The sequence below is a fragment of the Anopheles bellator genome, chromosome 2 (assembly GCF_943735745.2).
Source record: "Anopheles bellator chromosome 2, idAnoBellAS_SP24_06.2, whole genome shotgun sequence".
Classification (NCBI taxonomy): domain Eukaryota; kingdom Metazoa; phylum Arthropoda; class Insecta; order Diptera; family Culicidae; genus Anopheles; species Anopheles bellator.
In genome coordinates, this window is record NC_071286.1 from 15,624,697 (window position 1) to 15,685,644 (window position 60,948).

The window sequence follows — 60,948 nt, forward strand, 5'->3', positions numbered from 1 at the left end:
TGCTGCGCGTAGCCTGCTACGATCCGCTGAGACCGAAGGAGGCCGCAAACTGCGCACCCACCAAACGGACCTGCCGGCTGCCATTCTGATGCAGGCCAACCTTCTGGACGGTGCCGGTGGCCACCTCAATCTACTGACCGACGCCGAACGGAGTGCCGACAGCGGCTCGGGCCGGCCAACGAGGCACCATGACGAGACGACGACAGTCTCCGTAGTCGATGATGACGTGTCGTAAACCAAGGCAGGGCGGCATCCTGTTCCCGTTTCCCGTGAGCCACCTTTAAGGAATTGGTAAAGCATGTGCGTGCGAATCTAATGTTCTCCAAGAGAACTTTGACCAGCCCCTCACTCCGATTGATCCCGGTCTGTGCGCGATAAATGTCCTCTCTAGTACTATCTACCCGTTCTCCGTTAAGGTGCGTTAAATTATGACTAAATTTAGCTTTCGTGCAATCTAGGACAACACAGGTGACGATGCTTCTGTTTGGATGTCTTCTGTTCTCTCTATACCTGTTTTGTGTTCGTGAGAAAAAGCAAACCATCTAATCAAATGTGTGTGCGTAAATTAAGAAAATCTTGAGAAACTCGCAGCCCAAGAGCTGGAAAAATTGATATTGCAATACTAACACTAGGTGTAAGGGACGTGTTTCACAACAGAATAGAAAACTTGTGGCATTTCTCCATCGTAGAAAGTTGTGACCAGAGGAGGTCCCCAGCAAGCGCTAGGAACAGGTGGAGAGTTTTTCCACGTGACGCTATTCGTCGCGACCAGCGAAACATGCGTCAAGTTTCTGCCGGCCGGGAAAAATGGAAAAGTAGCAAACGGAAAAGGCAAACCAATGATTTAGCAAGTTAGAGGAAATAAACAGGAGTCAAATCAAAACTGTTGGCCGTCCAATTAAAGGTTCACTTTGGGCCATTGCCGTAGCTCGTTCAAGCATGGCACACACTTCTGGAGGACCTGTCCCAAGCCGCCCCTGTCCGAATTGTACATAGCAAACCCCCACATTCGCGCATAACTTTCAGCATGATTCCTTTCTTCCTTGCGCGGCCAATTCTATGCCGCCCGCCGGCGACAAACGGCATAAAATAACGGCGCGCCCAATTCTTTGGTCATAAGACGAGCACTGATTGCATAAGACGCTGGGAGGTCGTTCGAACGCCGTAAAAGGACTACCGTATGTGTTGTATTGAATAGAGAAGGATTGAAAGAGAATAAAGAAAAATAAGAAAATACGAAAAAATATGAAAATGTGCATAAAAACACGTTGATTCTAACGTGTGCTCGCTGCTGGTCGGAATTTGAGGCTCGTGGTGGAAATCGAGGGTTCTATACACACAATATGGGTTAAGTTAATGGACAAACAAAGGGACTAGCCCGTAACCAGTTTCTGTAAATAGACCAAAATGTTTGACAAAAGTGCTAGGAAAATGTGGCGCTGTGGTGCAACCAACTAGAAGCGTTATGAATCAAAATAGCTTAGTTAATTTAATTGAGATTTGTTTTAACGGTTACTAGCGACCGAACAGAGCACAACGTTCGATAGAATGTCCGAACCAAGAAGTCTACACCCACTATTATTATTATTATTATTAATTTTATTACTCCAATTAACGTTATCCTCAGCGGGTTGACGCATGGCGCAGTCTAATCGCCGCAGGACCCAGACTCACCACCCTCTCTCTGCAATACATTGTATTGCAATGGACGATAGCAGCGGCCACTCGTGAAGAGTGAACAAACACTAGTTAAACAAAGGTGAACAGAACATAAAAAAGCAAATGCAAACCATGTTACGGAGAGTGTAGAAGCATAATGTAAGCATAAAACGGAGAAGTAAAGATACTTTTAAAACGAAGAAAAAACAAAAACAACATATGTAATATTTATATACACCATGATGATTGATTGATTCAAGCGTGTCAGAATACTGAAAAGAAAACAAGGAATAGCAAGAAGGAATAAAAAACCGTATAAACATGAAACAAAGTGTTGTAAACTGCGACGAGGAAACACAACTCGATGGTTCCGTGAACTAACGATAATGAAAGAAAGTGTGGGTTTGAAATCTTAAGACGCTACCCGTCACAATAGAACAGCCTTTGTGACTGTTTCTTCCTGTACTGTTTGGTCAAATCAAACTGTGCACTCCACCAGTTTCGGCCGTTTGCTCGTAACATATTCATGAAACCAATCCCACCCACCTATCACGTGTAGATGTACAAAGAACCGTCGGTTTCTGACCAGGGTTACGAATTTCCAATAAAATGTCATTAATTATTATTCGATATCATTAATCATTTGCTCACCTTTCCCTTTCGTGCGATGGATAGTTACGGCCGACAGTTACGGAATTTGTCCGGCCAATTCAATCGCATTCATCCTTTCTCCGAATGTTCAGCACCGAAAGAAAAGGGCTATTAGGGCTAGACTCGCTCCTAAGCATGTCCTAAGCAAATACATTGCCCCGGGATACCTTCGGGTCAGCGCCGAAATAATGTGTCAAACGTGTCGCCATTTCCAATGCCAAACTAAATTAATTACAATGATGCAAAAGATTCCCCACCGATTTCCCAGGGTTTCCCCATACGACGTAAAAGTGAAGAATATTTACCATAAAGTAATTTGTCATTCTATCGGTTGAAAAATTTAAAGCAGATCAACCAAACTTATCCAAACGTGCTGCAGAAGAAAGAATGCAATCTACAGAGAAAGTTGAAAAAAGAAATGGATCTTAGAAGAAACATAGATGACGTTTATTATCCTCTCGCGGCAACAACTGAATAGTCCCGGAATATATAATGTTTCTTGCAGCTTGCAAATTCAATCACTTAAGTTTTTGTACTATGTTTGTTTTAGTCCCACAGCCCACCCAAATTGAACTGCCGTTTCGCATTTTAAAAATAGCGATTGAGACATCCATTCATTTCAGCTACCCAATAATAGGTGGCGTGAAGCTGCAATCAATTTGTGATAAATGTGATAGTTTGGCAACACTGGAACGTAAGAGCCTTCTTCGCGCCTTCTTTTCTTTGCCTTCGTTGTCTTTGTTTTGTTTATTTCTCAATTGATCTGCTAAAAAATCTGCCGGTCCCGAACAGCTATTTTCATTAATTTTTGTTGTACTTCGCATTATTGTTATTTCTCAGTGTATTGAAAATGGTGAAAATGAGTAATAAGTCCTACTCAGGCGTACAGTGTTTATTGGTTTTAGCCATAATACCGGTTCTATGCGGAATTTTCGATGTGCAGGTTAATTTTCCGTTATTTGCAGTGGCTGCAGATGCTGACAAGGGACCGGAATTGGATCTGAGCAAAATAATCAACTATAATGTGTGTATCCTTTTCATATGAAACCTTCAAACCCCATTTTTTTAGTTGACCGTTGAACCCTTCCGAACGACACGTCACTGTTTGCGATCAATGCTTATCAAACGATTCCAATTCTTATCGCGTGTACGCGATATGTTTTCCTTAATTACCAATGTTTTAGATTCGAAGATATTTGTACGCAAACGAGAGGAACATAAACTACTGGTGAACCATTTCCAATCTATCGACGATTATGCTAAGCGCTACAAGTTGATGAAGCTTGGCATAGATGAAGTTATTCGGGTGAGCGAGAACTGAAGCTACGTTCATCGTCTAGCGACGCGAATCAAACGTATATTATGTTTATACCAGGTCATCCGAGAGGAAGGCGGCAAGCTGCGCGGAAATCGCATCACGGCTGATTCCGAGTTTCCCAAAATTCAGGAATTGATAAATGCACTGGCGCAGTTCCTCGAAAATACGTGTCTCTTCGGTGAAATTGTGCTGCACTTTCCAGACATGTCGTTCCGTATGCTTAAAAGCGTTTCCGATTGGCGTGAGCTAATGACACAGGCATTGACCTACACAAAAACGTTCAAGCAAGCTCTGGACGATAAATCGATCGAATTGCTCACTCTGTTGAATCAGGAAATTAACGAAGACCAACGCACTGCCGATTACGTCAACCCGTACCGCGACCAAGAGCAAGACCCTTCTTCGGATGCTTCTACAAAGAAAAAAAGCAAAACGAAACCCAAGAAAGGGCCATCGCTGATACCTCCGAAGAATGAATTATAAAACGTGGCTGAAGCTTGTACATTGATATCGTTGTTCAAATGCACTCGTACCTAAAACTTTAGTTGTGTCTAGTAGAGATGTCTTTAAAGGAACCTGCTCGAGTTTTTTACAGGGAAATTCGATTACATATATTTATGCGAAATGTACATGATAGCTTAATTAACCTTAAATGGAGCCACGCTTGTCCGCTAATCGCGCATCGTCGGTGCACCGAGCTGTCCCATCTGCACCATTTTACCGTAACCTCCTCGCCCCAGATCGTGATCTTGTCGGTACTCATCTCGCACCTGGCCACCTGTTTTGCCCCGTCCAAACTGTCGGCCCTCCAAGAATCCTGCATCCCAATCGACACGCACAATACGATCGTCAAGTCGTGTTCCGTTGATGTAGCGCATCGCGTGTTCTGCGTCCATCCGGGAGTAGTATTCGACAAAGCAGAACCCGCACGGTGTTTTCTTGTACTTGTCGAGACCCATGATGATACGTCTCAAATCGCCGCAGCGAGAGAACAACTCGTGGATCTGCTCCTCGGTGGTGTAAAACGACAGATTGCCTACGTAGAGGGTTGCAGAGAAGCGTAGCAACTTTTCTTGCTCTTGCCGGGTACCCTGTTCAAAAGCAGAAAGATAAAATTGAAATAGTTATTGTGTTGATAATGCATGCCCAAGCCAAGCGTGAGCCTTGAGTACGAGTGAAAAATGCACCGATCCTTTACCTTGAAGTGCTGGTCCCGATATTTACTGAGTGCCACCGAAGGCGTGTGAACGGCGCTGATCTGAGAGGACATTTTTCAATGATTCCTGAGCAGATATATGAGAAATTAAAACCATGCAAGCTGAAAGTAAGCTTTGGATAATCACTTCAAAACAAAACACGCTGCTGTTAATATGACAGCTGCGTACTGTGCCCCCTATATGTCAAAATACCAACTAATGCTAGTTCATTTTACGGCACATAGGGTGCGTCACAAACGGTCAACGTTTGATAAACTCTATATTTTCGTTTTGAGAACATCATTGAAACGTCAATTTATTCAATAATTTAGGCGTAACAACACCCGTGGAGGTTTAAATCAAAAACCGCTTGTCGATGAGCGTTTTCTTGGCAAGGTTATTTTTCAACACCGAATGCATAACTACTTCGAAACACTTGTAGACGATACCAATCACGATCGCGGCCAGCAGATAACTGCCGGTCAGTAGCAGAATACAGCAGAAAAGCAGTAGCTCGACTTGGAAGAATACTCCTTCATTGCCGTAGAACAGAATTTGGTCGAACGAGTGACCGTTATCGATGTAGAACACGCCTTTGTCTGGTAAATTGATTGTTTGAAATTAAATTGATGTTGCTAGTCCGGAATGGTTACTGCTACTTACTATCGGTAACAAAGTTTTGAAATTCACAGTTCAAAATATTCTCCAAAATAGTTCGCTCTTGGATGATGTAGTCCAGATCTTTCAATGCCTAAAACAAGACAAATCATCAGTGAATCCGTTTAGCCATGGGTAATGCGCTTCGAGAACTTACATGATCAACGAATGCAGCGAAGAATCGGTTCACGTTGTAGTACGTTAGAATGGTGCGTTCGAAATTGTACTCCAACCGTCCGCCACCTGGGCTGGTGAACACTTCGTTCGTACTCATTTTCGCACTGCCAATCAGTCGCGGCTGATTCAGATGCTGGTGTGGCCCGAGCGAGGAAGAATTGCGCAGCGGAGTGATCAGTTTATCGTAGAACAACCGAAGATTCTTTGGCACCAGGATGGAGTACGTTTGCTGTTCCGAGCCCGGTAGCAAGCCCCGGTTTCCGCACAGGTTTTCCTCTTCGCGCTTAAACTGCATGATCATTGAGCACATGTCCGTGTCGGAGAAACCGTGGGGCGACCGACCGTGAATATAGTAACCGTACGACTCCATGCTCAGTATGAACACCGATATGTTTGCAATCGACGCCACATCGATAAACTGCTGAATGGCATTTTCTATGAACCGGTCGTGGATCAAAAATTTGTACAGCCGCTGAGCGGCGTAGACCGATGAGTAGATCAGTATGCCGACCGCAAGCAGGAGCAGTTTGTCTGGTGGTCCCAGTGCCTCTTTGCTACGGTGCAGATGCAGGTGAAATGCATTGGAAGACCAATTCTCAAAACCACACACCACAAAGAGAATGGCAAGCAGAAGGATGTGGGCAAACATCGATATCTTCCGTCTAGTGGCCAACTCTTGCCATTCGTTTGCAATGAAATAATTTCTCCACGCAGAAACGCTATCATGGGAGGTCGGACGGGTCTAAAATGCAGAAGTAAGCCCGTTAATAGCAACTGGAAATTGGTACCATTTAGTAAGGAACTCACATTTGTACTAGATGCAATCGACGGCGTATCCAACTGATGCATCCTTTGGCCCATGGTACCAATATCGAATATCTTCGGTCTTTCCCAGTCGATGAAGAAAATGTCTACATTTCCCATGTAACAAAACACTCGCAATAATTTAAGTAACTGTAAAGAGGAAGCACAATTAACCAGCGGGCAATATCGCGTGCGCAGCATAACTTACTTTAAACGCCAATCCCACGTAGATGAAAACCTCTACAACATTCTGGACCTCCACTGGAAGCAACAGGTGAATAGTGGTCTGCGTTTTATAGGTGAAGAATACGTGCAGCACTATGATGGCCAGTACAATAAGGAAAGCCGTGCCAAGGTACGAGCCAAGGAAGATGAAAAAGTTCCAAAAGACCTCTATGTCGTAATACAGCTTGTTCTGGCGCAGCTTGTAGCAGTACGTTTGAAAAATGGTCACAGAAAACGCAAGCAAGGTGAAAATTGGAAGAAGAATCTGTGAATAATGAAAGGTTTGTGCGATTAGTGTAAATGATTTTCCTCATAAAATAAGCACGTACCTCAAGCAACGACGCGTAACTGTATGCCTTAGTGAACGAAACGTTAAACTCAAACTCCACGGTGTTTCCGTAGAATGAAAATCGGGCCTCGGAAGTGTTGAGCAGCCCATACTCCAATCGAACGAGTGGAATGGAGATCCGGTTCGGATACTTGACATGGTCCGGATGTAGCTTAAACTCCAAGTGCACCTTCTTTACGTATCTTACGAAGAAAAGTTGGCTCTTCACATCAACTTCTCCGTACAGCTTTGGCCTTTGCAGCTCGTTCGAGCCGGAAACGGGATCAACTAGCAGAAACCGTTTAACCAGCTGCCACCTGTCCGGTTCTGGGTCGCTGTTCTGGCTGAACGCGTCCCGAATGTGCACCGGAACAGGGCGCATTAGACGCACCCGTTGCTCGTAATAGTTGACGTACAGTGAAATGAACTCTAGGTCACGAAAATCGTCCACCAGCCGGTTCACGTTTAGCCGACACTTCCGGTGGTAGCGCTGGCCGAACCGGATACGCTGCTCCTGGCTGGCATCGTATCGTTCGCATAGATTCAGATCGGCGAAACGAAGCTCGCGAAATTGTCGCAAATGTCCGGCCACATCGTAGCTCACAAGGGTGAGATTGAGTGTGCTATTCACCTAGAAGCGTGGTAATCGATAAGGAAGTTAAGTGCATGGCCTCGATCGTTGCATAGGTTCGGAACCTCCCCTGAAGCATTTGCATGTTCGTGCAGCAGGACATTTGTGGAGGGAAAAGAACGAACTCAGCACGAAGTATGCATGGTATGTACGGAGCATTTAATAGCACTAAAGGTTACTTGGAGTAGATCAAGACGTACTGATAAGCTAAGCACAAGACACAGGTGTACAGCAACAGCCATTTACAAATGTCTGCGATAGGCGGTCCTTTGACGACGAAAGAATAAACGGAAGGAACATGCTATCGATGGTACAGAGGGCGTACAATGAGGACGCGGAAGAGCTATATTACCATTAATTAGTGGGTGACATACATTGCAGCCTTTACTACACCGCAGTACTTCTAAGATTAATTACGTTTAATAGATTTGAACAATTCGGTATTTTTCGTAAGGCCCATGCTTCCTGGCAGGTCCACTCGGTGGAGTTTACTTTGAAAAGTTTTATGAATCTTTCGCTCTCTTCTAGCTATAATTTTCCTGTCACGGAACATGAAGGAAATTTCCTGAATCTGACGGGTCCTACCTTCAGAAGCTTTTTAGTATGTTTTTATACGCTGGCCTGAGCGCGGCCAATTACATTTTACTGCATCGATTACCACAGTGTATCTCTCGGGGGCACGCCGGAACGCACCCCGCCTTATGCATTATAGAACTATACACGACAATACGTGCAGGCTTATGAAGCTTTGTTCAAATATTAATGAAGATCAGTTGGTATTGACCTTCATTTCGTAGGTTGAAACGTTTACTTTCGATCAAAACGCACTTACGTGCGACCTACGGGACATGATACGCGGGCACCGGCCATAAACCGTCTTTCCCGTGCATTGAAAATCCTCAACACCGCTGTCCTATGTTGCGTGGTACAACGGTCGCTAATTAGTAGCACGCCCAACTTTCGTTCAAACAAATGTAATCCCTCGAATAGTGGGTCAACGTAGTGGGTCAGTCAGCCAGGACAGCACAGTTCTTCGACCTCTCAAATAATATTGAGATCATTTTAGAAATGGTTCCCTAACTCTTGTGCGACCTGGATTCTTGGACCAGTCCGGTACCGGGTACGCTAGCGCTACCGTTATCGTTACATTTACCATTTGATTACGCATAAATTATCGCACAGCTTTGCACCCTAATGAGGAGTATGCTGCGTCCTGTTTACTCTCTCCTACTTTCGTTTCTGGGACAGGAATTATTTTTACGCAATGTCACGCAACGGCCGGACTCTTTTTAACAGGCGACTGCTGGGAGGGTGCAGAACTAACTGTTTTCTACAGCTAACCGGAAGCCTTTGTTGGCCGAGAATGGAAGCTTACAGGGAAGTGGTTTGATTTTAGAATCTACGCCATCGTTTATGTTATTTTGCCCAGAAGGAAAGAAGGGGTCCCAACATACCTGATTGGCCTCACTGCTGTCATACTCAAAGTCCAGATACTTCTCCAGCAACTCGCTGACGTACTTGCCGCGCCGATAGAACAACCCAGGACGAACGACATCGAGCGCCGTTTTGGGCACGACACCGCCCGGCCCTCCGTCGCCGGCCAGATAGCTCTGGCTTGCGCTGACCACTCCAGGAATGCTGGCCCCGCCGGCCCCCATCCCAGTAACGTCGTACGTTTGATAGGCGTAGAAAATGGCACAGGGCGAGTACCGGTCCAGGCTGTAGAAGCTGAGGACACACAAATTTGCCAACTGCTGGCAGTGCCGCGGGCTTCGCATCACATGACAAAACACTATTAGATACTTGATATTTTTGTACACGTTCACGTTCTGCCGGCCTTGGTGCAGATGCCGGCTCGGACTGAACAGCGGATAGTTCTGCACGTCGCGCAGTAAAGCATGCGGCAGGCAGAAGTTATGGGCACCGCGCGAATCCCCGGCACCAGGACCGTGCTGGAGCCGCACATCCGGCTCAACGTACAGCGAGTTGGCCTTTAGGTCGCACTCGCACACGCTGCGCTCGGTGCCGGGAGGGAACGTGCGGCGTCGCTGGTAAACGGTCCTGGATGATTTTGTCGTATTGACGATGCCGATTTGGGTGGTTTTACAAAAGTTCACCGTATCAAAGCGCTCGGCCGCCGCGAACTGGGCGAAGAATTCGCTCACGTTTTGACAAACCGGACGCTGAAGTGCACTTTCATGGTCACGTATTGGCACGGACTGCTCGTTGCACATGCACGACAATTCTTCAGACAGGGAAAAACAAATACAGAACATTATTAAGTGGTTGTGTTGGATTAATCTATAAAAAAGGGGGGCTGAAATGAGCACATGGCCCTGTACTGTGTCAATTACAGGTGTTTCTGCCTGGCCGAAAATAAATAAAACAAAATGGTGCATGTACTTTAAAATCCTTGGGCTTGTCATGGATTCCCCGCTGCTCGAGCAGTTTGTTAAATCAATATGCCGGAGGTCGTTGATTTCAAGAGATGCAAGAGAAGAAATCCTCCCAATACTCACTATCCCTAGCGGGCACCAGATGTAGTCCATCGTCGCACAGGACACACTTCATTGCGAACAGGTCAAAGTATTCGTTTGCCTTACAATCGTCGGGCGTGACGTACAACTGCTCATCGTTCGAGTTATAAAAATTAACGTTTGCCGAAACCAGCCACTCGCTGCACGTGAATGTTAATAGGCCGAGCAACAGCGCCAGGATTCGCGCTAAAGAAACCGATCCCATCGCAGCGCAAGGCACCGAGAGGCTTGCTTGAGTGTATCCTAACATCTGATCAGTTTCGTGCCTTCGAAGCAAGTGCTATCACTCATCGTACGTCGCCGTGCGTTTCTAGGGGGCTTTCACTTTCACTCCTAGTGGAAGCCGATAGTAAAGGACACCGCGACCTGCGACCCCTAGGACACTCTGTAGCGCACTGCACTAGCCTGATGGTCCGCAGGACTCGTCCAAGGCAGAACATTGGGCATGTAAACATGGTAACATTTGTTTAGTTGTTGTCGCCATGGTTACGCAGCGTGTGCAAATACTAACCCATTGCACGTAGTCTGTTGACGGGTACAGCTGTGTTTGTTAAAACGAACATCTGATCATTTAATATTCTAGCCGTATCCTGCCAGGGGTGTAAAGTACCGAATGTTTCTCGGACCAAGTCGCTTGAGACGCGAAGTTTTTTTTCATATTATTTGAACTGTTCCATCTCTTGTTAACCAAATGGGGTTTTACAATGTAAGTCGGTATCCTCTGAATTATAGGCGTTTTATCAGCTCTTAAACATATCTGTAAATGAATTGTCCATATTTATTTTCGCCGGTATCTATCATTACTGGCCATTGGTCATCAATAGAATATTCGCATATTGGTTGATTCGACAATGTTTGATTCGCTTATTGAGCATAAATATTTAAACTTTTTAAGTTTTTTTGCACACATCATTTGATGAAACCGCTATTTCAATAAAACCATAATTTTATAACGCGTTCGAATTTCCGTTGCATTCCGTTTGAAATATGACAACCTTCCACTCACTCAACCATAGCTGTCAGCTGTCACAACTGTCAGATTTGACTTTTCTGTTCCCCGTGACCATTTCTTTCGCTCGTGTTTGTTCGTTCCCTCTCGTTTTCGATTAGATGGACAAGGATTAATTTTTTTCCCACGGTACGGACGGCACGCTTTTCGTTCGTTCACCATTTCATCACTGAAACCGTGCCTTTAGCGGGCTCTCAATTGCTTCCGGACACTCTCCGTGGTCACAGGTGCGCACCGTTTGCTGTGAACCCGTTCCAAAATTGCCGGTCGGCCGCGCGGTGCAGATCCAAGTATTTCGCGCAACCGAATCACGGTTCGTGCGGTGTGAAAGTTACGACACTACCGAACGTGCTCGACAATGTTTGAGGAGGCAGACAATTTTGCAGACCTGTTCCGCGGCGGGCTGCCCTACTATCTGCTGATAACGCTACCGATCCTGATCATCTGCTCCTCGAACCCGGTGCTTGCGGCCAGCGAGTTCAGTGTGCAACGCATGGCACAGTACGATGTTCACGGTGCTCCTTACGGTAAGTGGCCGAAGGAGCTGTACGCCTCGCCTATGGCGGTTCAATCGATTCAAGTCGGTTCAAGATTAATTGTCTCATCTTCCTCCTGCAGGCTGTCGGGCTTCGGCGCTAAACCTGGAAGCCAAATCGCTTTACACCTGGCAAACATCGAGGCACTGCGTGCTCACCCGGCTGCAGGATATGACCATCGAGCACTTCCGAGAAATACGTGCCAAAGCGGGTGGACTGGTCGTTCTGTTGCCAGAAGATACGACCGCCCTCAGCTTGGAGGACAAAGAGGTGCGTTGGAGAGCGCGACGCCAACTCCTAATCCTATTATAAATAGCCTTCTGGCGGAGACCTAGTTCAGCCTCTTCGCCACTAATGCAATTATGCTTGGCGGTGCCACTTTTGGTGGAAGCAAGAAACAGTTTACTTTCCAGTTCCTGACGTAACTTTCTGTTATCTCCCTTTTCTCGATCCCGCGCAGCACATTCACCTGCTAGAGCAGGCGATGATGATGCAAGAGGTCCCCATTCCGGTGTACTTCTCCGACTACGACCCCAAACTGAACGCCATCATCGACGAGGTGACGCGTACGGCGGTGCGCAGCCACAAACCGAACACACCGAGCCGCCCGTCGGCTCTGAGCGAAATGTTCAGCTCGGTATCGGCCAACGGGTACCAGATTGCGGTGTCCGGTGCGTCGCACGCCATCAACAAACAATCGAAAATACCGATCATCCAGGGGGAACTGGCCCCGAATAAACCGGGCAAAACGCACGATGCCGACGGCAAACTGCCGCTCATCATCGTGACCGCCCATCTCGACACGTTTGGATTAACGAACACCCGTCAAAGTAACTCAGACTTGGCCGCCCTCCTGACGCTGATGGAACTGTTCAGCAAACTGCACGCCAGTATTCCCAAGTATCGGCTCATGTTTCTTGTGTCCGAGTCCGGTTTGGTGCTTAACTTTCAGGGCATGAAGAAGTGGCTTGACTCGAACTTGGACGAGAATGTGCAGATCCAGCACGCCGAGTTTGTCGTTTGTCTTGATACGCTCGGACAGCTCGCTACACAGGACAGCCTCTTTATGCACGTTTCGAAACCCCCGAAGGAAGGCACGGCCATGAGCGGGTTCTACAAGACACTCCGAACTGTGGCCCAGCGCTACGGAAACGTTACCGTCGAGGGTGTGCACAAAAAGATCAATCTGGCGGACACATTGCTCGCCTGGGAGCACGAACGGTTCAGCATGAAGCGAATGCCAGCATTTACGCTGTCGAATGTGAAGGTGAGAGCCAATTGTGTGCTTTCAAAAACCGATACAAACCCTGTTCGATGACTTTTTCGCACCTTTTGCAGAGCCACAAAGATCCGCTGCGGAACACGATCTTCGAAGACGATACGCCAGAGGAACGGCTAGATGCGCTTGAGCGAAATGTGAAAATTATCGCCGAGGCACTGGCCAGCCATATCTACAGTGTGCCAGCGGAGAACGGTGCTGCCGGAGAAATCTTTACCGGCTCGATGGCGATCAGCCGGGAGCAAATTCTTCCCTGGCTGCACATTGCTTCCACCCAGCAGAACAACGATCTAAAGCACGCGTTCGAAAAGTACCTGCGCAACGTGAAGGTGACATTCGACAAGCCGGACGCCCGTGAGCCCGACTTCATGCTATACGACGCACGGGATGCTCTGTTGAACATCTACAGCGTGAAGCCCGCTCCGTTCGATCTCTTCCTGACCTTCATGATTGCGCTCTACCTCACAGCGATCTACTTCGCGATCTTCCACTTTCCCAAACTATACGGTGTTGTGTGTCGCATGACCGTGATCAAAACCAAAGTGAATTAGGCAGCGACGTCATCCGACGCCCGGTTCTGGCGGCAATTGTTTGTTTCTGTTTTACGTGCTAGGTAGCTGGTCGACCTTAACTCATGTTTTCGGTTTTTTTTTCTCAGTAAAATCCATTTATGCTAAAGAGGGACTGTTATTGGTGGGGAGACCGCCATCAAATAATCCTTATCGGTTCACAGTAACGCCATCCTGGAGTTCGATTCAAGAACGACTGCAGTGTCCGTTGTCCCTTCTTTAGATTTGGAGTTTAGCAACCAAGTTTGTTCCTCACTATGCGTTTCACTTCTAGAAGTAGTCGGATACCCCTATTTATTAGTTTGGTTTGCGGACAACACGAAGCCCGGCGATAGAAAGTTATCTTCGCTGGATTTTGTAGGTTAAAGACGGTTTGATCGAACAAAACCAAATAAATGAAATTATTTGCCAATCTAGGGTGTGTTATAGGTTTGAGCAAAAATAGTACCATAATTTGTATTGCAATTTGAACCGAATAAGCGCATGGAGAAATGGGTTTCAGTGTGTTTTCAATGGGAAGCATTGTTTCGCACTTCTATCCGTAGGAGAATTCTTTCGATCCGGCAGACGGCCGCATATATATATTTACTGAATTTACAAGTTAAGAATAAGAAAGATGAAAATTGTGAAGTATCGGTGCTTGAGATGTTTTATTTACTCCAAGTTAGTACGGCGTGTGGCGCGGCTGACGACCACCGCCTCCACCACCTCTCTGTTTCCCTCCACCGTAGCCACCAACGCCTCCTTTGCCCCCTCTCGGACCACCCGGACGTCCTCCTTTCATGTAATCTCCGTCGTAATCGCCATACCCGTAGTCATTGTACCCACCACCATATCCCTGGCCGTAACCGTAGCCTCCGTAGCCTGGCCCGCCCCAGCCTTGGCCATAGCTACCGGCCGGTCCCCCGCGACCTCCTCGCATTCCTCGGGGTGGCATTCCGCGCATACCCCCTCGGCCGCCCATCGGTGTGTTCGCGCCCTCCGGCTTGGGTGTAGCTTTCTTTACGTCCACTTCTTTGCCGCAGATGGTTTGCTTCGGTGTTTTCAAAACCTCGTTTACCACTTTCTCGGAGTCGTATGTGATGAAGCAGAAGCCTTTCCGTTGGTTCTTGTGTTTGTCAAATGGCATCTCCACCTCGACGATATTCCCGAACTGGCCAAAGAATGTCTTTATCTCCTCGTCACTGATGTCCGTCGTTAGGCCTCCGACGAAAATTTTCCCGTAGCGTGCCTTCGCTTTTTTTGGATCGACCTTTTTGTTATTGATGATATGATCACCCGCCGAAATCACCTTCTCTATGGCGTCAGCGCTTTTGTAGACAATAAAAGCGAAGCCGCGGGATCGTCCCGTGTTCGGGTCCGTCTTTACATTTACATTTTCGATTTCGCCGTAAGTGCTGAAATGTTTCTTCAGTTCTAAGTCTGATGTTTCCCAGCTAAGCCCGCCAACGAATAATTTTCGGTCGTCACTGGCTTCGGAACTGTTTCCTCCGTTAGCTGCGTTGTTTGATTCATGCGCAGCTTGATCCGAGTCCTGCTGATTGTTCCCATTTCCGACGGGGTTTTGCCCAGCATCATGCATCTCGGCGTCGCTTGCGTCTGCCATCTTTTTTCGGTTAAGCTTGTCGCTTGATTGTTTGGGTAGCGGCGATGGGCTTTATCTAAACTATGAAGTTAATGCGGGAACAAATTGCCGCCACCGTTATATCTTTCACTTCCTTTGGCTTGGCGTGATCGTTGCCAATTACCTGCAAAAGTAGCGTCCGGCTAGAAAAAACCCTTTCACAGCTCGTCTACAAGCGCGTTCCACACCACGGTTCCACAGGTAGCGTGAGAAAATATCATCGAACCATGTTTTCATCGATATGGCGGTAACTTTAACGTTTCGAAAAATAACATCGCGCGAAACCTCAACCATTTCGCCCGGCTGTCAAAGCGTTCAGAGTTGACGTTAAACATTTCGCCCGTTTGTCAGTTAACGGTCGATCCGAGCAAGCGTCCTTAGCGAAGAAGCGAGTGACGATCGAACACACTAGACAATTCTGTTGGCCAACAACGTAGAAAAACACAGTTTAAAGAGTTCGAATAAATCCTACCCAGTGCACACTGATTAGTGCTTCAAGCAGACGCGGTACAGATTGGGATTATTGGTGTGTGGTGGTGTGCTGCTCAACAAAACCCGCTTGGGACGATTCCGATGCATTGTATCACCGCGAACGTTGCTATCGATAGTACTTTGGCGCACCCTCGAAAGTGATGGCGAATCCGCATGCTGAGTAATTTGATCGAAATCTACGCTTCGTTGAAAGATGTTATTTATGGCTTTTCTTTTTGTGCAGATTTCCGCCCGTGCGACTCTCGGATATCGATGGTTTGTTTTCAGAAAATGTTCTCGATTCGTCCAGTGGGAACAAGTTAATAGAGTTCATTCGCAACAGAAATGGCCAGCCAAAACGGCCCAGGCTAAACCAGTTGTTTCGCGAAGATGACGCACCGATACAGTTCCGGTTTGATAACGTCCTGCGGTCGCCGAACAAGGAAACGGAAAAGTCGGCAGACGCTGGGGCAGTGACCGCGGTGGGGTCTGTAACGTCAGATGTCACTGTATCGGATGATGGCGTTGAGGCGTTACCACCATCACCACCTGTGCAGATCGACAGCAGAGTGCCCTCGTTTCTCAGTCCTCGTAGAGGAATGTCTTCGCTTGTTGCAAGCCCTCGCAACCAACGCCCTGCAACTGCGACCATCGGCGGAGGCTCACCGAACAGGAGCAGATTGGGCAGAGTGACGCTGCGTAATTCTGCCCTCGAAACAAATCTCAACCGCCTAGCAGTGTTGAAAGAGTGCCAGAGATCCAACCAGTTGAAGTGTGAAAGATTACGACAGCTGATATCGAGCACACCCAACGCGGGCGATCGCCAAGAACGAAGCGATGAAAATTTCCTGAATATTAAAGAGACGATTTCTCCCATTTCGGAAAGCCCTCCGCTGATGCCGTTCAATAAGCCGGTACCGGCTAGTGCTCCGCAATCGCCGGTCCCAGCCGCTACTCCCAACTTAGCGAATGACAGCTTCGTTCCGGCCACACAAGATCAAGTGGACGGCGATGAACGAAACAACCGGGCTACAACTCCACCCCGTGATCATGATGTGCTTATTGTCCCAGAAACGCCTAGTCCAGTACGCAGATCACCCAGCGTATGCTCCACGCCCCTCAGTGGGTTGAGGGTATCACCCGGAGGCCGTTCCGATGTACGCAGGAAGTCCATCCAACAGCTGCTGGAGGAGGAAAACGGTGAGGTCCGTGGGGATGGAAATGGTTTCTCGACGCCGAGACAAAGCATTTTAAAGAAACTCGTTCCCGAAGGATCGACTCCGGTGCGTAATCGTGTTAGTTTTGCCACAAAGTTGCAAGAGATTCGCGAAGTATCCCCGATCTATATAACATCACCGAGAGATTCAGATATTACATCGGATGAAAGCTCCGAAGAAGAAGCTGCAAGAGAACCTAGCGCCAGCCCCAAGCAGTCTAGGAAAGCGACGCCGTCCGCTCGCCAGCAGCGTCGAGGCGATGTAGAACGATCTAACGAAAAATTGCAATCCTCTGTGGCGCAAAGGAGGCTCGAATATGTTACGCGTAGCCCTGAACTGGCCAAGAAAAGTATGACAGCGACCGGTGGCACAGGGTGCGCTAAAGCGCAACTAGCTACTGAAGGTTCGGAAGGCAACGCTCCTGCGGCGCGCATCAGCTCACGAGTCAAATCAGACCGAAATAAAAGATCAGGTGATAACAAGGAACTGCAGTCGCAGAGATCACCGTTACAAGGGCAACAACATGTTCACGAAGAGCGTCAAGACAGCAGAGCCCTCAGGTCGCAAGAAACCATCGGGCATGTCGAAGAGATGGAGTGCAACAAAGTTGTAGCTGATTCATCGGGTCATCAAGGAACTGCAACAACGCGGGCAAATCGAACTAACCGGAATACGATTAACATGATCATCGACGAGTGGGATGATGAAACATCGGCCGGAATTGGGAACAATTTGAATGAGATGCGTAACAACTGCTTATCGTCGTCTGTGACGAACCCTGTTCCGATCGCCACTATCGACACTCCGCGTTCTATTGTGCACGAGATCTTCGAACCGCCATCTGCATTTGGCGATGACACTGATGCTGCACACGGAACTAGTGAGGCACCTGCAATGGAAACGGATGGACACCAGAAGGGTCATGTTTCCCCACGAAAGCGTTCTCCCGAAGCAAGTTTGGCCCCGACCGTTCGTGACGAGGCCACTGTTGACCGGATAGAGACTGACTCCATGGTTCGCAGAGACCGGATCACGAGCGCCTCGCCACACGATCAAGTCTCAATGAAAATGCTCGCTGTGGTGGACGAGATACTCATGAACCAGGAAGGTCCACCTGTTATCACGGGCAGATGCGAAGACGAACGCCGCACAACGTTAAATATGCAAAAGAAGAAGCGCACCACAGCGAAGGTGGATGAGGAAACGATCAGCTATTTCAAAACTGTGGAGGCAGCCTGCAAGGAGAAAGTAGTAGAAAAGGTGCAGAAACGTAAGGAACGTCGCAAGCTGTTCGGTAAGGAGATGTCTGAGAATGAATTGCCAGAAACAGTGGCCGTCGGTGAGCTGACTACGGCGGAACCAATGTCGATGGTAGTAGAAGGAGTAAAGGCTCAACAAACACGCCTCGAGAATGAAATAAGACCAGTGGAAGTGCATGTTATGCGACTCTCAAAAACAACCATCAAACGGGCCCTAAATGTCAGCCAGTCGTTGGTAACTAACTCCAACAACAGCACACCAAGGGTGACAGCGGTCCCTCACAGCCCGGTGCATGAGAAGCAAAACACAGAAACGTTGGAGAAGCGCTCGAATACGCTCGTTGGTTTGAGCGCGATAGAGGGGAAAGAAGATTCAGTTAAGGTGGCCAAACCCTCAAAGAAGGTTGGCAGACCAAAGCCTAAAAAAAATCCCGTGACAGCGCTACCGATTACAACGAAAGATTTAAAAGATGCTGCGAATGGGATTCGCCAGCAGGTGGATAGCAGCGAGGATACTAACACCATTCGTCGGAGTCATCGTAACCGGCGCATCCCCATGGACGTACTGGCCCGTAATCCGATGATATCGCAAACTGATGGGCCGATGTACTGCAATCCTAATGTGCAGGAAATCTTCAAGCGCTGCTGTGAACTACAAAGGGAAAAAATGCCCAAAAAATCTTCCAAGAAACGGACGAAAATTGCGAAAAAACAGTCGGCTGCACCCCCTCCGATTGAGGAAGCGGGCGGTACTGAGGTCCATAATGTTCATCAGAAAACGAAAAAAAAATCCCAACCAGAAGAGCAGTTCGACAGTGAAGGCTTTAGAATTCCGCCGGAGCCGCCAAAGAAGAAGCAAGCTGTCCAGAAGAAACATCCGAGGCCAACCGAAGAACCACACTTGGCCACCCCTTTGTCTTCTTTGTCATCATCTCTCTCGCACAGGAGTGCATCTCCCAACGGACATGACTCTGGCCTTGGCTCGGCAGTCATGACGGTGCGTACCCAGACAACTATGTGGCCAACTTTTATGTCTTCGCTTTGGCCTCTTGATCGTAAGTGATGATGGGAAGTAACACTTTTACTACTCTTCCTCAGACCGTTAGCGAGGCGCACACGGTGGTAACCGGTGACGGCGGTTCAGCTGCCGGCAAACCAATGCAACCAACAAACGCTGGCAACAGTGAGGATCTTTTGGCGCAGAAACGGCAAACCACGGACTGGATGCTGAGGTTGATGGACAACCAGCAGCGACGAAGACCGCAGAAAGTACCATCGGCGGAAGTAGGCTACCAGCATTTCTCGTTAGATCATTTGGAGTTCAGGCAGCTGCGAGGTGTAGAGTACTCTTTCTACACCTTCTCAGAAACGGAACAGTTTGGGTTCATCCGGTTACCGCCGAATGGAAAGAAGAACTTGACGCGTGCAAAAAAATGTTTGCTGGTACGGCGCACTTGCTTAGAGTTTGAAATCAACCCGAGTCTGACTGTTGGTTTGTTCTTTTACTTTTATGGTTTTGCAGAGGTTTCTCATCCTCAACGGTTCACTTACTTTCACGATCGAAAACGGCCAGTTGCAAGTTAAGGGAGGCGATTTCCTGATATTATCTACTGGTAAGTGAGCTTGTGGGACATTTTTCTTATACTTGGTAATAGTAATAGTTATTTGATATTTTGTGTTTTCACTCAGATTCTCGGTACGAGATTCAAAACGGCCCAGAAACGTCTATACTGTTCATGATGAAGACGATTGTGCCAAAAGACCGCGTGGTGAAATAGGCGAGAAGTGCTAGGCGAACGAAAAATTGAGAGAAAGCTATGAAAAAATTGTAATTTTTCCGGTCTAAATAAATGTTACAGCGGAATGGCTTATGTATTGGTTTTGGCCTTCGTCCTCACGAATGCTAATAACCCGATTCATCTAAAGCCATGTTAGATACAGTTTGTAGGAAAAATTATAAACTGATGTTGAAGCCGATTTTTTTTAAATACATTCTTCAGGCACAATATCATGCAGCATATTATTGTATCATCTCAATCGCCGTCTAGCACAAGGAACAACATCTGAGCGAGCCCACCCACGATGCCAGTTTGGATTTTACAGTTCTAAACAGTTCTGCAGAGAGCCGCGGCTTCCGTAAGAGAGTCTCATAGAAATCTTGTATATAGGAACGTAGCTCTAAGCCTAAGAAAACCTATATACAAAATATCTGTTTTCTTTAAACATTGTCGTACTGTGTGTTCAAAAATTACTAACCAACAAACGATGGTGAAATCAGTTCGGATCATATGGTGAGATCAGTTTCCGTGAGTTTCCTGAGCTTTTACAGATCGGTTTGCGTACTGCCCGAATCTGTAAACTGTAAAGTTTAGACAATTACTGCGCACAAAAATCTCATGGTCTGTTTGGCTCTAGGTTCCTGGTTCCTGCCATACCATGTTTTGCCTATTCAAGTCCTACTTCAGCTTCACTTCTGGTGCTAACCGCAAGCCGGAAAACTCTTTTCGGTTCGAAGGCATTCTCAGCGACGTATGACGCCTTGCTGCGATGTGTTGCGCACACGTGTGGACGTTTTTTAATTTCATCACCAGGTTGTTGACGTTAGATTTTCTTTTTCTCGAGCGTAGTATTGTTGATCTACAGCCGCCCACTTGTGGCATCTTTACGCTTTCCGTCGGCGTGGGACGGAGCATCGTTGCTGACACTTTGAAATGTGGAAAATGGATTGCTTATGGGCCTTTGCCCGAGTGCCATTACACGGCACCGTAGGTTTACCAAACGGACTATTGGCTCTCGCCGTTTGGGGCATCCAAAAAATCCGTTGTTTGCAGTTTCAAGTACATGGAAAGCATGAATGGAAAAGTTTCAAGCAAACACGCGTCATCGAGTGTTTTAGTGCATATCGTAATGTTGCTGTTAGCGGTTATGGGCGAATTCTACTAATAATTCAAATAGTCATCTATCGTAAATACTTCTGAATGCTCAAGCTTGTTGTTCAAATCATAAATAAAAATTATACAACATTCACCTGCGTTTTTAATTAGCATTTCAATAGAATATTTGTATTAAGTAATGCGAGTTTTCATTGCTCGCTGCTGTTCCTATGTTTATGCGGTTGCATAACACATTTAATGTACACTTTGTTGCCATCCATTAAGCCTGTTGTGGTGAGCCATTTTCTTTTGGTTCGCCATTTTCCTATTTTTTGCTTCACTCCAAACCCTCTCCACCCAACGTGGTGGCGTAGGAAAACGTGACCGTTCGGTCCCGTCACGCACGTGTTAACGTGCCGTGCGAAACATTGGCCTCGTTTTGGTCATCGTGCGCTCACCGAGGCGTAATCTGCAATTTATCAGCTGGAAATACATTTTTCGAACCTGGATTCAAATTGAAGGCACTTGAAGGTGAAAGTTTAACCGGAAGCGAACCGCAGCATGGTCGGCCAGCAGCGGGAGACTTCAGTGCAATTTCAACTTTTGTTACTCACTTACGATACTGTCGCTTCATTTCGCAAATAAGGTACCAGAGTTTCTGTAATGCTCTTCAACTTCAGTCTGCAATCATCGCTGGTTCGTATTTCCCCGAGGTCCATCGGCGCGCAAATGGGCTCGAAATTTGATCAGGAAAAGTGCTACTAGTCTACCGAATATACGGGCGCGTGCCAGGTTTTTACACCCATCTGGCAGGGAGTTAATCTGAGCGCTCTTGCTTCGCAGAACTGTGCGGCCTTCTGCCGGTATGGTGGATGCTTAGTAAATAATGCGAGATTTTCCCAGGACACCCTAACACGCCCGTTCGGACGTTCCACGAAGCAAACGGGTAAGCAATCCCTTCTCCGTACTGATTAGGCGAAAAGGATCAAATTCAGTTACAGTCCACCGTTCCGTAACGCAAACCTCGGCGTTGCGTTCGTGTCATAATGGCTTTCGATCGTAATGATGCCTCCGCCAAGAAGGGGTCGCTTACCATTTCCCACAATTCACAAAACACCAGCGGATACCGTGGTAAAAAGGTGAAAAAATGATTAATGAAGGATAATCCCATCAAATTATAATCTCTAGATCGAGGTGGGATTAGAGAAAGAAAAAATAGCACTATATCCCTTGCGCGCCATTACGCAGACACGTGCGGCCTGCTTCTGCTTGGAAAATCAATCAACTTTGGCATCCTAGGCCAACTCGGTTAGCATGATAGCAAGCCGAAAGCAACGCACGACGCCATGGATCCGAATTATGCATTCATCGAGGCGAAACATTCAACGCGCGTGACGGATAACAAATCTAGCAGACTTCAGCGTTTGAGGACACCCGGTTTTGGATAAGCAAACGTAACCAATTCGCAAACCTAAACTAGAGTTTGGCCAAGGCTCGATTTTCATAACTCCTTGCCGCGGGCAAGGAGTTGTCGAAAGAAAGGTCAAAAACCAGCGCCAATCTAATATTGTAATAAAATGTATGAACAGCATGTCGTTGCTCAAACGGAAAAGGCAGAGATCATTAATAAAGGCGTACCGCGAAACGCCGGACTCGTTCAACCGATCGGCGCGTTGCCAGTGGAACAATAAATCTGGGCAAAATGGCCATTGGCTTGTAGTAGGCATTGCATTCCGCGAAGCGTACGATTGAGCACCGGTGCGCGGTGCGAAAAGAAAGAAAAAGTGTTCGATGTGCGCCGCCAACGAAGACGCGCCACAAATTGGCAAAATTCTCGGAAGGCACGTGCTCCGGCGGATGCTGTCGTTGGGAAGCAGAAATGCGATAAGATGGAAACAATAAAAACAACAGGAACCAAACTCAAATCGGTGCGCGGTCCGTTTTCTTTACAGTAATAGAAACAATATTGTTTCTCTCTCTCTTTCGTTATTTTTTCGTAATTAACCAGTTGGCGTTGTTTTTTAGATTATTCTTTGGCTGTTGTGGAGAGAATAAAGCTTACTTGGACGCTACATTACTGTTGGCGGTAGCTTTAGTGGGGATGCTTTGTTGTGGGGAGGCCCCGGATACCGGAAGTCCATTCCATAAACCGCAGCCACGAGAGAGAGAGAGAGAGAGAGAGAGAGAATGAGCCCTCACAACATCCGGGTCGAAGGCGATGAACTACGCCATATGCTTGATTTCCCCCCAACGGACACTCAGGGCTTCCCGGTTAGTTGTCGCGACAAAAAAGCGGATTGTCGATACTGCTGATTAGGAAGCTGCGGCCGGCGGTGTTAATTTGTAACCGAAAAAGCATCGGCTTTCATTTTTTTGCGGCATCAAAAACCTGATTCGTAGCACCCGAAAATAGGAAGGAAGCCGCGCGGGGGGAAGTGAAACCGTGTGTGAGACGATTAGCGAGGCGAAGGCGTGAGCACGTGTACTGGCAGCCTTTCCCGTGACTCACGTCGCCCACCACCCACCGTGCAGCGGGCGCCGGGTGGCCGGTACGGAGCGGAAACGTGTCAAACGACTGTCAGACGGACCCCTTTCGTTGGGTTGAAGGGGAGGGGGCTCTCGGACCCGGCTGGTAGTCGCGAGCGGCAACGCCATCCAACACAAAGCAGAAGGAACGTAGTGGGGTTGAAAACGGGGGGCTCCCCGCGCCGCGTGTCAGACAGATCGATACGGAGAGCTGAGAGCATACCCCGGCAAATAAAGAGAGCGATCTGCGCGCGCTCCTCTTTGAGAGAGAGAGAGAGAGAGAGAGAGAGAGAGAGAGAGAGAGAGAGTGAGAGAGAGAGTGAGAGATATACCGTATTTTTCCGTGTATAACGCGCACCCATATTTTAAGAGAAAAAAGTGGAAAAAAAGTTTTTTATTATACATTTTTCAGATATGTGGTATCCAACAAATACCAAATGATAATAATGTATTATTCTAAATATTCTATAAATATTCTAAAGCAGACTAAAGGTAAAATGCGTATACATTGCAAAAGATATACTAGTATTTTATATTTCGTAATAATCTTCAAACTCTGATTTACTGCTGTCTGACAAATTCAGATTCTTTAATTGCTCTTCAATGTACTCCTCATTGTCACTCTCTGAAGAGTCCTCAAAAATTGCGACATCTTCAGATCCATCCATAGTGTTGATGATGCCACATTTTTTTAATGATTTCACAGCAACATCTGTTGTAACTCCCGTAAGATATTGTAAGGATAATTATATTCCTAACATATGTTTCATTTCATAATTTATTCATAAATACCATATTTGTAGGCATATAAAAGGGCATATTTGTAAGCTTAGAGGAGCCAAAATTTGTACTCCCCTTGTATAACGCGCACCCAGATTTTAGAGCTTAAAAAATTGGGAAAAAGGTGCGCGTTATACACGGAAAAATACGGTAGATAGAGAGCGAGAGAGAGAGAGCGGTCGGAATGAAGCATGAATTCAACATTTCTCGCGTCTTGTAGTTGCATTCGGTCGTAGTCGCCGCTGAGAATTTCCACGAGTTAGTTGCGTTGTTTCGTTGTTGGGAAGGATTTTTTGCTTTGGCCATTACGCGGTGTGAGGTCCGGGGCTAAAAACCGCCGTTTCGCGTTAGCTGCATTTTCCTACGCCGTCGTGAGCAAGGAGTGTTTCTGGAGGCCCCTAAAAAGAAGCGAATAGAAACACGCTCAGTGTTTTCGGAGTGTGTTCAGTTGGCCCATTGTTGTGCTGCGTGTGTGTTTGAACGTCGGTAAGGTTTGGTGTGCTTTATTGTTTGTTGTTCGAGGGGAAGACGCCAGAGCTGCAACAAGCTGCCGAACGATTTCTCGGCTGTGTGAGTGTGTTTGTGTGCCATTTGCCAAACAGAAGGGTGACGTTGCGTCGGGCCAAAAATTAGAAACCATTTGTCGTGCGAGTGCAAACCGGCGGAGGAAGATAAGCGAAGGCACAAAAGAAGCGTAGCACTGTAGCGGCCACAGAAGAAAGGGGAGCAATTGCGGCCATTTTTTACACGGCCTTCCCGGAATTTCGCTCGCGTCGCCATTTCGTGTGTACCGGGCGCTCGGTTTTGCTAACCCGATTGGTGCTCAGTTCAGCCGGCGTTCGTCAATTGGTTCAGCGTTCGAAGAGCAGGTGCAACCGGATACCCACAACCGCGACCGACGCCACCGGAAGCCTTGAGCTCTGCAGGTGGTTGAGTGTGGCCGCGCCTACCTAGGTAAGTGTCGTTGAACCCGACACGCGATGTTCTAACCTTTGCGCTTTGTTGTAGTTTCGTTGTTGTTTCTTCTGTCGGACCTTAACTCTCCACCGTCAGCATAAACTCTGGATTCCGCCGTTCCCGAACTTCGTCGCCCAACGATGAAGGTTCGCTGTGCCCCCGGATTGGTGCCTAGGCACGTTCCGCTGATTGGAACCGCAACGGCCCCTGTGGTGGTGAAAGCTCAATTACTTTGCTGCCGCCTGGAGCTGCCAGACTGCCCGGAATGATTAATAGAAGCTATTTCGGGGAGAACCATTTTCGGCTTTCCTGGTACGGCGCGTATTCACGAAATGACCGCCACGACGAAAAGCAAACAGTTCCGCAACAAGCAGGACGGCCTCGTCGGCATAGCAACCGTATGGCGTGTCGGGAAGGAGGTCGGAATGAAAATGGACGCGCGCGTCCAAACGAAGCATGCTGTGAAGCTGCGAACCAAATGCACGACACGCTGGAAACATTTTGGAATTTGTTTTAAGGCGCCCAAATGCAGCTGCGCCAATCATACGGTGTGCCAATGAAGTTGCGATTCCTCTGGATCGCGGTCTTCAAAATCGGCCCCTTTCGAGAGACAGAACAGTGATGTTTCTTAACCTCTTATCGCTATCTGTGCTACTGCTATGTTTGTTTTCCCAACTGTATCAGCGCCAACCGGAATGGTAAATGTTCTTTTTTGGTAATTACCAAGAGAGCGGCTATGAAGAGCAAATGATTTGCAAAACATTGAACGGGAAAACTGCTTTGGCAGATACAACTGAAGCGTACATAGACTCCAGTATGGATGGAGCATCGACCCCGACAGAGGGGTATCTATCGAAAAGAGTCCATTACCAACATGCGCCAGTCTTTCGTTTCATTAATGCTACCAAGGAGGTCAGTTGCTATCAGCTGCTGAATGCTACAGCTCGGTGGACTAATTAATTGCTGCGTACCATGATTTAATCCCGCACTAATCCCATACAGCCCCAACATTATCATCCCTCTAATTACCGTGTTCTCCCTTTGCTTTCCATCTCCGTAGACAATCGTCTCAGTGCCCCGCTGCGCTACACAGCGCGAACGAGAGGATGCCTTTGTCCACGAAGGCACGAAGTGATCCGCCGCTTGACGATCTCCAGATGCCATCGCCGGCCCGCAGCGAGTCACCCATGTCACCGAGCCCTGCCCAACCGACCGCTGGTGGCATTCCTGCGCTGGCCAACTTCTCCGTGATAAACTACGGTACGTGTAGTGGTCGCGACGCTATACGATCGATACGCGGCTGATTTCGAAATCATTGCTTCCCCAAGCACAATGCGCTAACACGTGACCGGAACGAACTCTATTGAACTGTTGCTGGAGGTGGGGTCGCGATCCAGGTGGCGATCGTCAGCAGCGGCGCCACGCGAGCTGTTGATCGCGAGAACGCCCAGTGGCCATCAAGTAGGTGATGCGTGAAATGAGGCGGAAGGATCGATAGAAAAAAGGGTCGATGCGCGTGAGACAGAAAGAGACATTCGTTTCCGTGCCGCTCATGATGGGGCGTAGGGCAGGTCAGTTGAGAGACTTAGAACTGCTTCCAGAAGCGGTCCCTTGGGCAGGTGTGAGCAAGGTGGTGGGCCGCGTAAGATAGTCGCGACTTACGGCATCACGGTGTCGTGCACGGCCATGCGAGCGATCCTCGTGCTTTGCCGTGTGCGTCGGACGCAACCGTCGTGGCGAACCGTGGTTGGCCTCCGCGGCAGAACGAAACCGAGAATGGGGCTCCATCTGTCCGGTCCGGTTGCTGCAGTTCACATGCGCGTGTGTGTGCGAGAGAGAGCGAGAGAGCAACAATGAGGAAGGCAGTCGGCAATGGGGTTGGCCTCACGGTTTCGTTTCATGACGCGCTCATCACGTGTCCCAGCAAGTGTGCTGGTCTCGTTCAAGCGGATCATTGCGACTGGGCCGCGGTGCAACGCTAACTTGGTCAGATCGACCGGTTAGCAACACAAACACACACGAACGCGAGGAATCATGGCCGCGACGACGACTGCGTTTTCTGTGCGCATTTCGTGTCCCTTGTTGCGGATCGAGTTTCGTTTGCGAAACCAATTACAACGTTAATGGACTGACCGAGACAGGGCAAGATAAGACGCGCGAAAAGAATGAAAGTAAAAGTTTGTTCTCCTTTTGGCCTCTGGAAATGGACAACGACGGCATCGTGGTCGTCGGTGACTTTTACGATATGTTTACACTCGTTGTCGATGGCGGATTTTTTCCGTAGAACGGGAAACCACGATGCTATCTGTGTAAACTAACCTTAATTTGCCCACCGAGGCCCTCGCGCTGAGTAGGTGCCGGTACTTCAGTAGCGGCCACTTTCGGTTTCCAACTCTGAATTTGACGATCATAGTCTTTCTGTCTCGGAGAGACACAGAATCACTTTCTGCTGCACGTGACGACGCTGCGCTGATACGGGGAGAACGGTTCGCGCCCGTCTAAATACGTTGTGGTTGTCACTTCCGGAGACCTTTCGCGCTATACTTGCGGTCCAGAGGTGTTGCTATTTCCACGCTGAAACTCGTCTCAAATTTCATCTGCGGCAGAAGATTCATTCTCAAACCTCAGGGTCTCATCGTCGTGCCAAGCATTAGAACGTCCGTTTTTATGTTCTCTCTAATGCAAAATCAATGAAAACTGGCGGCCAATTTGCATGTACCGCCGGATGATTATGCCGACGATGGAGCACCACAGCTGGGCGAACATTGTGTATTCGCCTCTCGACTCCGCACCGCGAAGCCGGCGCGACGGTAAACAACGCCCGGCGGAACACGTGACACGAGCGGCTCTCGAGCGGCCGGCCTCGTGAAGAGAAAAAAGAGCGAATAACTAATGCATACAGCCGGTCTGGCCGCGGGTGCCGGAAGAAGGATTTAATGCCCCATGGCGGCGACAGCGGGGACGAGCAATCGTTCCGGGCGTGGGCGAATAATCTCCTCCGAGGTTCGGTGCGCGATAAGAAATTCACCGTTTCTCGACCGCCGACTCAAGTATTGTCTGTTTCGCTTCACGACCCTGTGTCTGCGGTGAGAACGTTATCTGGAGGGGTGGAAGAATTTGTTTTTGCCCTCGACGGCGGTGCGAAGATTGGGTCGATGTATTAGCACCTCGCAGTGGAGTGGTTGGTAGACAGACAAGAGAACCAGTGTTGGAGTGGTGGCGGCACCCGGTGGCGTTTTCCATTTCGAGAGAGTGGACATCGTCGCGCCACACATCAGTATGCGCGACATTAGAGCGCGGCAGACCCAGACGAGCATATCGGCATCGGTCACGTCCACGTGGCCGCGCGTCGGGTTGAAAACAACGTGGCCACAACGCGACTCCCCGAGGATGTGTGATGGCAGCGTGTGCACGTTGCTGGCCGGATGGTGTGGTGTGGCGCACATGGCACAGCAGCGTGGTGCGTTGTGTTGTTGGCACACCGTGGCTGTTGCGTAGCGGTACCGGAAGCGGTACAGTTTGCGCATGTCTGAGCATGGGATCCCACATTGGGGTGCGATACGCCTGGGGTCCGCCAAGCGACACCGAGGGCCAGAAGGGGAGGTGCGATGCAATTAAGTTTGATGATGATGGTGGGAATTCGTATTCGAAGCTGCCCCTATGTGTGTTTGCTACGGTGACGGTGGGGCCGTGGCCAGCGGTTTAGCGTGAACACAGGTGAATAAACTCCAACGATGGCACCCAGCATTTCGTTTGAACGCCGCGTAATGATGTCAGTGGAGGGTGATAATTAAATGGTGGCTGATTCGAATTTTCGGATCATTTTCAGTGTGGGATGTTTCGGGTTTTGCGGGATAAAATTGTTGCACGTGCTAATAGGGAAATTTGATCGATTGATTGATTCTATTAATCCTCTCCTAAGGTGCGGCTCATGATTTGGTTTAACCGCGTTCGAATCTCACATAACAGATCGTTTTAAATTTGTGTTTAAGCTCAGAAAGTATTTCTGCCAAATTTCCCATTTGAGTGTTACTGTGTGTCAAAAAAGACCATATTTGTGGAGACACTATTCTTGGTTAGTCATACAATTCCTTGATTACATAAAAAAAGAGACGAATGTTAGGCCACTATGGCCCAAAGCCTCTATAATACAAAAGAAAAAAAACTATTCTTGGTTTTTGAATCACGATAATGGTAACTTGACATCGATCGGCAGCCAACGAATTCGATTGACTTATAGCACCATGTGACTTGTGGTAAATGCCTGATATTTTTTGGCCACTTCGTCTCTTGTTTTGTCGATTTTGTTTAAAATCTGAAAGTCCTTTTAAAAGCACTGTTTTGCATTATGCTGAAAACGTATGTTTAAATCTTCATTGTAGGTTTTAAACATTATTTCGAACAACATTCAACAGCAGTAAAATCGAATGCCGAAGCGCTCTACGCCAAAACAAAAAAAAACGTCAGAACCCCGAGAAACGGCCACGGCGCCGGGTTTCGTAATTGTTGTTTTCACAAACACTACGCTCTCATTAACGAAAACCGTATGGCAACCGGGTCGGATCGAGCAACCCACCGCGAGTGGTTGGCGTGGTGGTGTCCGCTCGCAAGTGCTTCGGAACGTGATCTCGCTTACGGTACGGGCGGGCGGGGCCTTCTCCTACGGATCTTTGCTATATTTACTTGGTGCCTGCACGGCGACCACCGCCTGGATACGCTCCAGGAATGTGCTTCGGGGTCCATTATTTAAATCGCCGTTGGCGGGCAATCCGGTGGGTTTTATGGCTATACAGTCCACCAGTTGTCCATCAGTAGTCTGTTCGAGGGTTTATGTCTTACGTCTCCGCGGACCGCACCGCTCATTCGGCCCTGGGTTTTTTAGTTGTTGTGCTTGACGCTTTGCTTGCTGTAGTTCGAAATCCTCGTTGCCGAGTGACCGGTGTCGCTGTCGCCAACGAGAGGCCCCCCTCCCGGTGTTCATGGCGCTGAGTCGATGTAACGTGACCGAGTTGATAGAATTTATCGCGAGTGCGCGCGATTTCCCGTTGTAAGCGATCACGTAAGTGTGTTATGGCTCGCACCGCCACTTGGAACACAGAAGCAGCCACCGCTATCTATCGCCGCACCGGAATCCGATTGTTTGGAGGGGCCCACCGTTCTCGGTTACCGTTACCCTCAACGAGGCGCGCCCAGTTGTGGCACTGTTGTTTAATTGAATAAAACCGATTATTCATCGCATTCAAATCGGGGATGTCTCTCGGGCGGGTGGCTGTTGATCGAATTAATTTCCCCCGCCCGGTGTCAAGGGCAATCGATTAAGATCAGTGAATTCGATTGGTGCGTCCCCTTCATGGATCCCGCGACAATGACGGGAAGTTGTCGTGGGGTGAAAAAAGAATTTGTTCTTTATTATTTGAACCTTTCACCATATTTACCTTCGGTTTTTTGGTCTTTTGTCGTTTTAGTTGGTAAAATTCAGAAGCAATCATCCTACAAAACATCCGTCCGTAGTCGGACGCCGTACGAGAGGTATACGAGCTTACGTTCCGCTGCTGTCGGTCTCGAGCCGCTGGTGGACGACACGACGAGCTCGTCGTCGGAATTCGGGTGCGGAAGCACCGTAAGTAGCGGCAGCGGTGGCATCCCCTGCGGAATCACCAGCCCCGAGCCGAGCGATCCGATGGACAGCATCGATACGACCGAGGATGGCAGTAGTTGCACCACCGCCACCGCCGCCGGGCAGAACCGAGTTCGGAGTCGCCGGTCGATGAGCGTCTCGTCGAGCGGGTGCTCAAGCTCGATGGACGATCGGAACAGTGATTTTTCGCCCCTGGGAAGCATCGTTAGCTGCCGGTATGTTGATGCTAAACAAGCGATTCCGAATCGCCAGGAAAAAAGAGCGTTTTAATGACAATTGTTTCCATTTCCGGTCCGGGATTTTTGCAGATGCAACTCGTACAGCATGTCTGATTTCGATGACGATGGTTTTCGCGAGGATAGCAGCGTCTCGACGTACGCAGTATTTTCCGCCTCCCGCTCCTACCACCATCCGCTGCACCATCACCATCAGAACGTACCACACCATCCGAACAACCACAAGGGCCTGTTCGACATAGCGCTGAAGACGGTCCGGCTGATCCGGCGCAATCAGGAGCTGCAGCTACGGCTCTCGGAGCTACAGGAAGAAACAAACGCGTTCATCGAGTCGGTGATGGCCAACCCGGAGAACGAGCCGCTGCGTAATCACTTCTACGGGGCGCAAAACAAGCGAATACCCGTGGCGCCCCCGGTGGCGGTACAAAAATAGGCTGCTGCTCTTCGAGTGCGGAAAAAACCACCCCCAAAAGTCTGCAGAAATTAAACAGGACGGAAGAAACTTGTGAACAAACGCATCAATCGTTGGCCAGCAGCATGTGTTGAGCAGAGAGGACGCATCGTCAAAATGAAGCGCCACAACGACTCTCTTCGGGCCACCGATGATGATGGCCATTTAGTTTTTCTCAGAACCAACCCCTTCAACCGTTCATTATCGCGCGCTAAGTGGAGATTATTTAGTCCGATCGTGTTGCGATCGTTGGGTGGCTGATGATTGTTTTCGATCCGGCGACTAATTGTTTAAATTAAATTCGACGAGGATTGCGCACCTTCAGTCGTTTGTCCCGCTACTGGGTTCGTTTTTAATTTATTGACCACCACGGCCGGCCGGCCGGCCGGCACCCGCTACTCGTTAACTGTAGGAGATGATTTTCGGTTTATCATTCTTTCGGTGTTAGCAAGTAGCAAGACAAATCAGATCCAGGCTCTGTAGAGACGGCGTGGGGCGTTTCGAGAGATTCGTAGACCATCGGAACACACACTACTCTATACACAACCGGCAACGGTGGCGCCGGCGGGAACACGCACCTGCATCAGATGCTGGTGCGTTTAACGTTGAAACTAAGAAACCACCCTTTCAAGAAGCAATCAATCAGTCTGTTGTGAGACCTACCGAGTACCATAGAACGCTAAGCGATAAACGGGAATGGCGGCGAAATGTTCGTGTATCAACGCGCAAACAACTGTTAAACGCAGTTCTATGTTTGGCTTTTAAATGTCTGCTTTCCGTATTTGTTTTCTTAATAGATTGATACAATCGATCCAGGAAGTGATACAGAAAAAGCAACACCCAAAAAGATGTGCAACATCCAATTTGGAATGCAACAATCAAACAATATCCTTTTGGCACGCGTGTGGCCACAGATGCAGCAGCAAATTACTATTAGGTGGTGTGCCGCTTTAGTACATAATCGATCCGATGTATTCGCATTTGTGCCGCTTTCGTTAAACGCTTATGTGACCCACCAATGGTTTACACATTTGGTACTCGTAGTGCCACACAAACTCGGTTTCTAATATCGTTTGCTTTGTGAATGATTTTTGCGAACACTGAAAAGGATACATTATCACCAAAAGCAAATAATAGGAGTTTTATTAGGGAGCTAGTTTATAAGATATGAACATTTGCGCGCGCAAGCTAATCAAAATCACATTCATTGCTACATCGTAGACGATCATCGTATGCCCCGTAAATCTATAAAAAAGCGAAACAGCGAAGGTTGGCTCGTGTATGGCCGTTCTTCGTTAAACATAGCCGGAGAAGAAGATGCGATAGAGAAAACATCCAAGTTGTATTTATATTTAACTATCTCTAGCAGGAAGTTAGGAGAGAAATGTGATTCCATGAAGTAAATTGGGTGGAACCCTTTTCCATTCAATGTCAAGCAGAATCGTGGTTTTACTCAATTTCAGTTGAAGAAAGAAAGTTAAAGCAACTTCCTTTGCGTGTTTCTAAATACGTCGTGTGAAAAAGAAATAACCATGACGGGGATTCGAACTCACTACCTTCGTGTTCAGCGTATCTCAGACACACACCTATCGAGATGTGCAACTAAGCTCGGAAAAGAACCATCTTCCGTGCGACATTTATAGGGTTCTACAATCGATTTCATTCGCCGTCGTTACTTACCAAAACTCGATTGAAATTCGTACGGTTTTTTCCATTCAAGTACAAATTCTTTTTAGTAAACATAATTATTGCGCTCGTTTTTATTGAACAAATTACAACCGTTTCTTTTCGTATCATTTTTTTTTTACAGCTAAGTTTAAAAGTATCGGGCTGCTGTCTGACGATGGGCCTGACTTTGTTCTTCTACTGCTACTACCCGGTTCCGACACCGTTTGACTAGTTTAATTTCCCGTGCTGCTGCCTTTCGCTACTGCCACTACGCGCCACTACTGCACTCGGTTGGCCCAGTACTCCTTCACCATGTCGGCCGCCTTTTCGCCGATCATGATGACCACGCCGTTGGTGTGGGCCGACGGGATGATCGGAAAGATGGACGCATCGACCACACGCAATCCCGTAACGCCGTGCACCCGCAGCTCCGGATCGACGACGGCATCGGGATCGGTGGCCGGGCCCATTTTGCACGTGCCCGACTGGTGCTGAATGCTGGCGCCGACCCGCCGCAAACAGCAGCGCCAATACTCGTCTGACCGGAAGCGATGCTGTTGGCAGCCGAAAAATGGAGTCTCGAGCAGCTTGGCCTCGTACCGGGCGAAGCTTTCCGACTCCCCGATACGCACCGCCAGCTTGATGCCCTCGACCATGGTCGTCATATCGTCTGGATGGTCGAAGAAGTTACCCTCCATATGCGGCCACCGGAACGGATTGCGACTCTTGAGCCACACCCGGCCCCGGCTCTTGGGGCGCATCAGCACCGGCGCGATACCGAAGGCGTGCTGACCGCGTGCGCCACCGAACGTCCGCTCGTAGAACTCCGGTGTCATGCCAAAGGTGTGTCGCAGCGAACCCGACTCATCGTTGTTGACGGCACCGGTCCCCAGCACCAGCTCCATGTCCGGGTAGTCGTCCGGCGACCGGGATCCATTGACTTTCACGAATGCAATACCCTCGGCCCCGCCAGGCAGCGTGAACGGTCCGCTCCGGGTGACTAGGTAGTTTAGCACGTTCAGCGGCCCCCGCATGTCCCGTTCTCGGATCGTGACCGGCTTGTTGACGGTAAACACCAGCCCCGAGAGTGTCTGGTGGTCCTGTAGGTTGTAGCCGACCCGAAGGTCCTTCACAACCGGTATGCCCATGTCGTTCAGGTGCTCCCGGGGCCCGATCCCGGACAGCATGAGGAGCTGTGGCGAGGCAATCGCTCCCGCCGCCAGAATCACTTCCCTCCGGACGCGGACCGTGTGCGTTCGCTTGTTCTTCGTAAACTCCACCCCGAACACGGTTTTCGTGAGCGGATCGATCAGAATCCGGGTGGCCCAGGAGCGGGTCGAGATGTCCAGGTTGGGCCGACCAGCGACCGGCTTGAGGTAGGCACGGGCCGCACTGCAGCGCTCTCCGTTCACCATCGTGGCCTGCGTTTTGTAGAATCCCAGCTGAATCGGATCGTCCGGAGCGATGTGGCGGTATCCAAGCCGCCGGCCAGCCTCGATGTACCTCCGGAGCATTGGCGTCTCGAAGGAACTCTGCTCGATGTGCAGATAGCCATCCGGATTCGGGCGGCCACCCTTAACCAGTTCCGCCTTCTCGAAGTACTTCCGCACGTCCCGGTAGCCCCAGCCGTAGTTGCCCGCCTGCTCCCACTCGTCATAGTCGCGCCGATGTCCCCGCCCGTACAGCAGGAAGTTGAGCAGACTCGTGCCACCCAGCCCACGTCCCTTGGGCCAGTAGCAGACGCCTTGCTCAAGCCCAATGCACGCGTTCCGCATCGGATCGGAACGATAGCCCCAGCTGTACCCTGCAACGATCGAGACACACGCCAGTCAACATGGGACCCCCGCGAATCCAGGATTGCCCGCCGCAACTCACCGGTGATTGTGGTCAAACCCGCCGTCAGGGGAACGTTCGAGACGGCGTTCTCCTCCTTGCCCACCTCGAGGAGCAGCACGTTCCAACCGGCGACCTCACTCAGTCGGTTGGCCATCACGGAGCCACCGGAACCGGCCCCGATCACCACGAAGTCGTACTCCTTACGGATCCGCTTGGCCTCCGCGATCGGTACCGATGCGTTCGGTCCACGGCGCATCATCAGGCTCAGCTCGTCGAACAAACTCTCGAGCACGATCGAAGTAGCTCTCTGGCCGGCCACTTCGGTCGGCACCGCCAGCATCATTAGGCCAACGAGCCATGCCGTCGCCACGATGGCATTCATCATTCAACGAGGGGGCCTCTGCGAAACTCTGGCAACAGAAGGAAACATTTAATTATGGCAATGCCAACGGCCATGGACACATGTGGTATGCATTGAGGTTGGCGGCTTTTTTGGTGGCTCTTCTTCAACTGACTGACTCCCCGGTCGGGCGGCCGGCAGGGAGGCACTACAATCGATTAATTGCACTGAGTGGTGATGATCGGAGCGTAGCGCAAAAAATGCCTTCAACTTTCAAACGAACGCTCCACGCAAAACTCGACGGGTTGACCGATCGCGGTGTTGATGGAGATCTTTCGCGAGTATCGGGCGGCGCCAACCGCGGGCTCAACCAGTTTCGGGCGGGATTGGCCAATATTTGTGCCCATCGAGGAAGCGCACGGACCGAATTCGATTCAATGTTGCTGCTACGGCGTGGCGCCGTCCCGGGCCGCGATGTTAATGTCGAAGGTGACACCCGTGGTTTCGTGTAATGGCAAGCACTGCACCGAAACTGATTTTTTGTTGGGATGATAAACGGAGCTAAACGAAGAAGACGACAGAGGGCTAGGCAACGAGCGAAAATGCCAATGCCGTTTCTAAAGAGACCTCCAACAGAACATCGCGTTCCCGCATCCGTTGCCCAATTATTCTACCTATTGTAGCGGCTAACACGCGGAACACCAGTAATGGATCGTTCTGGGATTGAACGGTGGGCCAAGAACGAGACACACTTTAAAACTGCCAGCTGAACTAAAATGTCAATAACTATTCGGCCGGTCCCACGAGCCAGTCTAACGGCCTCCATTAGCGTTGCCTTGGGCCCACTAAATAGTGGTCATTTCCTTCCGTCGCTTAAACTAACAAGAACGATTTCTTGAAGTTGATCTTCACACACGATAATGTTACGGAACTAGATGACGGTCACCGCGGGTATTGTGTTTTCTTCTTCAAATTAAATAGCTGTTGGCACTGCAGGTGATGTGCCTGATGATCTTCAACATAACGTGTGTTCAGGTATTAACTATTTAATCTAAATTAAAACTCGTTTGCAGTTGGTCCCATGGTTCCACAAAAGCCTTCACATTGAGAACTCGAGATGGTTGATCCTAATTAGAGCCAGTAACTTTGGATTTTAACACACTAATATTTAATAGTCCAAGAAAATTACATTTCACTAGTTTAGCATCTCAGGTCATACGAACACGATCAACATCCACGCTGCACTTCACTGTAGATTCAAAGATGGAATGCAATAACACACACTCATTTCAATTTGTTGTAGATGGACCTTCTTCAGCAAAGCACTTCTGAGACGTCTTCTGCCCCAATCGATACAATGGCGAAGGGCCTCCTTCTAATGGTTCTTCACTGCACTGACCTTGGAGGGCAGCGTTCGGCAACTCGGCGGCACTCCAGCAGCAGCAGCACTCCAGTGGCAGCACTTCAGCAGTGGCCGACGGGGGCCGTTCGCACATCTATTTTCAATATCGCACCTTGGCGGCCAGATTAGGCACACCTCCGTTCGCCGTGGGGTCCAAAATGCAACTAATGGTGGCGGCGCACCGTTTAGTAGTCACCAGCTGCCAGAAGCTGGCCTCTCCTTCTCCTTCACAAACGTGAAACCTTATCGCACCCCTCCGACAGCGGCGGACACGGCACGCCACGGCGCGATCACCCTGCCGCACACCCGGTATCGTGCGTGACCAGCAACTCTAGACAAAAACACGTTCGTCGGTCCTAAACGCACGATCGCGATCGATCGCCTATTCATTCGACCTGGCGGTCGCTGTCCGCATTTTGGAAGGCGATCTTGGCGGGTCGAATGCAGTTTCGACCATCCGATTCCGATACGGGCACCGAGTGCCGAACGTCTTCGCGATTAGCCCGTGGCCTGTGATGGGTTGACAAGGTTGAACGAAAGCAAAAAAAAAACGGTGGTCATAGAAGTCGCGTATCAAGCGCAACCAATTGCATCAAATTGTCGATTATCGTCGGCGCGTCGGTCGGTCGGCGTTGCAGCACCGCGTGCCGCGCGGGGTCCGGCGGAGACAATTGTCCGCCCCGGTGTTGCGTAGCGGCAATTTTGTGGCACGGTTTCCACCGCTTACGCTGCCCGAAGGTGAAGTTCACGACGGCTTTCGTAAATAAAAATACCTCAAAACGCACACCCAACCCAACCCGAGACACCGACTTCTCGGTTTGTGGGATTAGCGAGTGTTTGTTCGCGCCGCACTGCGACAATGGCGTGCCGCGGACTTCCGAGAGCGAGAGCAGGTTGATTGAGCGGTCGGCCAGCAGTAGTCGAGGCCAGTAGCTTGGTCCGCTGTGACCTACATGGGACAAGTTCTCGATGGCTGCTCGGTACGCGAGCTTCTGCGATGTCCGACATCGATTAGAAGGTTTGCCGTGCCCCGTCGTGCGCCGGCACGGGACTCCGGCATGGGCATGACCGAGGATCCGGTTTTTCGACTTTACGCCGGACGGCTGGCGCAACCAACTCCATTTTTTAATCGCGCCCCACAGCTTACGCCACACGTGCCATCGAGCGTGTTCTGGCAGCCAATGCATTCTGGACGGCGTGCGGTGCTTCGCGATTCGGTCACCGTCACTTTCAGTATCAACCGGTCGAAAGGTTGTTAAACCGAGTCCGAGCACCGAAGTCAATAAACCCACGGTGGTTCGGCGCGGTTTCGCCGGCCTAGAATGTTAAAATCTAGCGTCGTTATGCGAAAGGAATTTTAATGGGAATCTTCGGCCCGCCATTTGCATAATCGCCTCTCTCGCGAGTGACAAAAATGGCCGTCGGAGCGTTTGCAGATGAAGTCACTAAGGCGTACTAGAAGAGTGCCCGGCCCTGCCAAACATTGATTTGCCTCTGTGGCCTGTCGGGTTGTCTCGGGTTGTGGGTGACGAAACGGTCGGTCCGGTGCCTAATCGGCGCCCGATGAAGGCTCACCATTTTTTTGCGCACGCGTGTCCATTCCCGGGTTTTCGGTTTCGTCCTCGGGCGGCTCTGGCGCGCAGAAAAGCAGGTTTTTGGGGCCGATTTTGGGGCGGAATAAATGCCTCACGAGAGTGGGACCGGGGACCAACCGTTGTTGTTGTTGGGTAACGTTTGCCGCGATATGATACGCGTAGACCCACGGTGGTTTTCGATGTGTTGGTTTGGGCGTAAAATTGGGACGCCAAACTGCATTTCAATGTTGCCGCATCTGCAAAGCCGTTATCATATGGCGCGAAACGTGAAGTGACTCAAATGAGCTATTAGTGAATCACATGTTTTTTACGGAGAACCACCGAACATTATAGTTGTTTGCAATATGCTATTGGCATATAGAAATAATCCGAAACCGTCACCAAAAAACATTTAGCTCCAGGCAGTCGGCAAGTGGAATTTTGGAAATGGACCAACACATCAACGAGTCATGGTGGGGCTATTAGAAGGTGACATATGAAAATGATCACCCGTTGACTTCATTTCCATCCGATCGGGAAGCCCCGATCGGGGTCACTAACACCCCGCCGAAGTGAACGCTTACCCAAAAGCGGAGGGATTGAATCCAATGTAGGTGGCTACATAAAAAATCGACCTCGTCGCAACCTTGAATTCGTTCATAAATCGAATCGATGCCCCCCGCGCGGGGAGGGGGATTTGGGCCAAAACGCGAAAAAAGTTTTATTTTCACTTCTTTTCGCTGTCACTCCCAGCTGACGTCGGTGTCCGCGGTGGCGCTTGGTCACTAGACTGGATCGGATCGGACCGTGAACCACACGGGGGTACACATTGTTTTTGGGGGGAGTTTGGGCGTCACACCGACATAAACGCAGTGGAGAGGCGAACGGGTTTCTCATTTAAGATGCTTTGTTTCCAGTGAAGATTGTCCGCTTTATTGTCCGAGCTTACACTTTCCGCCCGGTAGCGCGGTGAAGGTGATGATAAAAGGAAGACGAATGTCTTTCCCGTGGACTCTGCACTGAGATATGCAAAGTTATGCTCGGCCAATGCGCTACGTGCGTTCGGCCACGTCGTTTTTTCGGCGTTCGCGGAAGGTTATCGGGTGCCGTCGGAATTAAGTGACTACAATCGAGAAGGGTTTGTCGGTTGATGTGGCGTTGAAGTCACTTTCGATGTTTTTCAAATTAAAATTCAAATTTAATGCTAATTTGCATCCTGATACTTTGTAAGGCGCGTAATAGGCCTAAATGGGTGTTCTAAACCTTGTTCAAAAAACTTCCGATCGTTAGTTGTTCTAAAGATCACTAATTTATGTACTAAATGTACTTTTGTTTGTTAGTACTTTTGGTCATGAGTGTATAGAGTAAACTCAAGTCATTGGATTTTTTTAAATTTAGTCAAAAGATTGCGGTCGTAACATAAGGTTTCCTATTTTATTGCTAACAAATGGTGCGTCGTTTGTAAAGTTCGTGAACAATAGTCGTTATCTCCGTAACCGCCATTCACCTAGATTGCCATTGCTGTTTATGTTGCGATGCGTTGCACCGTATTCCGTTGGTTCCATCGATCATGCACCTTTGCGTACGGAGAGCAACAGTGAACGGCGAAGACGAACGAACCGAGTAAAACCAAAGGACCGAGGTTGCAAGATGCAGTTACGTGCACCGCGGAGTGCATCGAGAATATTGTTCACCGGGCCTTTTCATTTCAACCGAATACCGAAGAAGTTATCCTTGACGGTGCGTTGCAAGGGATTGTCACTCTCTGTGGGTCGGCCGCGTGGTGTGTACGTGACTTGCCGCTTCGTGAACACCGCACGCTTTTGGCAACAATGCCCACGAATCCCACCGGCGCACACAAAAAATGGTGCACACAGATGAGAGAAGTCGTCGCCGCCGCCGGCATTGTGCGTGTTTTTGCGCCGGCCACAATCGATGAAGATGGATCGTGTTCCGTTATATCGAAAAAGTGAATTTCTGCAAATCATCACCATCACCGGCAGCAAATTATGTCATTTCCGTACCGATGCCGTGCCGCCATTATCAGCAGTCGGTGGCGGTGGCCATTTTGGCACCGAACGCGATGACAAATTGTTGGCCGTAAGTGGAATGTGGGACGGATGATATGTCGCTCCGTCCCAGCGATGGGCCACCCGCCGATGGAGTGCACTTCTGTTTACATTACCCACTTTATCATCCCTTCGATTCGGATTCGGACCATATTGGAACACTGGTGGGGTCAATCTAGGGTGTCCGCTTTCGTCAAGGTGTCGGTCGGAAAAAGTCAACGCGGTCAGCGGTCGTTCAGGATGAAGTGTTCATTCTATTCGACAGCACCGTTGCGTAACGTTTTACAAGAGAGCAATAAATCATTAACATTCACATGTTTATAACCGCGTTGTTCTTTATTTTCGTGTTGGAAGGATTATACTTTTTGGTTAAACAAAAACGAGGCCACTATTTGCACCTCGGTTTTTGGCCCACGTTTCGGTCACTAGAGTATGCCTCCAAAATAGACATAAATTTCTTATACAATCGCCCGAATAGTACCACACGTGGGCCTTATCAGCGAAGAAGCACTGAGTCGTGACGTTGGATCGTTACTTTTTGGGGGGCCGGCGACTAAGCGATTCAACGAGAAATTCGTTTGATTGCATCATCGCCGGCCGGCTTGAGGAGGTCATTAATTTTCTGACCCGCCATCGAGTGACCGATTAATGCTCTAATCAAACGCCTGTAAAACGGCCTGATTGGTGTCAACTGCGTGGGACCTAGTTGTCTTTGGCGCTACTAATGAATGAATACTCCAAGCTTAATAGTTATGATTCCGTGCAGGAGGTGATTTCGTGTTTCAATAGCGAAAATGAGCCAAATAACGTTTTTCCAATTTTCGACCATTTATCGCTCTGATCTTGAACTCGCTCACTTAATGGCGTACACAATTGTCGCGCAAAGCTATCGAAAGTTCGCTCCAGCGCGGAACGGTTTGGCACAATTACTTAATCATCTCGATCGGCACAAACAACGCCGTTTATGAGCATTTGTGTTGATACGCTACTAACTGCTGGGGGCCAATTTGTTGTCGGCCCTCGGACTGTTCAACCCACGATTCGATCGACGTGAGGCCTCTACGGCTTCGCGTGATGTCGCAAGAGATTCACGAGCCCTGAACGGTGGCACGCCGATCAACTACTGGCGCGGTTGATAAAAGATCAACCAGACTGACCATCGACCATCGCACTAGCCGCCGCGGCCTTGGTGCACTAATTGCGAGCGAGTTTTTGCTCGCACCGCAGATCGTGTTGCCCACCGTGCTGCCGATCGTCGTTTTCGTAGACTCAGGATGTAGACTTCGGTGGGTTTGGAATTTTTACGTCATGAACACGATCGCAGTGACACATGCGACGCGCAACGAGCGAAGCGTAGCTCGCGTAGCTGGTGCTAGCCGCCGCCTCGGGGGGGTTGCGAATCGCGTGACGATCGCGCGCGTCGTTCGTGGGTCGAGGTCCGGTGTGCGTTACCGCTGTACGTCGGGGCCGAAGGCGGGCCCGTTCAGTTACTGATAGGGCGGCGCCGCGAGCAGGACACTCTGGCCGAAGCGGTCCTCGAGAGAAGCCGCAAGATCTTGCGCGGGAAACTCGTTCGTGGAAAGTGCTCTTGAAGTGATCTTCACCACTCAGGTGTTTAAAGTGGGTTCGTGTTTTTTGAAAAGCGTGTGCCTGAGCTGTGTGATCGGCAGCGTTGATCGGTAGCGGAGGCGTGATTCGGCCGGAAATGGACGACCTACACATTTAGGGTCACCGTTGAAGAAGTGAAAGTGAAAACGGCATTTTTCCGTCGATCATCGATTTTATTATCCTGTCCCGGCCGCTGCGAATTTTGGTTGACACCTTCAAAGAGCGGATCGTAACGCGTTCAGAAAATGGTACGTGGAGCATAAACCGTAGTTAGAGAATAGGGAAAAAATGTGATGTGGATAATGTCTTTATGGGACATATTTTCATAAAAGAATCAAGTAAAAGCTTTCCAAAAGTTCTTTCCTTTCTACATAAAATCTTCACAGCGACAAGTTATTTTATTTACACCAAACACCAATTTGGGCGTAAATTCTTCAAAGATTTTATGGTCCTGCCTCTCAAACTGGTTTAGAACCGATTCCATCTTCTTAGAACACTTCTGAGGCGGGCTGCGGAGGGAGCGAGCTTCCGTTAGTGGTCAAGGTGAATCTTGACGTTTTCGCAGGCCACTGCCAGAACGAAGTTGCCTTTTTGTGTGCATCCGGCGCCACAGGCGGCGATGTCAACGAGTAGAACATTCCGTACTTCCTGGCTGGCTGGCTGAGCCCAGCTACACGCTAATTCGTGCTAATTCCACCGGCTGCGCCAAATTGCATAACGAGGTGCGTCAGACAAACTGCGTCGAGTCGTGCCGTGGGTGTGATCCGTGAATAAATACCATCGGCTGTTGACGATACACGAAACTTTGTGACGTAGAGTGACTTTTGTGCGGATCATCTTGTGGCTACTTTGAACCCAAACATCGGAAGGAATCAATCTCTTCCGCCGTTGGCCGAATGATCCCGAAAGTGATGTGAGGAATTCAGTTACAAAAAAAAAACGGTTCGTTTGGCATGATAATGGACGCTTGCTTCCATCGCTCGTTCGGCCCTGTCTGTAAATATTGACCAACACGACCACGGCACTCAGTCGTGGTGTTCATTTTCATTTCAATAGCGCGAGCCTCGTTTGGCGCCTCTGCGTATGAATTTTTTGACACTTCGCGTCCGGTCCGCATTTTATGCAAATCCGTCCCCGTACTATCAGCACACGGCTCCCCTATCCCGGTGCCTTTCGCGTGTGTTCACGCGTCAGGAGACCTTCTAAACAATTGACCGTTTGATTGGTGGACAACGCAGCCGCCGGTTGGTAACAGCTGACCAGCGCGGGTGCCGATCCTGGTCCTAACCTTGAAACAGACTCGCAATTTGGGAGCCAACCACAAACCGGTGGTGGTGGTCCTCGGGCCAGTCGGGTGGCCCCACAAACGCGCCGGTCCGTAAAAATGGGGTGAGCTCGGAGCTTATGGTGCCGAAAATTTATGCTGTGTCCCTGCTCTCGCTCGCCACCGTCAATCCAATGACATTGTGTGGTGGCAAAGTCGAAGGAAAAGTTAAAAAATATCGCCACGTAACAACAGCTCGGAAGCTTGACCGAGTACTGCCGAGCCCTAGATAGCCCCTTCGGTTAGGGCTGCAAGTTGTTGCTGCAACAGTGAATTGATGCGCGAGAAAGTGACCCACCGCGTTACATGAGTGCGCTGACCCTGTGCGTGAAGATGAGCTTTTGTTTTGGTCAAAAGTGTTACTATAACCGCCGCTAAGTGGGTCTCCTCTCTGCGTTCGATGACGACCCCAAGATGCTCAATTACACGCGCTGCTGTAACTGTGGCGTTTTCATGTTGAATTGAATGTCCTATCCAAATCCTATTCTTCCTTTTGAACCAGATGAAACAGTCCTGATTTTGGAAGGTTAACAAAACTGATCATTGCTTGCAAATTTAATTTAAATGAAGTAGTATCAATTTCACAATACTTCATTAAAATTAGAGTGCTGTTTAAGCAAGATCTGTACAAAATACCTAATCGGATTGAAATCATTTTCTAATCGGACCATCATCATCCGCGATCCCGATTTCAGTGAATATCACAGCACTGACACCATTGAACGAACGGTTACGTGGACCCATAGTTTGTTGTTTGTCAACCAATTAACACCAAATTAGTTTCATTCGAAAGGCTCTATTCTGGCTTTGCTGGTGACGTAGAACTGGTGCTTGAGTCGTAGAACTTCAACAGTTGCCACAGATAGACACAGAGCCAGCAAAAGAAGATCTTATCTTATCTTGGTCCATTAAAGCGCCACACTTCCTACGATCCATTAAAGTTCCTACGATCCAGCAGATCGCCGACAACGGGGTAGAGTTTGCTCGTGAAGTCCCCATTAAAGCGTGTTCTAGCCTTATGTTTGCCCGCACACACAGGGCTAGGAAGTTTCGCGATTTCGGGTCTCTGCGGCACATCGGGTGGGCTGTCCTTCTGATTTTGATGTGCAAACAGAACATGTAGCGCCCCCATGGATGGAGAAGACATAGAAAGATAAATATCCTTCGCGGACGGACCACACGAAGAGACACGCGGAAAACATCCGGAATGACGTTCCGTTGGGTGCGAAGGTTAGACGCAAATGGATCGAACGAACAAATAGCGCGTTCTTGTGCAACAATGCAACATCCTTGCCTTTCTCGTGTGTGTCGGGGGGTTTTCTTCTTCTTGCCGGCACTTGGCACTATCCACGCCGGTCTGGTCTAATTGATCAATTATGGAACATGGCCCCCGGGGTGGTCCGCTCGGGCTCGGGTTGGTTGGCAAATAAACCGTTTCGCATTTCCGTTTCGACTTTCGTGCGAATTTCCATACAATAACTCACCGCCGGGGAGGTTGACGAACGTGAAGTCGCCGAAATTATGTCATTTGATTGAGACACCGTTTGAGTTATTGGCGGGCAGTCGCGACGATGTTCACGACCTGCCTGCATTCAGATTGCATGGCTGCACCCTTCCTTGAGCTCGTTTTAATGATGCTCGCCGACACTTCATTTCACTTTCGTGCGCTCTTGTAAACACGACGACGACGACGAGGGCTCGGAACGGGATTTGGGCCCACCGGCCGACCTAGAATGTCAAGAAATGTGGCGCGCGAAGGCTACCGCGGGGATAAAGGTGTCTCTCGTTCACCTTGAATCTGGAGCCGGCCGGGAACGCGCGGTCCGGTTGAACTGGTTTTCGGTCTCCAGCCTGCCGTACGGAACCACCACCTGGATGGTAGGGACCAGTCCCGGCGAGCGGCTTGGGTTTCGGGCGGCCTTTTTTTGTTGGTTTCAAATAAAACGCTCGCCGGTCAACCCTGGGCACCGGCGACAGGCGAGAGAGTGTTGATTGGGCGGGCCGCAAAACAAATTATACCCACGACGGAACCGGAGCCAGAGTCTCCTGGTTTGGCTTGGCGAAGAGATTTCAGGCGTGAAAGTGTCAAAAAAGTGCGTCAACCGACGGCGGACGATGATTCCGGGCGGCGGGATGATGAAAATCACAAGGCATATTATTGGTAGCCACTGAACCGTGGTGAAGAATCGGAGGGTCACGATGGCCAACTACCGTGGGCGACCTCTTTGGCCGTGGTTCGACCAGAGCAAGACAGAGTCATTTTGACAGGAAAATTAATGATCTAATCGAACCACTCGAGCCGGGTGCCAGATCGAAGAAGTTGCGAACTGACGCCTAATCTATTGGCCCGTCTGGGTGTATGTCACCGAGGGCCATTCTGCATCGGCAATTGCAATTGAACTGGCCCCGGCGAGAATCTGATAAGTATGCAGCCCGTGTCGGTGCACGATCGGGCTGGTGGGTGTGGAGCGTTCTTGAGCGTCAGGTTCCGACCGGACAGGTTTTAGTCGTGTCACGGAGGGGCCTAGTGCAGCGCAAACAGTGACAAACGTGCATCGATTACCGTTTAGTATGCATCATTTTCATTTCGGTGCGCGCCTTCGAGAAGCTGCTGTGTCCTCCAATCGTACGAAGCGGGCTGTCGGTAGGGCCCCGCTGACGCACCGTCCGGCAGCGCCAAGGGGAAGGTCATCCAAGGGTCCGATGGCGCACGGAATGGTTGATGGAAGCACTCGGAAGAAGCCGGCATCACGACAGGTGGGATTAGTTTTTCGTTAGACACTGTGCCTTAGCACAAAGTCGTGGTGAACGAGCATCGTTAATTCGAAGGATCTTCTATGGCACGCGATCGATGGCTCGGTTTGGCCGGATCGAAAATGACCCGAAAATGAGTTGTTCGGTGTTGGTAGTTCTGTTTTACGACAGCTACCGACAGGTTCGACGTATCTCGTTCGATTCATTCGGCTCGTGACTCGTTAAGACACGGATCAGGACGTTTATGAATGAAGCGTTTCTGGGTCATAATTGGACGTTTAGATCACGCCAGCATCACCACTACCAGGTTGGCTCAACAGTCAACACCCCAATTGTGCGTATTTTGTTAGGCCATCTCTGGTTAAAAATGACTGTCATTAAGTAAAACAGAAAAAGGCTGACACGTTGCATCAACGGCAGATGTTGCATCAGACGTTTTCAAACGATTGGACGGGCGGGCGATGGGATTGGCAAGGGGTTGCCTGTCGACATTCAAGGCCTGGGCCATCGCTCCTGACGATGGATTATTCACATTCCTTCATTTTAAGGCAGCTGCGTGCGGTTCGGCGGATTGACGTGCTAAATTTGCACCTTTTCTGATGACCTTGACGCAACGCGGTGGGAGCCGACGTGCGTGAGTGGTTAGCCATTTTAAATGGTAAGGTTCCAACGAAGGGATGGCCAATAGATGGATTGGGCAAAATCAAAAACTAAAGCATCCCACTGAGGAACACCGTCGTTTGCCGCTTAAATTCAAATGCGGCTCGCCACTTTGACGTAAGCCTCGATAAAAAAACTAATTCGTTTCGTTCGTATCTCACCGTCATCCAAAGTGGACGTCCGCGTCGGGGCCAAGGTGCTGCAGAATGAAGGGCAACTCCGCCTGCGTTCTACCTCCGGTGCATCGGGGCCGGTGTCGAACCGGTCGAATGGGAAGTAATTTATCGTTAACCTTGAAACGGAGCAGACTAAGGCATCCATTTTCGGTTCCGTTTGGAGACGGTACTAAACGCGATTTATGTGTTTCCTATGGCGCCGCCATTGTGGCCACTGGTTTTTGGAGATCTGGGCTTGGGAGCCTAGATGGACTATGAAGATCAGCTTACCTAGATCATTTTCGTTGATTAGCAGCGCCGGCGGCTGATCTAGCGTAAGTCCCCTAAAACGTGTCACTTTCGTTGCCGGTTCTGTCTTGCATCGTTAGCCACGACAAACATGCAAGATTAGAACCATCATTTGGGAACAGGTTTTCCCTGTTTTTCGAACTGGACGAAGGATGTAGCGATGTGCGTCACTGAATCTTCCCGTGTCTGTTTTGACGCAGTTGGAAAGCTTGGATGGGAAATTCTGGATTTTAGACGGTGTTGGGTTCTTGCCGATTGACGTAAGCAATTGTCATTTTATGGCAGCCATCCACGATCAATAAACAAATCTGTGGCTGTTTAAAAGGTTTTTGAGCTCTGAGCTCAAATAGTCAGGAGTTGAGCCCAACACCGCGAAGGCTACGGGATTGACGCAAAATTAGTTCTAGCCACTACCACTGAGCCGAGACGGCGACGGCGACAGGCTGCGCTTAGTTGGCGAGTGGTTCGCTAATATCCGACTGGACTTTGGCGGATTGGGTTTTATAATCGACCCGCCATCGACCGGGTGACATTACGCTGGATGTAATTGTAATCGTCCTGTGCCTGTGCCCTGTGGGTAATGGGGCCCGAGCGTGGAGTGGTTCCAATGGCTCGGCATAATTAAGGCACTAGGAGAGCCGGCGCTCCAGGTTCACCGGTTCGCGGCACTGGTGACAGTAATTTATGCGCAACGCAGGCAGAGATGGTGAAGGAAATATGAGTGCGTTCCGTACTCGGTGGATGGCTGATTATGAAGAAAATCGCTGGCCAGCGCCAGCGAACGGGAGGGCGTCAGTTTAGCAGCCAATAGATCATTAGGCGATGACGCAAAGCTGCCTTCATTCTGATCGGTTATCTAAGCGATCACCAAACATCGTCTGGGTGGCAGTGCTGCTGAACCTCGTCGATTGCGATAGGTTTGGGACCTTTTAGAGGTTTTAAAGGCGGTGTTTTTCCCACATCAGGCTATCAGGTTTTTTTTTGGGTTGGCAGATCGATCTCCACGATTGGGCCTCTAAAAAACGTGCAAAGCCTGACCTTCGAGAAAGTTCTGCATTACGATTCCGCTTCCGGGCACTTGCTCGTGGCGCCTGCAGCCGCTGCGCCCCTGCCAGAAGGTTCCACACCACACGCCAGTTGCAGAGTCGCGTGGCCTTAGCCGGTGGCCTCGTGGTTTTTCGCGCCGGTGAAAATTGAAGAGCCCAAGCCCGAGACATCCTTTCGCTCCGGGCCAAGCCGTGCGCCGTAGCGTGGCTTGACGGTCAAGGTCGTCGGGCTGACAAATGGAGTCGGTAATGATTCATTTCCTTCCCACGTGTGCCGTGAGACCGTGCGTGTCGAACGGCGTGCGGCGTGCGGCGTGCCCACCGGCACCGTCAGCTCCTTCTACCCTTCTGTTGGCGCTAATAATTAACGGCCGATGGCGAATTCAGAGCTGGTCAGAGCTGGTCAGATTCGACGTACTCCGTGCGTGGACCGTGGAAGACGAAGCTCGCGCCACTTGAAGCGTTCGGGTTGTTTTGAAATTAGTAAAGGTTGAGTTGTATTATTGTTTCTGTTAATTTGTTTGTATTTAGTACGTTTTGCCACTAATCATGACAGGGCGGAGGATGCCATGACTAGCCATGATCGGCAGATGACCTAGCAGATTAGTGACTCGCAGACTGATTGACCACTTTCGCTTCCTTTCATCGGGGTCGGTTTAGGTGAGAGGATTCGATAGCCCCAAGCGCCACCCCACGACCCGAGATCGAGCGGAACGAGAAAACTTTAACACCGTGCCGCCGCTAAGTCGTTACGTAACCCCTCGTGGGGCATTCGGTCACCACTTTTTATTCCCATCTAAATGGGGTTAGTTGATGGATTAATTTATTGTTTCTGCAAAACAGACAGAGCTTCTTGGCAGGATGATGGTGGTGTGATATTTTTTTCGTGCCGAAAGATCAGAAGCGGATGCAAAGTGACCCACTTTACGTTCACTTCGCTCTGCTCGCTGCGAAGGAAGCGAGTGAAGGTCTCACACGATGAGGGTGATGCTTAATGCCCGACTTGAACGGGGGACGAAATTGGTTCACGAGTTGAACTAATTTACGGAATTCATTTTCTCACCGAACGGAACTGGTTTCCTTGTCTAAGGGCCGAATGGAAACGCACCGAATGCTGACGCATCGCTCACCGTTGGCGAATGGAGTGCCTAGGAGCGGTCGCATCAGGCGTGCATAAGTAATGAACCTTCCCAAATCGACACACAGATGATCTTCGCTACGGCAACCTTCGCTAAGGGCCGATTGAACGCAGATAGTGTCACCAGCTTCGTGTGGTTCGGTTTGGCGGTCAAGTGTAAGGCCAGGCGCTGCAGTAGCCTCCGGAACCCCGGACTGCTAACCGGGTTGTCGAATTGATAAAAAAAAACCGCTGACGGTCAGCCAACCGGCCAGCCGGTCCGCCCGGTTTTATGCTACTGTTTCGTGTGTAGTGACGGGCATGCTGCCAGTATTCGATTTATAAATAGCTGAGGCCAACCTCCCACCGTTAAATGCACGGTTACTTCAATGAGTACGTGTTTTTATTGGTTTAATCTAATTCCTTTCAAGGTGTTTCTTCTAGTGGGCGATCGAGGATCGCGTTTTTCCTAATGCAATGCAATCTTGCTCAACAACTTCCTCCACAATCTTGCAGAGAACGCGATCGACAGTTGTTGCCGCATTGCCGGTCGTGCTGCGGTTGCTGCTTTGCTTTCCGGCCAGGATTGGGGCCGACGACATCTTCCAGATGCTGTTCGACCAAACGAGTGCCCTGTTCGGGAACGCATCGGATCGCATCCCGGATACGGTCGCCTTCCGGAAGGAGTACGATTTCATCGTCATCGGCTCGGGATCCGGTGGCTCGGTGATGGCCAACCGTTTGTCGGAGGTGCCCGAGTGGAACGTGCTGCTGCTGGAGGCTGGCAAGGAGGGCAACATGATCACGGAGGTGCCGCTGACCGCCGGCTTGACGTCCATCACGGGTAAGCAGCGAAGAGCGAAAAAGAAAGGCTGACAAAAAATATCACCGTTGTCCGATTTGGCAAAAGATAGTCGAATCTATTCTGCGGTCAGTTTCAATATTTCTGTAAGCGCAGCGGTCACACATTACAATTTTATTGATTACACTTCGTTATTCACTTAGGACGCGGTTTTACCCGCTTCACCGGTGTGGAGGTTTCTCTGTCACACAAGTAACAGGCGATTTTTTAGTTATCCAACCATTTTTTGCTGGTTGCAACTAGAGCTTCGACGTTTGTAAGGAGAGATTCAAGAATCAACCCTTTTTCTCGGCTTTTATGAACTTTTGAAATTCAGAGGTTCGTAGGTTCATTTTACTTCATTATCGGTTCTCAAGCACAATTCAGTGCGATCCCCATTACATCCTGGTGAGTTGTATACGGTAACTCAGTCCGTTCAACCGTCAGAATAGCAGACTACCCGAAGGAAGATGCCACACTTCGGTGTATATATACTGCCAAGCGGCCGTACCGGTTCTAGTGATGGCTAACCGAAAGGGTTCTGGTTGGTTAAAAATAGCAGACGCTGATCGCGGTTTGTGCGTAAGGTGCATTTGTAGTGTTCAGCAAGCGCTCTTTCTCTGTCGCTCTGCCGGCGGGGTCCAACGGAACCCTGCAACAGTCACTGCAATCGCCTGCTACGAGGAAGTTTGGTTTATTTTCAACCAATTGAACTGCAAATGATTGGGACGTAATCGTTGTAATGAAAGAATTGTAAACCGCAAAACCGCATTTCGCAGATTAAATAGAAAGCATTCAAAGGTACGCCATGGCCACTATCGCAGGATTGAAAACCATCTCTTTAATACCGTCGAGTGCATTCGGCAATTGAATCGTCTGAAGAATGTTTCACTTTTTAATAATATTCCTGTTGCTGATATCATCTTACTACTCACTACTTTTGCATTCCAACAGGCTACAACTGGGGCTACCAAGCGGATCCCATGAAGGGGGCTTGCCTCGGCCTGAAAGACGGACGGTGCAGCTGGCCCAAGGGCCGTGGTTTGGGCGGCACCAGTTTGATCAACTTTCTCATCTATACCCGCGGCCACCGCCGGGACTACGATGAGTGGCAGCGGGCAGGAAATCCGGGCTGGGGCTACCGCGATGTGCTGGAGTACTTTAAAAAGTCGGAGCACATCAACATTCCCAGTCTGCGTGGTTCACCGTACCGATCGACGATGGGACCGCTGGACGTGGAGGAGTCATCGTTCGAGACACCGCTACTGAAACGATTCATCGACGCGGGCCGATCCCTCGGGTACGCCGAGACCGACTCGAACGGAGAGATTCAGCTGGGCTTCGGAAAAGCACAGGCCACGATGCGCAGGGGCCGACGGTGCAGTGCGGCCAAGGCGTACCTATCCCCGGCAGCCCGCCGTCCAAACCTGGACATTTCGATGCACTCGCGCGTCACCAAGATTCTGATCGACCCGGTCACCAAGCTGGCGTATGGAGTGGAGTTTATGAAGCGCCGCCGGCGATACGTGATCCGTGCCCGGAAGGAGGTGATCCTTGCGGCGGGTGCTATCGCATCTCCGCAGCTCCTGATGCTGTCCGGTGTTGGTCCGCGGGAGCACCTGCAGCAGATCGGAATACCGATCGTGCAGGATCTGCCCGGCGTCGGGTACAACTTGCAGGACCACGTCAACTTGCCCGGCCTGGTGTTCCCGGTGAACCAACCGGTCACCGTTCGGGAGCGGGACATGCGCTCGCCGAAGTACGTCCTCGAGTACTTCCTGGAAGGCCGGGGACCATTCACCGTGCCCGGCGGTGCCGAAGGAGTCGCCTTCGTGAAGACCAACATCAGCTACACGGGTAAGTCGGTTGGGAGTGCACTAGCCACTGTGTCCGTGGTAGGGATAATCATCCATGCCCTTCGTTTGTTCTGTAGCTGCCGACTACCCGGACATTGAGCTGGTGATGGGTACCGGTGCATACAACAACGACGAGTCGGGCACGCTCCGAGCGGCTCTGGGTATTACGGAAGAGTTCTACCGGCGCACCTACGGGTCGATCTTTGGACGGCACGCTTTTTCGATCTCCCCAATCCTGATGCGCCCTAAGAGCCGTGGACGAATCTACCTCAAGAGCGCCAACCCTTTCCACTGGCCGCGCATGGACGGTAACTTCTACGCGGACTACGACGACCTGGTGGTGCTGCGGGAAGGTGTCAAGTTGGCCCTGTCGTTGGTGGAAAACTCTCGCAGTTTCCGGCAGCTCGGTGCGGAACTCCACAAAACGCCATTCTTCGGCTGCGAGCGACATCGGTTCCGTAGCGACGAGTACTGGGAGTGTGCCATCCGACAGATCGGCAGCACTCTGCAGCATCAGGTAAGCCATCAGGTGGCCACTCATCGAAGGGGTCTTGATGTTTATGGAGATCCGTTTTCCGCAGTGCTGCACGTGCAAGATGGGTCCGGCCACCGATCGGGAAGCGGTCGTCAATTCGCAGCTCCAGGTGTACGGTGTCCGGGGCCTGCGGGTAGTGGACGCCTCGATCATGCCCACCATACCGGCTTCGCACACGAACGCGGTCGTGTTTATGATCGGAGAAAAGGCCGCCGACATGGTGAAGGAGTACTGGGCCAACGAGATCCGCTGAGCTGGCCGCTTTGATCGGACCCCCCCCTCTAGTCAACTAGTCATCCTAAGTGGTAAACTACGGGTTTTCGGCCAATGAGCGATCGATTTCTGTGTGCGTCGGGTGTGAGGGGTGTCGAATCCCCGATCCAGCCCGGGCATTCCATTGGTGGTCCCAATTAGCAACACTCCGCTTCTACTACGCACTGCCATTAGACGATTGGATTCAGGCCGTGGCCATGGTCCACGGCCGGTTGGAATATTTAACGAAATAAAGAGACTGTTTTACTGTAAACAAACGGTGAGGGATCGTCCGAACGTCGCGCCCGGTCCGCTTTATTTGGGTTGCGGCGAACAAATCGAGCAACAGGAGCTCGGTGCGAGTGTCAGAGCGAGAGCTTTGGCAAGTGAGAATGAAAAAGGGAGAGAGAGAGAGTATAGTCCTCCTTATTCGGTCGCAGAATGGCCGGCGTTTCGGACTGGCAACAGTTTCGGTCCATCGTGTAACGTCCTTTGTAGGTGTGCGTGGTCTGGTCAGAAAATATCGCCAATTTTATTTTTAACAATTTTTTGTTTATTCATGAACATCTATTGTAATCCCCAAAATCAAAGTAATCTCTATCAAATATTGTACATCCTTGCCATCGTTTTTTCAGATCCTCGAAACACTTCAAAAAATCATTTTTTGTGATCTTGTTCAGCTCGTCCTTTAATAATTCCTCACAACTTGTTGATAATATTCCTTATTGACAGTTCTACCCAGTGGCAAGAACTAATGATGCATTACGATGCGATGCGTTTGTCGCAACACTTTTCCAACAGACCTTGCAGAGTTACGAAAGCCGGCTTCGTGTGCAGGGCTTCCGTTCTCGGCCCGAACCCATTACAATGATTGTTCCGGCGCATGCGATCTTTTGCACTGCCGCATGTAACGTTGGCCGTTGGCAGGTAAATGCTCCCCACGAAGTTCTACGGTAAAGGGATGTGCAAAATTCTACCAAAGTCCCATGTGTTTCACTTCCGGTCGACAGTCGAACGGTCACTTCCGTCCGTGCGAAAATATTCTCTCGAAATGCTGTGGCCGGTCCGGAAGTACGATGTCTATCAGCCGGCCAAATGCCGCGAACCAACCGTCGGATGGGTATAAAAATAAAAATCCACTTTCCATCGGTTGGTTGGTTGGTACGTAAACATTTTCCGCGCCAGTTTTCCCGCTAACTGGCCGGCACACATACATACACACAGACGGTGGCGTGAACCGGAATGCGATCGGAGAACTGTCAAAACAAACACGCGGAATGCACGCCGCGGGACGGCGAGAAAACCGAAGGCCAGCCGGAACGGTGACGGATAGATGACGAGTTTTTCCGAGTTTTCCCGAACGCCGAACCGGGGCCGATCCGGATGCCTCGGTCCGGTTCGGATACGCCGCGCACAGCTGATGTCAGTTGCGTTGGGAAAGGCGCACCGTTCGGATGCTCGCAAAATGGCCGCCGTCGCTGTGTCCTGGCCGGGATTCGTTCGTTAGCTGTAAGCTTTCCCTTCATCGCCGACGCCGAGGGTGTGTGGCCTGTGCGTGACTGGAGTGCTTTTCTGTATCCGATCCGCCGGTGGGCGATAGAAAAGGCGAAGAAAACGGGAGAAAACGTGCCATAGCTACTTACTACAATTACTGGCGAAAGGCAACACGCACGCAGCGCGCTGCTAATTGTGTTAGCGGATCGGAGAGGTGTGTAGGTCCGTGTGGGTCGCAAGGATCAACAGCCAGCCGTGGGTTTCCGTTGTTTGTGCTCCAAACACTGTGCTAGGCGTTACCGGGTGGGTAACGATTTTCATCGATCGAGACGACGGTGGCACCACATTTGCGTCCACGAAACTCCCCAGAGTGCTAGGCGTGAGTGACACCGGCATTATGAATCTTTAATACCCGGGTAAAGTTGAGGTCCATTAAAGCTTTAGAGCCGACCCCGTGAAGGATCGTTCAAACCTGTACCCAATAGGTGAGTGAAAGATATGCGAAGCGATGCAACGATGTCCTTAATCGAGAGAATCAGCATTCCGTGGTAGGGTATTAATTATTGCACCAGAACAGGCGGGTTGGTGGACATCACGGTATTAATCCATGTGTCCGGTTTGTAAAGTAATAATTACAACCTACAGCGAATTGTGGAGCATGGCAAATTGTGTGTAAAATTGTGTAATACATTCATTAATTTTAAAACCGCAATTTATCACGTTCGTTTGTCGTCGGTGAACATTTATTCTTTATCGCTCCATTCATCCCTTTTCTTCCATTCTTCGTTCCGATGGTCCTCCGGTGTTGTTGTGGCATAAAAAAACTGGTAAACAAATTTTCTACCGAAAGGCTTTACCGGAGCGGAGTTTTTAATGAAGGTTGAAAGCGGCGAAAATTGTCACTAATTATAAAAGTTTAGCACCGAAAAGAATTCAACTTTGGGGCCTGCGAAAGTCGCCAAAGGAAAGGTTGGTGCCCGTTTTTGGTTGTTGTCTGTTTGATAGTTTTTATGCCCGTTTCCGATTTGATTAATGAGCGGTAGCGGTACGAATGAGAACTAAGTTCAGATGCAACTTTTTCCGCATTGCTGACCTGTTTTATTATTTATTAAAAACAGAAGAGACTGAATGCAGAGCGGCGTAAGCTGTAAGTATTTTGAAACTCCACCAAAGAAATCGTCCGATGACATTGTTTTATGCAAAATCGCAAAAAGTCGTCGGGAATGTTGGCGTGAAGAAAGGCAAAAACGGGGCGAACATGCAACCGGTTCTATTCTCAACAAAAGTTTTTCCCTGCTTTGTGTCATGGCCCATCGCGTTTCACGGGGACAAAAAATCGATGTCAGGTTGTGTTCCGTGGTCCGCGGGCGAGTCACGCCCGCAATGATCGATACAAGTCACTATTGATTTCTTTGCCCTTACTTAATGGCGCACGGAATGAACCGAAATGCGGTGGATACAATGTGGATTGTTGGTGGCGTGGCTTTATCGTGACCGTTTCCCGTTTCCCCCAACGCCCCAAACAACGCTGTGGCTCTGGTGAGTGTGTCGACAACAAAGAGCCTTCCCTTAGAGTCCTGCTCCACGTGGCAAGCACGCGCCAAGTTCTAACCCACTAACGTTCGTTGCTGGCGGTGTCTTCTCCAGAAGCGTAGGAAAAGAAGGTTGACGCACGACTCGCTGCCATTGTATACTTTACGGGGCACTAGCGGAGAAGACGAGAGTAAAAGTGGCCCTACATTTGCGTGCTGCCTGGGCGTATCAGCCTTCACAATATCGATTGAAACTTTACTACGGTCTCCGTCCTGTGGCCCGCATTAGCTAAACTTCGCGCACTTCAAACGGGAGAATCCCTTTGGTCTGCCGGTCTCGCTGGGACCCTGACGCTAATCTAGCTAGTATCGATCGCACAGTAACGTCAGGACCTTCCGGACGCCCTCGGTGGGGTTCACCTTCGCGGAATCGCGTCTCGTCGTTGAATATTTGCACAGTGTAAGTGGACGTCGGTTGTCGGCTGACTGCTTTCTGATAAAGCATTAATTAACGAAACCGGACACGATAACGGTTAGTTTGACGAAGGTTCAGTGCTTCGGCTAGCGAGGGGTTCGTTTCGGAACCCTTCGGAAGCCCTTCATTAGGTAAAGAGCACCCACCGAGTGCCCCAGTGGCCCACCGAGAGCGTTCATAAAACATGGTGGGTCGCGGTGCTTCCCGTGTGATTAGTTCGAATGAACTGGAGCAAGGTTCAAACAGTTTTCTCCAACTAAAATAATTTACATGCTGAAGACGGACAAGATGTTATCGCACTTTCAAATGTTGATATAAGCTGTACGTTGTTTTGCCTTGAACGAAATAGGTTGAAGGTTGAAAAAGCACCGGCGATATTATATTTCATACCGCTCCTATTTCCTCTCGGCATTTTAATTTCTATCGAGAAGGTCCAATCTGGGTCAGTAACAAAGACGTATTCACACAGAGACGTAAACAAAGCTCAAATTTATCATGGAACAACATATCCACTCAGATGTCAGTCAATAAAACAGCCAGCAGAGTCACTCAGCACAGGGTCTAAGCGGCGCCATATTGACACAAGCGATCGCTTAGAGCCTTCGGTTCGGCAACCGAACAATGTGCCCGGTTTGTTGAGTATATGTAGAATAAATTTTCTGCCGCTTGACCTTTCGACAAACATGTGGAGGACCGCCCCGGACACACTATTGACCCGGGCGGGTATGGCAAGGAACGCAAGAAAATGAGCTTTTTATGCGAAGATCTAAGGAGGTTTTTAGAACAAATCCATTCTGATGTAGTGGATTAGTTCCGGTTCCGATTTGATGGCAAAAAAACAAACCCACTCGTGGTGGAGCATATGTTTTACTCGCCGACGCCGACGGACAGTCGGCTCAGTCGGTTCGTTATCGCTCAACGCTGGGAGGACCTCGTTTCGATGGGTTCAGTCGTAGCTTATGGGTTCGCTTAGGGGGTTTTTGTTACTACCCTTGCCCACGCCGGGGTTCGAGTGCTGTCCGGCCAGAAAGTTGGGCAGTAAAAACCCTGGCCAAAGCCTTGCTGAGTGACCCTTGGTGTGTCCCTTCACACACCGAGCCGGCTGTAGTAGTGTTTCTTACCATGTCAGCAAATGAAGAATGGAGGGAAAGCCAACAATGGCATACAGACCACGGGTTCACCACGGAAACCACGTTTCCAGTACACAGTGGTGAGCGCGGACCCGTCAGGGATGGTCAGAAATCGATCACTTCACGACTTTATGTTCGCCGGCGTCGAGAGCTCGGTTGGCTTCGGTGTGTGGAGGGCTAAAAATAACAAAACTGTGTTTCCATCGAGACACCGGCAGGCTGACCGACTCCGGTGGTCTAACCTCAAAACCTGGAACACCGGCGGCCGGGCCGGTGCAGTAGGCTAGCCGAGACCGGGTAGTCCGAGACCGGGTAGTGTTGGGCAGTGGAGGCTATAAATATCGATTAAGTAATCACTATTATCAGGAGTGCTGAAGGATGACCAAGGGCTTTGCTCATTAGTGGAGGGAAGCGGGGAACCTTTCGGGTATTCGGTATTCCGAAGGTTAAGGGTGATCTTGAGGTTTTAAGTGGTTTGGCAGAATGGGAAATGAAGGGGCGTTGAGTGCTGCCACAGAAGAAGCGGAAGAATGATTCGATAGATAGAAGTGGCCCCAGACTCTGTGCTTTCTGTTTATCCCATTACGCTATTGATGAGCTCGGCAGTTGCTTTGTGGCGAAGTGTCTATCAAACGTTATTGTAGCGAGGAATAGGCTTTCTGCTTGTTTTGTAACATGAAACTAAGAAATAAACTAATTAGATTAATAAACTTATTCGAATAATTCAGAAATAATTAATTCAGAATTCGAATAATTACGAATTCAGATTAGTTACTCTCTAGTTACTCATATTTCAAACGTTGTGCAAGTCTTGCTATTATCGTTGTCAGTCACGATAGATAATACATCAGTAGGTTGAAACAAATGAAGACCAAACAATTGCGAGAATTGTAGTTCCGGACATCTACCAATGGCTCGGCGCAAGCATTGGAGTGAGTGAAATTTAATTTCACGTTCGAACAAACATTGGAATGTAAGGCTCCGTGCCAGTGACCAGTTGATTCGACCATTTGTTCCCGTCATTGCCGCACTGAGCCGGAAGAACAGTTGCTGGCAATCGGCAACTGATATGTAAATGGACTGATCATTTCTATCGAATCATTCGAATTAACATAATTTCACCCAGTTTCGTTCCTTTCCGGTAGAGCCGGCCCAATCAAATGTTTCGAAAGCGGAACTGTTTTAATGCTGAGAATGAGAAAACAATTCTGGACGCCATGATAGGTAGAAACGCTTTGACCGCGGATTGCAGGACATCCGGATAGGTTTTGTGTTCCAGATACGGAGCATATGGGAATGGAAAGCACAACAAGCCCGAAACGAAATGGAAATTTCGTTTTTTGACTTTATCAAGGTAACGCAATAAAGATGGTCGCAATCAGGGGCCAATTTACAGCCCGCCTAGCTTAGTCCTGCAGCGAACGAAACGGCGAACACCGAGAAGGCCTCCCGTGCTCGGGGACGTGTTGGCAGTTATGCTCCGAATGAGAGTGTCTTATCAGAAGTTGGTAGATCTTGCTCGGAAAGTAAAACTTCCGCCCTGGATTGTCTCTTCTACCAGGGCCGACGAATCTGGCCGAGATCCGAGCGGGCAACTTTTGTAAACTTCCGTCACACAACGAAAACCGCTGTTTCGGAAGCGTTTGTGAAACGGAAAAACCTAGTCCGCAGCCAGGGCCAGGAGTTCCTATCCATCCCGGCCATCGAATCACGTCTATTTGGCCAACAAAACAACCAACAAACATCCATCTTTATCTCGACCAATTTGGTAAACCGCGCTCATCCCGTTGACTGGTCCGTCGTTCCGGTTCTTGTGAAGGCAAGATGTGACCGTAGAGCGACCACTTGCTTCCACTTGTTGGAGCTAGAGCTTCAGCAGGGCGCCATTCTTATTCGCCAAAGTTTGTGCGAAAAACATTCCTGCGGAGGAAGTCGTATTATCGCTGCCATCATTGTCACCATTAAAATCATCATCATGTTTCTATCGTTACGCTGGGCATCGTTCGGCGTGCCGCGTGCCAGCTTTTGAGTAATTGCTGGGGAGTGTGCCCCGGGACTATGTACTGTCCGGCTTGAGGACATTTGGCAGTCTCTCTGTGTGTCGGAGGTTTTTTGGCGACAATTTCCGACGTCTTTGCCGCCACTTTTGACAATGCCGGACGGACACTCGCCCAACACTCGGGATCGGAACGGACAGCCGAAAGGAATTTATCCTTCTCAAGATAAATATGTCGTCGTGGTCGGACGACGGTCGTCGTCGTTATCCTTGTTACGGTCACGTCGCAACAGGAGTCGCCGGGAGGGAAGAAATAAAACCAAAATGGCCGGCCGGCTGCCGCTGGCTGGGCGGGAGAAATGGAGATATTTTCTTTTTATGTGCCACCTTCAAAGGGACAAAGGGATGTTGTCCCGACATTTGATCGCCCGCCAGCTAGGCCGAGATGAGCCCTCCGGACTAGGGGGGAGCCATATTCTTGTCATTCTTTTGTCTTTTCGAGCAATTTATTTGTCGTGACTCCTTCCTACCACTGGCCGCTCCTTGGGCTCAATTCCGTCAAACCCGCGGGTTTTTCTTTCTCTTGGCTTTCACTTTATTTATGTTGCGCTGTCCTTCGTGTCTCTCCGTTTGGACCTCCGAACAGGGTCCGAAATGACGGCGTTTCAGTATAATGTAAAATAGCGTAATTTATGGTACCGCTCGCAAGGTTCAATGAGTGCGCCAAGCCGCGTGGCCTGGTCAGGCGAGGCGGAGGGCCGCTTTATCGCTGGTTTATTACGAGCCATTTCACCAACGTTTCTCGTTTCGTCCGGGAATTGATGTTACATTACCGGGTCGTGCCGTGCACCGTGCAACACAGTTTCGGGACAGAACCGGCTTAAAGCATCCCTTTTTCTTATCAGCATAAAACTATGCTCCGACCGTTTGCGTTGTTTACGGTTTGCACTCTCTCTCTTCTCTTTGTCTCTACGCCAAATGTTTGGTGCGATTTGGTGGTGGTTATTTCGGGTTTTTCGCCGGACGAACCCTGGCGGCTAAATATTTGATGTCCGGTTAGTTTTATTTACCTCAAATGTTGAAGGCCCCAGCATTTCGGGGCCATCCGGAGCTGGGAAGTAAAATGGCTGCATTTAGCACCGGCAGCAGTTACTATGTGCCAATGCAGCATATCGCCATCGCAGGCCGGCCGTGAGTGTTTTCCACTGCGGAACTGCGGCAAAGTGTGGTGTGGTGTGGCTCTGCAACAGCTGCACGCCAGTAACGATGGGCGTAAATCTGTCGCCTTTCTACACTCCGTAAACACCCGCTGCTGTCGGGGTTTCCCGGGATCGGGAAACCGGGAAAACCCTGGACGATGGGCTACG

The 60,948-nt window shown here is 49.6% G+C and overlaps 10 protein-coding genes across 11 annotated transcripts in view; 6 read left to right on the plus strand and 4 right to left on the minus strand.

Annotated features, from left to right (window-relative positions):
* Positions 1–235, plus strand: part of LOC131207072 (AT-rich binding protein-like) — a 942-nt gene extending 707 nt beyond the window's left edge. Inside the window, exon 2 of the mRNA XM_058199681.1 lies at positions 1–235. This exon is cut by the window's left edge and continues 593 nt beyond it. Coding sequence (XP_058055664.1) covers positions 1–235 — 235 coding nt within the window.
* Positions 236–3,083: 2,848 nt separating this feature from the next.
* Positions 3,084–4,157, plus strand: LOC131211050 (coiled-coil domain-containing protein 134-like). 2 transcript variants are annotated; one of them, XM_058204392.1, is made up of 3 exons: positions 3,084–3,338; positions 3,495–3,616; positions 3,686–4,157. In XM_058204392.1, exons 1-3 carry the CDS (start codon positions 3,161–3,163, stop codon positions 4,109–4,111), a joined length of 726 nt encoding a protein of 241 aa, XP_058060375.1. In that variant the 5' UTR covers positions 3,084–3,160; the 3' UTR covers positions 4,112–4,157. The 2 variants fall into 2 exon arrangements, with proteins under 2 accessions (XP_058060375.1, XP_058060376.1); XM_058204393.1 differs by having other exon boundaries at positions 3,205–3,334.
* Positions 4,158–4,198: 41 nt separating this feature from the next.
* LOC131211052 (nuclear cap-binding protein subunit 2) lies at positions 4,199–4,964 on the minus strand. The gene is made up of 2 exons (XM_058204394.1): positions 4,827–4,964; positions 4,199–4,719 (listed from the first exon to the last, which is right to left on the minus strand). Exons 1-2 carry the CDS (start codon positions 4,896–4,898, stop codon positions 4,300–4,302), a joined length of 492 nt encoding a protein of 163 aa, XP_058060377.1. The 5' UTR covers positions 4,899–4,964; the 3' UTR covers positions 4,199–4,299.
* Positions 4,965–5,178: 214 nt separating this feature from the next.
* On the minus strand, positions 5,179–10,474 carry LOC131207073 (meckelin). Its single transcript, XM_058199682.1, has 9 exons — positions 10,432–10,474; positions 10,166–10,369; positions 9,101–9,891; positions 7,017–7,646; positions 6,671–6,952; positions 6,466–6,612; positions 5,639–6,400; positions 5,488–5,575; positions 5,179–5,423 (listed from the first exon to the last, which is right to left on the minus strand). The coding sequence occupies exons 1-9, from the start codon at positions 10,472–10,474 to the stop codon at positions 5,179–5,181; spliced, it is 3,192 nt and encodes a 1,063-aa protein (XP_058055665.1).
* Positions 10,475–11,275: 801 nt separating this feature from the next.
* LOC131209024 (BOS complex subunit ncln) lies at positions 11,276–13,990 on the plus strand. Its single transcript, XM_058201990.1, has 4 exons — positions 11,276–11,719; positions 11,811–11,998; positions 12,189–12,995; positions 13,067–13,990. Exons 1-4 carry the CDS (start codon positions 11,551–11,553, stop codon positions 13,556–13,558), a joined length of 1,656 nt encoding a protein of 551 aa, XP_058057973.1. The 5' UTR covers positions 11,276–11,550; the 3' UTR covers positions 13,559–13,990.
* Positions 13,991–14,220: 230 nt separating this feature from the next.
* Positions 14,221–15,391, minus strand: LOC131208477 (RNA-binding protein squid-like). The gene has a single exon (XM_058201248.1). The coding sequence runs from the start codon at positions 15,180–15,182 to the stop codon at positions 14,241–14,243; it is 942 nt and encodes a 313-aa protein (XP_058057231.1). The 5' UTR covers positions 15,183–15,391; the 3' UTR covers positions 14,221–14,240.
* A 334-nt stretch (positions 15,392–15,725) lies between these two features.
* Positions 15,726–20,103, plus strand: LOC131207074 (uncharacterized). The gene is made up of 5 exons (XM_058199683.1): positions 15,726–15,852; positions 15,916–19,144; positions 19,246–19,590; positions 19,670–19,760; positions 19,837–20,103. The coding sequence occupies exons 1-5, from the start codon at positions 15,833–15,835 to the stop codon at positions 19,923–19,925; spliced, it is 3,774 nt and encodes a 1,257-aa protein (XP_058055666.1). The 5' UTR covers positions 15,726–15,832; the 3' UTR covers positions 19,926–20,103.
* Positions 20,104–26,419: 6,316 nt separating this feature from the next.
* On the plus strand, positions 26,420–31,939 carry LOC131210714 (uncharacterized). The gene is made up of 3 exons (XM_058203997.1): positions 26,420–26,543; positions 30,749–31,136; positions 31,230–31,939. The coding sequence occupies exons 1-3, from the start codon at positions 26,441–26,443 to the stop codon at positions 31,588–31,590; spliced, it is 852 nt and encodes a 283-aa protein (XP_058059980.1). The 5' UTR covers positions 26,420–26,440; the 3' UTR covers positions 31,591–31,939.
* Positions 31,940–33,554: 1,615 nt separating this feature from the next.
* LOC131207075 (glucose dehydrogenase [FAD, quinone]-like) lies at positions 33,555–35,494 on the minus strand. Its single transcript, XM_058199684.1, has 2 exons — positions 35,152–35,494; positions 33,555–35,080 (listed from the first exon to the last, which is right to left on the minus strand). The coding sequence occupies exons 1-2, from the start codon at positions 35,492–35,494 to the stop codon at positions 33,555–33,557; spliced, it is 1,869 nt and encodes a 622-aa protein (XP_058055667.1).
* Positions 35,495–42,245: 6,751 nt separating this feature from the next.
* On the plus strand, positions 42,246–53,186 carry LOC131209819 (glucose dehydrogenase [FAD, quinone]-like). The gene is made up of 5 exons (XM_058202963.1): positions 42,246–42,353; positions 49,987–50,314; positions 51,266–52,168; positions 52,245–52,684; positions 52,749–53,186. Exons 1-5 carry the CDS (start codon positions 42,351–42,353, stop codon positions 52,953–52,955), a joined length of 1,881 nt encoding a protein of 626 aa, XP_058058946.1. The 5' UTR covers positions 42,246–42,350; the 3' UTR covers positions 52,956–53,186.
* Positions 53,187–60,948: the final 7,762 nt, after the last annotated feature.

Excerpts from the sequence above, each read along its gene's own strand:
- LOC131211050 (XM_058204392.1), top strand. The coding sequence starts at position 3,161 with ATGGTGAAAATGAGTAATAAGTCCTACTCAGGCGTACAGTGTTTATTG. Across the intron at positions 3,339-3,494 it reads AATAATCAACTATAATGTGT|ATTCGAAGATATTTGTACGC; the intron begins GTATCCTTTTCA and ends CCAATGTTTTAG. Across the intron at positions 3,617-3,685 it reads GCATAGATGAAGTTATTCGG|GTCATCCGAGAGGAAGGCGG; the intron begins GTGAGCGAGAAC and ends TGTTTATACCAG.
- LOC131207073 (XM_058199682.1), bottom strand. The coding sequence starts at position 10,474 with ATGAGTGATAGCACTTGCTTCGAAGGCACGAAACTGATCAGAT. Across the intron at positions 7,647-9,100 it reads ACAGCAGTGAGGCCAATCAG|GTGAATAGCACACTCAATCT; the intron begins GTATGTTGGGAC and ends CCACGCTTCTAG. Across the intron at positions 6,953-7,016 it reads GTTACGCGTCGTTGCTTGAG|ATTCTTCTTCCAATTTTCAC; the intron begins GTACGTGCTTAT and ends CATTATTCACAG.
- LOC131207074 (XM_058199683.1), top strand. The coding sequence starts at position 15,833 with ATGGCGAATCCGCATGCTGA. Across the intron at positions 15,853-15,915 it reads ATGGCGAATCCGCATGCTGA|ATTTCCGCCCGTGCGACTCT; the intron begins GTAATTTGATCG and ends CTTTTTGTGCAG. Across the intron at positions 19,591-19,669 it reads GTGCAAAAAAATGTTTGCTG|AGGTTTCTCATCCTCAACGG; the intron begins GTACGGCGCACT and ends ATGGTTTTGCAG.
- LOC131209024 (XM_058201990.1), top strand. The coding sequence starts at position 11,551 with ATGTTTGAGGAGGCAGACAATTTTGCAGACCTGTTCCGCGGCGGGCTG. Across the intron at positions 11,720-11,810 it reads TGTTCACGGTGCTCCTTACG|GCTGTCGGGCTTCGGCGCTA; the intron begins GTAAGTGGCCGA and ends TTCCTCCTGCAG. Across the intron at positions 12,996-13,066 it reads TTACGCTGTCGAATGTGAAG|AGCCACAAAGATCCGCTGCG; the intron begins GTGAGAGCCAAT and ends CACCTTTTGCAG.
- LOC131208477 (XM_058201248.1), bottom strand. The coding sequence starts at position 15,182 with ATGGCAGACGCAAGCGACGCCGAGATGCATGATGCTGGGCAAAACCCC.
- LOC131207075 (XM_058199684.1), bottom strand. The coding sequence starts at position 35,494 with ATGAATGCCATCGTGGCGACGGCATGGCTCGTTGGCCTAATGATGCTG. Across the intron at positions 35,081-35,151 it reads GGGTTTGACCACAATCACCG|GGTACAGCTGGGGCTATCGT; the intron begins GTGAGTTGCGGC and ends CGATCGTTGCAG.
- LOC131211052 (XM_058204394.1), bottom strand. The coding sequence starts at position 4,898 with ATGTCCTCTCAGATCAGCGCCGTTCACACGCCTTCGGTGGCACTCAGT. Across the intron at positions 4,720-4,826 it reads ATCGGGACCAGCACTTCAAG|GGTACCCGGCAAGAGCAAGA; the intron begins GTAAAGGATCGG and ends GCTTTTGAACAG.
- LOC131210714 (XM_058203997.1), top strand. The coding sequence starts at position 26,441 with ATGCCATCGCCGGCCCGCAGCGAGTCACCCATGTCACCGAGCCCTGCC. Across the intron at positions 26,544-30,748 it reads CTTCTCCGTGATAAACTACG|TTGGTAAAATTCAGAAGCAA; the intron begins GTACGTGTAGTG and ends TTGTCGTTTTAG. Across the intron at positions 31,137-31,229 it reads GGAAGCATCGTTAGCTGCCG|ATGCAACTCGTACAGCATGT; the intron begins GTATGTTGATGC and ends GGATTTTTGCAG.
- LOC131209819 (XM_058202963.1), top strand. Across the intron at positions 50,315-51,265 it reads CGGCTTGACGTCCATCACGG|GCTACAACTGGGGCTACCAA; the intron begins GTAAGCAGCGAA and ends GCATTCCAACAG. Across the intron at positions 52,169-52,244 it reads GACCAACATCAGCTACACGG|CTGCCGACTACCCGGACATT; the intron begins GTAAGTCGGTTG and ends TTTGTTCTGTAG.